The 71,885-nt window shown below is 41.7% G+C and overlaps 2 protein-coding genes across 4 annotated transcripts in view; both read left to right on the top strand.

The window, feature by feature from the left end:
* Positions 1 to 19,099: 19,099 nt before the first annotated feature.
* ABHD6 (abhydrolase domain containing 6, acylglycerol lipase) lies at positions 19,100 to 48,299 on the top strand. The gene is made up of 8 exons (XM_044659175.1): positions 19,100 to 19,651; positions 30,393 to 30,549; positions 32,335 to 32,448; positions 33,316 to 33,448; positions 39,650 to 39,807; positions 42,325 to 42,379; positions 42,577 to 42,677; positions 46,915 to 48,299. Exons 1-8 carry the CDS (start codon positions 19,530 to 19,532, stop codon positions 47,089 to 47,091), a joined length of 1,017 nt encoding a protein of 338 aa, XP_044515110.1. The 5' UTR covers positions 19,100 to 19,529; the 3' UTR covers positions 47,092 to 48,299.
* A 20,099-nt stretch (positions 48,300 to 68,398) lies between these two features.
* RPP14 (ribonuclease P/MRP subunit p14) overlaps positions 68,399 to 71,885 on the top strand; it is a 5,460-nt gene continuing 1,973 nt past the window's right edge. The window contains exons 1-5 of one of the 3 annotated variants that reach the window (XM_044656804.1): positions 68,399 to 68,449; positions 69,924 to 70,032; positions 70,124 to 70,208; positions 70,827 to 70,903; positions 71,757 to 71,835. In XM_044656804.1, coding sequence (XP_044512739.1) covers positions 69,938 to 70,032; positions 70,124 to 70,208; positions 70,827 to 70,903; positions 71,757 to 71,835 — 336 coding nt within the window. In that variant the 5' untranslated portion in view covers positions 68,399 to 68,449; positions 69,924 to 69,937. Of the gene's footprint in view, positions 68,450 to 68,760; positions 68,937 to 69,923; positions 70,033 to 70,123; positions 70,209 to 70,826; positions 70,904 to 71,756; positions 71,836 to 71,885 lie in introns of those variants that run through there. The other 2 variants (XM_044656802.1, XM_044656803.1) reach the window with 2 other exon arrangements.

Below are 71,885 nucleotides of genomic sequence, written 5' to 3' on the forward strand. Positions count from 1 at the left end.
TCAAGGACCCCCCCCCATTTAACCCTTTCATTTGTAACTTTTTTTTTAAACCCTTAACTTTCGGTGTATTGTCTCATAGGTGGAAGAGTGGTAAGGGTGGGCAATGGGGGTCAAGTGACTTGCCCAGGGTCACACAGCTGGGAAGTGGCTGAGGCCGGATTTGAACCCAGGACCTCCTGTCTCTAGGCCTGACTCTCAATCCACTGAGCTACCCAGCTGCCCCCTCATTTGTAACTTTAAGTGCACAAGCTGCCCCCACTGCCCCCGGGTTTATGGAATCAAAGTGGTCCATTTACTGCTCCCCGATGGCTCTGGTCCTGGTTGGGTCAGGAATCCTTCCCGCTCCCGGCCACGAAAGGCATCCGCTTCCTTGTTCTTCTTGCCTTCTGCGTTCTGCCCTTTACTATCCATTTTGCAGTTGGGGAAACTGAGGCCCGGAACCACACGGATGCCGGGGAGGCAGGCGAGCTGAGCCGGGGGCGGATCGGGGGCGGGGCCGGGGCGGAGGCTGCGCCAGGGGGAGGATGGAAAGGGAGGGTGCTGCCCACTTTGTGTCGGCGGACGGAATCGACCGGCTTCCGCGGCGCCTTTAAGGAGCGTCCAGAGCGGCCAGCGGGAGAGCGAGTGAGCCCCGGAGCGCCGAGGGGGCAGTGCGACAAGCGGGGGCCACCGTGGGGCGGCAGGCCGAGCCGGCCGGAGGTGAGCGGGGGGCCCGGCTGAGAGGGGGTGCTCTTGGCCTTCTTGCGGGGGTGGGGCCAAGAGGGGGCTGCACAGGCGGTGCCCCCTGCCCTCCCTCCCCCCCCCCCGGCGGAGCTGCCAGAGGGTCCTGGGGCGGGGTGGGGGGCCTCGCCTACTCGCCTTCCTCTGGAGGGATGCCAGGGTTGCTGTCCAGCCTGGGCAGCCCCCAGCAGCCCTGGCCCTCTCCATCCTCCCGGGCACCGGGGCCTCGTGGGGTGACCAGGGGATGGGATGGGATGGGATGGGGATCCTTCCCGGCCCGCGCCCTGGCATCTCAGGAACTTGGCCATCCAGTCCAGGGCACCCAGGATGCTGAGGGAGGGAGGCCTCGGGCCCCACCCCCACTCCGCGTGCCCTGGCCCAGCCCGGCTGCTCCGCTGTCCGCTCCCCCGGCTTCCCGAGGACCTGCCACTTTGGGCAGGCGGCGGCGGCGGCAGAAGAGTGGAGTTTGGCCCCAGGGCAGGAAGGAAGGCGAGAGGACCGCGTCTCCCACCTGAGCCCATCCCGGCCTGGCACCTGCGCTAGGAAGGACCCCAGACTAGTCTTTCAGGCCAAACCGCTCAGCTCCCAAATTGGGAAACTGTCGGAAGTGATTTGTCCAAGGTCACGCAGATCACTCGCGGAATCCGAGCGGCTTCCCTCGGGACTTGGAGTTAATTTAGTTCCACCCCCTCATTTCGCCCCGGGGCCCTGAGAAGTGACCTGTGGCAGGATTTGAAGCCAGCTCCTGTGCCTTCAGATGGGGGCAGATTATTTGGAGGGTGTCCGGCCGCAGAGTCTTTCTGGCCCTTCCACGGCTGGAGTGATTAGAATTCTGGCTGAAGGTCTAAGCAGCTGCCACCCCTCCAATGTCAGGAAAAAATATCCCGAGGCTTTTAGGAACCTTTCCGCCGCCCAGAGCTCTGCTAAAGGGGTTCCAGATGGAGGCTTCGCCCACCTTTCCCCACAGTATGGCATTCATGGAGAACGTGGTTCGGAACACTCCGCTGCCACAGTTAGTCTTTCAGGAACAAATGTTTATTAAGCGCCTGCTGTGTGCCTGGGCTGTGGCGCTCCGAGGGTAGGAGGACAAACAATGAAACAAGCCCGGCTCTCCAGGAATTTACCTTCTAATGGTGGAAACAAGCATGTATACAAATATGAAGGGAATAAACAAAAAGTGAATAAATACACAGCTACAAAGTGGTTCAATTAGAGGTGGCTCAGTGGCTTGAGAGCTCGGCCTACAGACAGCAGGAGGGCCTGGGTTCAAATCGGACCTCAGATGCTTCCTAGTTGTGTGACTCTGGGCTTATCCCCCATCGCCCAGCCCTTTCCACTCCTCTTCTATCAGAAAATGGCCATAATGTAAAAAGAAAAGAAAAAGGCATTAAGAAAAGTTTCTTATAAAAGAAATTCATGCTGGGTTTTCTTCTTCAACTCCCCCTCCCCCATCCCCAGTCCTGATTCCGTTGATTCTAAAATGGAAGGTAAGGGTTTTAAAGAAATAAATAAATTACAGGTAGTCGAATGTGGGGGGGGGGGGGGCACCAGCAACTGGGGCAATCAGGGAAGGCTTCCTGTAGAAAATGGGGCTTCAGGGGCTCTTTAGAGGAAGAGTAGGAATCTCTTAAGTACAAATGCCAGCATTTATTAGTTATTCCAGACACTGGGGTTAGTCAGAGCAGAGGCCCTCAAAACTAGAGATGGGGGATCATATTTGGCCCATTTGGGCCTTCACAGAATTTGAGAGGAGGAAGTCATGTCCAAGGAGGCAAGACAGATAGTTTGGGACTAGCCTGTAGAAAGGCTTTAGTTGTATTTTATGCTCGTGGCTGTAGGAGACCATTGCAATTGGTTGAGTAGAGGATCCTATGGTTTGACTTGCCATCAAGGGAAATTGGTGGCTGGGTAGAAGGAGGAGGACTCAAGGCTGAGATTTGAGATGGAGGAGCATTTAGAGGCTGTTCAAAGTCTTAAGGGAGAGGTGAGAACAGAAACTGGGCTGGTGGTTTGGTGGGTGGAGAGTAGGCATCAGATGCAATAATTATGGTGATGGACAAACAGGAATGTACAGTCAGTCACACTAATTGAGTATAAAGGATGAGGAAGAAGAACTTTTATTGAGTGGAGTGGTGCCTCCGGGCCCAGCATAAGCTACTTACTACTATAGGAGATACAAGACGAATGTAAGAAATTGCAAGAAACCTGCAGCCTCATTAGAGGCAGAATTAGTATACCGGAAACCGTGAGGGGACAGTCCTAAACTATAGAGAAATTCCTCAAGCATGACATTCTGTCTCCAACTTGACTTACTTTATGTATTGTTTTTAACTTCAACAAAGTATCTGAGGGGCAGAGCCAAGATGGTGGCTTAGGAGAACCTAAAGCCATAACTTCTAGGACAATCCTTCCAAACCAATATTTATATTGTCTTCAAAGAAAAAAGAAATCCAAACCCAACAAGAAATCACTAGACTCTCCTACTGAAAACAACTTGAAAGGTAGGCACAGTCTGTCTATTTTCACAGGAAAAGGGAGAGGCAGCCTCTCCCACCCAGTACTGAGACTTGTGATTTTGTGATTTGACTGGGTGAGCCCCTGGGCAAGACTGCAGCTCCGAAGGCTTGCCTCTGACCCACCACATATGGCTTTGGGCTCTGACAACAGTTGGCAGGAGGAACTTGGGGGGAGCCATCAGATGAGATACAGTGAGAAATTTGCCACAGGGCAGGCCAGCTCAGCAGGTTAGCGCACAGCTGAATCCAGTATACCAGCAAAGGATTGAGAAAAGAGAAGATTTGGCCTCAGGGAAGAACAGCTCAAACACTATTTCAGTAAATCAACTGAGGGGCAAGTCTCCATAGTGCATAGTCCATAGGACAGAAGAAAAAAAGTAAATGAGTAAACAAGCTTCGATGGGGGGAAGGACCAAAGAACAGAACCAGTGGATGAGGAGGAGATCCAGGAAACATCAAGCAAAGCCAACCCCCCCCCCCCCAGAGAATTGGATGCAGGCTATGGAGGAGCTCAAAAAGAAATTTAAGGAAAATAGTAGCCCAAAAAACAAAATAGGTCATCTGGAAACAGAGGCACAGGCACTGAAAGCCAGAATTGACCTAGGGAAAATGGCAAAAAAAAAAAAAAAAAAATCAGAAGAAGAGAAGAATGGCTTGAAAGGAAGAATGGACCAAAAGGAAAAAAGGAGAAACAAAGTATCTGAGGCTGAGCTCAAAGAATCAAGCTGTCAGATTTGGCCGGCCTTCTGAGGTCCTAGGGATCAAAAGACCCATTTGTTAGTTTTTAGGATTGGGGGGAGAAAAAGTTGAGAGAAGGAAAAATCCAGTATTAATTTCTTCTATCAGAGAGTTTTGCTGATGGCTTTATCTTTTATTTTTACATTATGGTCGTTTCCTGATGTGTACTACCCCTTCTTGAAAAATAGTAAAGGAAAACTGACTAATGGATGAGCTGACCACATTAGATTACTACAAACATTCTATATTGTTGGGAACTACCTAAGTGACTTTGTGGGAAGAGTTCTGGACTTAAAGTCAGGGAATACCTGTTTGAATCTTGTTTCAGACTCTTACTAGCTGTTTGGCCCTGGATGAGTCACTTCACCCCCACTCTGCCTCATTTTTTTTATCTGTAAAGTGAGGCTAATAATAGTATCTACCTCCTAGGATTGTTGTGCCATATTTCCTGCAGAGGGTAGCCAGAGAACATAAACATTTTAGTAACGTTACTTGAGTAATTCCAAATTCTTTTTCCCAAAAGAATTGGACAAATTCAAAGCCCTACTAAGACTTTATTAGTGTGTCTGCTTTTCCACAGCCTCTCCAACATTGACTTTTTCCATCTTTTATCATGTTTACCACTCTGATGGGTGAAATCTCCAAGTATCAATTGATCATTAATTTCTTTATTAACAACCCACCCATAATAGCTGTAGAATAGTAATAGAACTGAAGGCTTGTGAATAGACAACAGCATCCATGTATAGACAATTTTGAAGGTCTTTCTTTTTTATCTTTGGTCTAAGAAAGTGTTTTATATGATCAATGGCTAAACTGAGAAGTCAGGAGAGATTTGGGGAAACCTCTTTGCTAAGGCTCCAAAGAGGTGGAAGTGAAAAAAAGAGTGTGTTACAGGTTATATGGCCAAATGGAAAACAGTTCAAAGATGTGGAGGTGGGAGATGACAGAATACCCTATATGAGGAACCATAAGAAGTTCAGTGTGACTAGATCAAAGTACATGAAGGAGGGAGGGAGGTGTGTAATAAGAGAAGAGGGTAACTAGGTAGCCCAGCAGATAAAGCATCCAGCCCAGAATCAGTAAGACCAAGACTGATGAATTCAAATCCAGTCTCAGGCACTTACTGTGTGACCTTGGGCAAGTCACTCCATTTTATTTTCTTATTTGCCTCAACTTCCTTATCTATTACATGAGCTGGAGAAGGAAATGACAAACTACTCCAGTATCTTTGCTAAGAAACCCCAAATAGGGTCACAAAGAGTAGAGCATGAATGAAAAATAACTCAGTAACAACAAAAGATAAGATAGGAAGGACTTTAAAAACCAAAGAGAGGATTTCCTAGTTGATCTCACTTGTGAGATGAAGCTATTAAAAATGATTCAAGAGAAATGACATGGTCAAACCTGTACTTTTTTTATTTTAATTTTTTTCAACTCTTACCTTCCATCTTAGAATCAATACTCTGTATGAGTCCAAGAAGAGCAATAAGACCTAGGCCATGGGGGTTAAGTGACTTGCCCAAGATCACACAGCTAGAAAATGTTTGAGGTCAAATTTGAACCCAGGACCTCCTGACTCTAGGTTTGACTCTAAATCCACTGAACCATCTAGCTTGCCCCTAGTCCTGCATCTCATGAAAAACTCTGCCAGCAGAGTAGAGGATGGGTGGGAGTAGGGAGGGACTTGAGGCAGAGAGACCAATTAGGAAGCTGATTCAATTGTCAAGGACCTAGACTCTAGGTGAGAGATGTTGTGGGTCTACACCAGTGATTCCCAAAGTGGGCGCCACTTCCCCCTGGTGGGTGCTGCAGTGATCCAGGGGTGCATTTATCTTTCCTATTAATTGCTATTAAAATTTAAAAAATTAATTTCCAGGGCGCTAAGTAATATTTTTTCTGGAAAGGGGGCGGTAGGCCAAAAAAGTTTGGGAACCACTGTTTTACATGAAGGTGGTGGTTGTGTAAAGAGAAGAGACCTATTTGAGAGGCATCATGGAGGCAGAGGCCATATGGATATATGGAGTGAGAGATTTTAAGGAGTCAAGGACAGCACTGAGGCTGTAAGCTGAATGACCCAAATGATGGTGGAGTCCTCAATGGGACTGGACAAGTTTGGGAGTGAGGCTGGGGCTTAATGATCAATAAATGGTTATTGATTGGTTCTACCCATTGCTCCTGCCTTTGGGGTGAGGCCAAATAATGATTCAGAGCCATTGGACTGGTAGGAGGAGGGAGGTATCAAACTGGAAAGAAGGCGGATTACTGTGACAAAAGGGGGCAAAGCAAAGGTCACTGGGCTTAGGAAATCATTGGTAACCTTTGAAGCCATAGAGAGGGATAAAGGAGGCAGCTAGGTGGCACAGCAGATAGCTCAAATCCAGCCTCTGACACTTCCTAGCCCTATGACCCTGGGCAAGTCACTGAACCCTGTTGGCCTCAGTTTTCTCATCTGTCAAATGAGCTGGAGAAAGAAATTGGCAAATGACTCCAATATCTGTGCCAAGAAAACCCCAAATTGGGTCAAGAAGAGTTGGACACAACTGAGCAAGGGATTAAGAAGAGAATGGAAGGCCAGGAAATGGAGGCAAATGGGGTAGACTTTAGGTTGGAAAGTGAGAAAAGGGCCACACCTTCGTGGGGCAGCAAGGTCAAGCAAATACCTAGAATGACAATATCATGGATGGAGAGCCAGATGGGTCCCCAAAGGCCAGCCACTACAGATAGTGCCTGGGGGCTTCAGATCCGTTATTTTGTATTTTGGAACCATGGATGTCCTTTGCCTTTTTTCTTTGGCGCTGCCTTTCTTGAGTTCTTTTTTCTTCTGGTCTACCATTTTCTTTGCCTTTTCATAACTCAGCCCTTGAAAGGCAACATGATACGATGGCAAGATTGTTGGGTTTAGAAGTCCAAGGACGAGAGTTCAGAGCTCAGCTCTTCTAGTTATTCACTGTGTGATTGTGGACAAGTTATTTTACTGTTCTTTGCCTCAGTTCTCTCATCTGTAAAATGAGTAGGGTGAACTAAATGGCTTCTAAGGTCCCTTCTAACCTCACATAGGGGGCAACTTGGTATCACAGTGGAATAGAGTGCAGGACCTGGAGTGAGGAAGACCTGAGTTCATTTCCAGCCTCAGATACTTGCTTAGTTGTATGACCCTGTGCTAGTCATTTAACCTGCCTCAGTTTTCTGAGTTATAAAATGGAGTTAATAGTGCCTGCTTCCCAGGGATGTTGTGAGGATCAAATGAGATAATATACTTGTAAGGCACAGAATCTGCCACATAGTAAGTGCTATTAAAAATGTTAGTTATTATTATTGTTATTATTAGATCTAGGATTCAGAAGTTTGATTAAGTGACTTTTTTCATATTAATCTTTCAAGTCAAGCAAGAAGACTATTGGGCTTGTGCCTCCTTTTCTGTTTTCTTATTAGTGAAACAGACAATAATAAACTATTACATGGTGAGGCATTGATTATGTCAGGCCTGTCTTTGCCCAACCACAGAGTTGCCGTCTAGCCAGAGCCATAGCTAAGAATTCTGGTACAGGGGCAGGTCAGCTGAATGTGGACAGGGGAAGGGGCTTTGGATTATTTAAAGGAGTGGCAGCAGAAAAGAGGATTGTGATTAAGTACTGCTGGACTTTCTGGGGAGGAAGAAAATGACAAGAGATGGGCCCCACGTGACAGCAACGTTCCCCTCCCACCATTCCCAGTGACGCAGCCCCTGACCTTCCTCTTTCTCAATTCCTGGGCAGAGACACCAGATTCTCCAGCCTGTAGCTAGGAGAGAGCTGTGCTGCCCCAGTCTCTGATCCCTAGTGAAAACTTGGATTCTGGCAACCCAGATCTCAAAATGGAAGAGACTGTAGAGGTCAGATAGCCCACTCCTCCCATTTTACAGAGGAGTAAACCGAGGCCCAGAGAGGTGGTAGTAAACTTCAGAGTTGGGATTTGTACTCAAATCCTCTGAATCTAGAGTCCAACAGTCTATCTTATTGCTTGCTCTAAAGGGCTTTTTATTTTTATTTTTTAAACCCTTACCTTCTGCCTTATAATTCATACTGTGTATCGATTTCAAGGCAGAAGAGCAGTAAGGCCTAGGCAATAGGGGTTAAGTGACTTGCCCAGGATCATACAGCTAGGAAGTATCTGAATCCAGATTTGAACCCAGAACTTCTTGTCTCTAGGCCTGGCTCTCAATCCACTGAATCACCAAGCTGCCCCCTCCAAAGGGCTTTTTTTTTTTTAAGCCCTCACCTTCCGTCTTGGAGTCAATTCTGTGTATTGGCTCCGAGGCAGAAGAGTGGTAAGTAAGGGTAGGCAATGAGGGTCAAGTGACTTGCCCAGGGTCACACAGCTGGTAAGTATCTGAGGCCAGATTTGAACCTAAGACCTCCCATCTCAAAGGGCTTTTAAAAAACACACTTTGCAGGACTGGGTCAAAAGCACCACAACTAATGTAAAGGAAAGTTTGCATTGCCAACTGCTTGTTTAGGTTTAGCCAGTCTATTTTACGTGATGTTACTCCTCTACACATACACCTACTTCCCATTTTGTCATTTACTAGTTCCATTTTATTTCTTCTCTGAAGAATTCCCTTCTATCTGAGGACATCCCCCGTCCTCCCATTCTCTTGGCTTTTCACATCAGTGTTGTCGACCCTTGGTGCCCTTGTTTGAAAATTAAGGAAGCAGGGGGCACAGACACGTTAGGGCACCGTCAAAAGACCCCACAGCTCATTAGTGGAAGAAGCAAGACGAATCTCCTGAATCTCAGGCCTGGGATTTTTTTCCCTCTGCTAGATGAGAGACTGCCCCATCGGGCATAAAAATAGCCTTGGGTACTCTGCACAGTCTAAAATAGGAACTCATTAGATAGCTGCAGATTTGAATCTTTAGTGTCTATTTGTTTAGTAGCTGAGCCACAATTGAGTATTGATACTTACTTATGTTCCTGAAAGTTTTCTGTCGTGGCTTAGTCTCACATTATTTTTCCCATCAATCTAGTCAACATTTACTGTTTTGGGTCAGCCGCTTTCAGTCATATCCAACTCTTCGTGACCCCATTTGGGGTTTTCTTGGAAAAAATCCTGGACTGGCTTGCCATTTCCTTCTTGAGCTCATTTGACAGATGACGGCATTCAACAGGGTGAGGTGACTTGTCCAAGGTCACACAGCTAGGAACTGTCTGAGCCTGGATTTGAACTCTTCCTGACTTCCTATCCTGCTGCACTACCTATCCACTGCAACACCTAGCTGCCCCAGACATTCATTACATGTCTACACTGTGTCTAAACTCTGGGGATTCATTAAATAAAAAGGAGAGGCAGTCCCTGCCCTCAACAAGTTTACAGTCTAAAGGAGAAGCTTATAATTAGCATCAGCATCACTAATGGTTATCAAGCAAAATGCACTCTCTCTCTCTCTCTCTCTCTCTCTCTCTCTCTCTCTCTTTCTCTCTCTTTCTCGCTTTCTCTTGTTCTCTCTCTCTCTTTCTCTCTCTCTTTCTTGCTCCCTTTCTCGCTCTCTCTTTCTCGCTCTTTCTCGCTCTCTCTTTCTCACTCTCTCTTGCTCTCTCTCTCTTGCTCTCTCTCTCTCTCTCCCCCCCCATTCCCCCTCTTCCTCTTTGTCTCTTCTTCTCTCCCTTTTGCTCTCTCCTTCTCTCTCTCTCTCTACATATATATGTGTGTATATATATATACATATATGCACACACACATAAATATCTTATTTGATCTCTAAGTTCTATTATTTACCACCTTTTACAGATGAGGAAACTGAGGCAGATAGAGATTAAGTGACTTATCCAGGATTCACACAGTTAGTGAGTGTTTGAGACAGAAAATGCTACAGATATATAGCTGCTAACCTGTTCTACAGTCACTGGGAACATGTACTGTTAGAATGAAGTGGGAGATTTGATAAATGGTCCTGATCACACGGGCTACTACAGATGAAATACAATGACCAATCTTGGTCTCAGAAACAGCTGACTTTCCCCATCTCACTAGAGAGCTGGCGGGTGGATCGTGGGTACACAAGGGGTGTTTGCTATCAGACCAATTTTCTCATCTCTTTTTTTTAAACCCTTACCTTCTGTCTAATGATATTGTGTATTGGTTTCAAGGCCAGAAGAGTGGTAAAGGGCTAAGCGTCAGTGGGGGTTAAGTGACTTGCCCAGGGTCACACAGCTGGGAAATGTCTGTACATTTTGTTATTGTTTCTCTTTGTTGAAAGGAAGGGTTCTGGGTGGGATATTTAGATCCAGAAATGAGTAAGATATGAAAAGCAGAAAGAACCAATTCAACCTTTTAAAAATAAAGACACAGGGGCAGCTGGGTGGCTCAGTGGATTGAGAGTCAGGCCTAGAATACAGGAGGTCCTGGATTCAAATCTGACTTCACACACTTCCTGGCTGGGTGACCCTGGGAAAGTCACTTCACCCCCATTGCTTAGGCCTTACCCCTCTTCTGCCTTGGAATCATACATAGTATTGATTCTAAGACAGAAGGTAAAGGTATAAATGAATGAATGAGTAAATGAATGAATGAATGAGCAAACAAAGAAACAAATAAATAAATAAATGGCTGACTGAATGAGTAAATATATAAATATAAAGTAAATATATAAATAAAGGCATGCTAGCATTTTTAGGAGACTGCGGGTCCAAAGAATTCCGCTAACTTTATTTTCAGAATTGAGGATATTTTCCTCTAGACTTTGCAGATGAACATGAAGTAATGAGGGCTTCATCTTGACGCCTATTCCCAAATCCTCCCCAAGTAATTAAAGGAGTTGTGAATGCGAGTGGAAAAAGGGGAATCGATGTTTTGATTGAAAACGGTTCGTCGTAATGTGTTTGGGAAGTAGATTCCTTGAGGTCTGTCTCCTGAAGGCCAGTTCCTGTGGGTGGAAGCCCAAGTACATCAGTTGGCTGCCATGCTTGGCCCACATATGTCAACATCAGACGGGGCTGTTGGCCGCTCCCCAGGCTGCTCTGCTGGGGATTCCAATGTCAGATTCCATTCTCTTAAGGAAGAGTCAGCTTCCCTTTTCTGGCGTTATTAGTTCAGGGCCTCAGGATTGTCATAGTGCAGCCACGATTCTCCCATCCTCCAAGACCCGCTTGGAGCCCCGTCTCCCTGCCATCTTTCCAGATTCTTGCAGCCGGGATCTTCCTCTTCTTGGAACTTGCAGAGGCATCTCATCCTTCCCTTAGGCACTTACCACAGGTTGTTACCTCTTCTTATGGTTATTTATGTATGTATAGAAGGGGTGTGATAGAGGGGTTAAAGGCTGGGTTTAGATTTGGGGAGACTTGGGCTCAAATCCTCCCACCCATACTTATTCAGGTGCCTTCCTAAGAAGCAGCAAAAGTGGTTCAGGGGAGGGAATGCTAGATTTGGAGGCAGGAAGACCTGAATTTGGATTCATTCTTTGACACTAGCTGTATGACTCTGGGCAAGTCATATTACATCTCTCTGCCTCAGTTTCTTTTTATGTAAAATGGAGATAATAATAGTACCTAGCTCCCAGGGTTCTAATGAGGATAAAATGAAGTAATATCTGTGAAACATTTCACAAACCTTAAAGAGCTATATAAATGCTAGTTATGGTTATCATTAGTATTACTACTGATTGGGTGACTTTGGACAAGTCACTCAAATTCTGTCTGCTTCAGTTTCCCCATCTCTCTCCCTTTTATTTTAAATCCCTACCTTCCATTTTAGAATCAATATGTATTGGTTTCAAGGCAGAGGCGAGGTAAGGGCTGGGCAATGGGGGTTAAGTGACTTGCCCAGGGTCACCCAGCTGGGAAGTGTCTGAGGCCACCTTTGAACTCAGGACCTCCTATCTCTTGGCCTGGCTCTCTATCCACTGAGCCACCTAGCTGCCCCTCTTCCTTATTTATTAATGAAAGGGTTAGAACTGATGAGTCTTAAAGTCCCTTTCCACCCTAAATCTATGATGGTAGGATACTAAAGGGGAAGGGAGGGGGCAGCTGGGTAGCTCAGTGGATTTTGAGAGTCAGGCCTAGAGACGGGAGGTCCTGGGTTCAAATCCAGCCTCAGACACTTCCTAGCTGTGTGACCCTGGGCAAGTCTCTTGACCCCCATTGCCCACCCTTACCACTCTTCCACCTAGGAGCCAATACACAGAAATTAAGGGTTTAAAAAAAAATAAAGGGGAAGGGATTTCCACACTAGGCATTCCCTCCCTGTTGGAATTCTTTCATCTTACCAGATTGCACCCTTCAAGAGGTCGGGGCTCCTCTCTGCCTTCTTCCCTCTTTGTCTCTCCCCCAGTGCCTAGGGCAGTGTTCTGCACAGAGTAATCAGTGGCTGTAGAGTTCCTTCCTTCCTACCACATGGAATATGGATCACGTGAAATATGAAGGCTGCCTTCCCTCTGGAGCCTTTGTTCCAAGTCACACTGGGGGTGTCCCTGGGGATCCTTTGCACAGACTTGGACTGAGTTCAAGAATCTTCCTTAATGAAGGGAGTTGTCCTGATCTTTCCTGGAGGGCCAGAATCGGGTCCTTGCACTTTGCCTTGCTCCGGGCCGGAGTCCCGCCATCACTTCTTCCCTCCCAGCCAGGCTCTGCCCTCCTGGATGGCTTCGTGGCCCGGCTCCCCCGGCTCCCTTCATTCCACAATCCCCTTTTCTCTTTGTGCCAGAGCTATCCGTGGTGGCAGGAGCGGCATTCAGGAAGGAGGCGATATCGAGCAGACATCGGAAAGTAAGCAATGAATCGAATGCTGTGTCTGCATTCCCAAAGACGTAGCTTTTCATCAGAGCGGGCATCTTTGCTGCAGAGAAATTGCTGTGGGCTCTGTGAGTTAACCTTCAGTACTTTGTGGGCTCTCTCCTTCCCTAGAGGCTGCAGACTGCTCGGGACTGCCCTCTGCCCTAGACTGACTCGATGATGAGGATCAGGCTGGGGCTTCCTTTTTCTCATCTCCTAAACAAGGGAGTTGGGCTAGATCAGGAGTTCTTACCCTTTCTCTGGTGGTTGGCAGACTGGTGAACCTGTGGACCCCCCTGCTCAGGTTCATGTTCTTAAATACATCAAATAAAATACGGAGGATGACAGAGGAAACCCAAGTATATCGAAATGCAGTTACAAAGATTAATATCAACTTCTTGGATCTCCAGAAGTTAAAAGCCCCTAGACTTGGGGGCAGCTGGGTGGATCAGCAGATTGAGAGCCAGGCCTAGAAATGGGAAGGTCTTGGGTTCAAATCTGGTCTCAGATATTTCCTAGCTGTGTGACCCTGGGCAAGTCATTTAACCCTCATTGCCTAGTCTTTACCACTTTTCTGCCCTAGAACCAATATATAGTATTGTCCATAAAGGAGAAGACAGATGAAGGGTAACCAGGTGGCTCAGTGGATAGATATCCAGGACTGGAGATGAGAGAGATCCTAGGTTCAAAAGTGGTGTGACCCTGGGAAAGTCACTTAGCTCTAATTGCTTGGTCCTTACCACTCTTCTGCCTTGGAACCAATATATAATATTGACTCTAAAGGAGAAGGTAAGGGGCAGCTGGGTAACTCAGTGGATTGAGAGCCAGGCCTAGAGACAGGAGGTCCTGGGTTCAAATCTGGCCTCAGACACTTCCCAGCTGTGTGACCCTGGGCAAGTCACTTGACCATCCCCATTGCCTAGCCCTTACCACTCTTCTGCCTTGGAGCCAATACAAAGTATTGACTCCAAGATGGAAGGTGAGGGTTTAAAAAATAAAATAAAAAAAATAAAGGAGAAGGTAAGGATTAAACACACACACACACACACACACACACACACACACACATGAAGGGTAACCAGGTGGCTCAATGGATAGAGAGCCAGGACTGTAGATGGGAAGTCCTGGGTCCAAATTTGGTTTTAGACACTTCCTAGCAATGTGACTCTGGACAAGTCACTTAATTCTAATTGCCTAATCCTAACCACTTTCCTGCCTTGGAACCTATTCTAAGACAGAAGGTAAGAATTAAAAAAAATACTCAGATTGAGAGCAGAAGGAATTTTGGAAGGAGGCACAGCCTAGAAAGGCAAGATGAGTACAGATATGTTAAATTTGACTTAAACTTTTTTTTTAAGTCAAGTTGCACATGGCAGGTTCATAGTTTTACAGAAAATACTTTTTATGTCCTCCTTTGAATATGAAAATATTCATGTTTGTTGATGCCTGCCAGGTTCATAATAAAATAAATATTCACTGAAAAAGAAAGGCCAGATGGGGGAAAAAAAGTTTCTCTACCAATGTAAGCTGCTGGAATGTGGAATGGGCATCTTCAGGAGGGAGAAGGTACCCCCTTCCTGGAGTATTCCCAGTCCCAGCCGAATGGCCCTTAATGACTTCAGAGATTCCAGGAATTCTAGCTGTGATTTTTGGTCCTCTGCCTTCTATTGTTCTAAGGAAGGTTAGAAGGTTGGCCATTCCCTTCCGCAACCTAACCAGAGTCTTAACTATTGTCAAAAAATGAAAAATGGGACAGATTTGACTCTTGGCTCCTCAGAAGTGTTACAAAGGGCCTAGAATCTAAGTCTCGGATAGATCATCCTGAAAGCTTAGCTGATACTCCTGGTGGCAAAGGTCCTTGAATCTCCCCACGGGACATGCCTGTCTACTGCTCTGGGAAGGGATTTCTCTGCCAGCTCTCTGCCACAAAAAGTGAAAGAAAAAACACAGGGAATCTTTTTTTAATCCTTAAATATTTTATTTTTCCCAGTTACCTGTAAGAACAATTTTTAACATTCTGAAATTTTGAGTTCTGACTTTTCTCCTCCCCTTCCCTCTCCCTGAGAAGGTAAACAATTTCCTATAGGTTATCCATGTTATATCATGCAAGATTTATTTCCATACTGATCATGTTGTGAAAGAAGACACATATCAAAAAACAAACACAAAACCACAGGGGGTGGCAGCTGGGTGGCTCAGTGGACTGAGAGTCAGGCCCAGAGATGGGAGGTCCTGGGTTCAAATTTGACCTCAGACACTTCCTAGAGGTGTGACCCTGGGCAAGTCGCTTAATTCCCATTGCCTAGCCCTTACCACTCTTCTGCTTTGGAGCCAATACTGTGTTCCAAAATGGAAGGTAAGGGTTTAAAAAAAAAAAACAAAACACCAAAAAACCACAAAGAAGAGAAAGGGAAAAAGCGTCTGCTTCAGCCCGTATTCAGATGCTATTGGTTCTCCCTCTGGAGGTGGAGAACATTTTCCATCATGAGTCTCTTGGAATTGCCTTGGATCATTGTAGTGCTGAGAACAGCTAAGTCATTCATAGTTGATCATCATACAATATTGTGTTTCTGTGGCCAGTTTTCTCCTGAGAAATCGGGGAATCTTGACAATGTCAAGAGGGGATTTGGGGGCATCAGCAGCCTGAGAAAGGATGGAAGCCAGATCAACTACATTTTTAAAAAAATTGAAAACCCCTTACATTCTGTTTTAGAATCCATACTAGGTATCCAAGGCTGAAAAGCAGTAAGGGCTAGGCAATGGGGGTTAAGTGACTTGCCCAGGGTCACACAGCTGGGAAGTGTCTGAGGTCAGATTTGAACCCAGGACCTCCCGTCTCCAGAAGGCCTGGCTCTCTATCCACTGAGCCACCCAGCTGCCCCACCGACCCATCTACATTAGGCACACATCCACATCATTATATCTTAGTGAAAAAATGTTCAAGAGGATGTTAGTTTGACTATTTCAAAACTGACATTCAGTTGCCTAGGCAACCTGATCTTAACCGATGCTCTGATGAAGTAGAATTAGAATCTAAGGATCCAAATGTGGAGCTGGAAGAGAGCTGAGAGATCAAGTAGAAAGCTCTCGTTTTACAGATGAGGAAACTGAGGCAGAGAAATGCAGTGACTTGACCAAGGTCATACATATACTGACAGGGAAAGAGATTCAGTTTAGCTTCTCTGAATCCAAAGCCAGTGCTTTTCCAGCCAGTAAGCGCTCCACTATTCAGATAATCTGGCCTGGCAATAATAATCGTAGCCCTCTTCATCATGTTTGATTGGTTTTGCTGAATATTTTTCTTTCTTTCTTTCTTTTTTTCCTAAGGCAAACAGGGTGAAGCACTTGCCCAAGGTCTCTCAGCTAGTTAGTAAGTATCTAAGGTCAGATTTGAACTCAGGTCTTCCTGATTCCAGGCCAGGAAGACTCTATCCAATGTACCAACTAGCAGCTCTTTTTTTCCCCTTCTTTTTAAAAGATCTTACTTATAAATGAAAGGAAGGAATATAGGTGGAAATGTAGATGGTATAAAGACAGAAGATCTAGAACTCTATTTTTAAAAGAAAAAATAATAGCTGACATTTGCTCAGAGCTTTACCATTTGGAAAACGTGCTCGTTATTTCATTGGATCCTCACGGTGGCCCAAAGAGGCTGGTGTGGTTATTATCTGCAGTTAACAGATGGGGCACCCAAGAAGTGATTTGCCTTGGGTCACCCAGCTGGCAAGTCCATGCATGCAGTACTGCTTGGGCAGAGAGCTGGCCCTGCTGACCCCAACAAGTCATTTCCTTATTGGTAAAAGGAAGGGACTGGACTTGATGGCCTGGACGGTCCTCGAGCTCCAGGTTTATAAGTTCACAGGTATAGAGCTTAGAAGTTGTTCATTTTACAGAAGAGCAAACTGAGGCTGAAATAGGTACCCAAGGTCACCCAGTAGAATCTGAACTCGGGCATTCCTGATGTTGTCTTTACTGTTTACCCTGTCTCCCCCAAGACACCTAAGAAGACCCTATTTATTTAATTTATCTATTTATAATTTAATCTCCTTCTTAATGTAACCCTGCTATTAATAATTACAAATGCATTGAACAATTATCTTTTTATTTCTTTTTTGTAGTGCAGTGGATAGAGTATTGGTCCTGAAGGAGGCAGGGTGACTCCTCTTCCTGGGTTCAAATATGGCCTCAGATACTTACTAGTTGTGTGACTCAAAGCAAGTCACTGAACCTTGTTGGCCTCAGTTTCCTCATCTATAAAATGAGCTAGAAAAGAAGATGGCAAACCATTCTAGTGTCCTTGCCAAGAAAATCCAAATGGGGTCACAAAGAGTCGAGCACAACGGAACAGCCACAGATATACTAGTCAACATTTCTATTGGCAAATACTATTTATGATTAGCATCATGGGAAAACTCAGCAAATCTCTGCTTCTTAAGAGGTGATTGATGTGATAGAAGAGCCCGTGAAACATATTTTTCTGATATTTTAAAAAGATTGTCAGGGGGCAGTTGGGTAGCTCAGTGGATTGAGAGCCAGGCCTAGAGATGGGAGGTCCTAGGTTCAAACCCGGCCTCAGACACTTCCCAGCTGTGTGACCCTGGGCAAGTCACTTGACCATCCCCATTGCCTACCCTTACCACTCTTCCACCTAGGAGCCAATACACAGTATTGACTCCAAGACGGAAGGTAAGGGTTAAAAAAAAAAAAAAGATTATCACCCCCCTGCCCCAGGATGCTTTCCTTATCCGAATAGAACACACCCCACCTTCCACATTGTAACTTAAGAAAATTGCATTGTAGCAAAATAAATCAACCAGCTAAATAAGTATCAGAGAGGAAAGGGGAAAAGCACTTGGATAATACCTTCTATGTGCCTGGAACCATTTTAAGCACCCTACAAATATTATCTCATTTGGTACTCACAACCTTAAGACATAGGTGATGTTATTATCCCATTATCCCCATTTTATCTCTTTTAAAAATGAAACAAGAGAAGTTAAGTGACTTACCCAGAGTCACATAGCAAATAAGCATCTAAGACCAGATTTGAACTCGGGTCTTCCACACTCCAGACCTAGTGCTATAGCCACTGTATTATGTTGCCTGTGATGGAATGAGAACTTTAGACTTCCATGAATCCACGCCCCCTGCTTTAACCCTTATATCACTCTGCCTCTATACAAATATAAGTAATTATATATGAATACATAGTACAAAGGATGCTTTTGTCAAAGGATAATAGGATAAAAAATCATGTGAGCTTCCTAGTCTGGAAAGATGCCAACTACTAGGGGAAGGAAAGAGGATTGGGTTGGGGAGACGGTGTCTGAACCAGGCTTTGGAACAGAGTTGGAGGGAGGTGGGGGGTCTTTTTTGTGTTTCATGACCCCTCTGCATAGTCTAGTGAAGCCCAGGAACCCCTTCTCAGAATCATGCTTTAAAAGAATCAAAAGAAATGTTAAATTTCAGTAAGAGATGAGTGGAAATAAAGATGGCCTCTCACCCAAGCTCACAGCCTTCCCTGAAACCTAGCCTTGGACACCCTAGTTAAGAACCCCTGCTTTGGAGGGAAGGGAAAGGAAAGGATGAATATTGTCTACATCAAGACAGTCAGAAGGCAATAAACCTGACAGAGTGCAAGCTTCTTCCCCATAGAGCCTCTCCTCCCTCTCCAAACCACTTAAATTCTTCTATTAGAAGGTAAGCTCCCTGAGGGCAAGGACTGTTTTTGTTTTTCTTAATATCTGGGGCTTAGTACTGTGGCTTCCAATCAGTAATGTATGTTGAAGGCTTGTATGTGTTTCAGTGTGTCCCTTTCGTCTCCCTCCTAAAGAATGTAATCTCCTTGAAGGCAGGAACTATTTATTTCATTTTTGTCACAGGCGCTTGGCACCTAGGAAGTGCTTAATAATTGATCCTTGATTGCTGGAATATGTCGATCCCCAATGCCCAGCAACATGGTAGGACTATGCAGAGACTGGACTAGTGATTTCAATCATAGAAGGAATTCCTGGATGAGGAAACTCCTTGGACCAGTACAGATTAGGACCTTCTGATAGTCATGAGAATAAACCCCCAAATCTGGAAGAGGTTTAGAAAGAAATTTCTTTGGTCATTTGGCAGAGGAGGAAAGCAGGAAGAAGGCTCCTCTCTCTGAGAGATTGACATTTTATTGGGCTTCTGAAGGGGGTGGGGAGGGCCTGTATGAGGTATTCTAGGCAGTTTAGCTATTTTGTCCAGAGGGCAGTTCCCAGGCCAGGTCCTGGAGATGCCTTATCAGTAAGCATAAACATTCAAACAGAGTTCTATTAAGATGTAAGAATAAACATTCAAAATTGGGAAACACAAAACACAAGGTAAACCCTAGGCCCTCCTCTTCCAGTTTCTTCCAAAGAGGAAACCAAACAAGGTCCAGGGTTCACACCAGTCATAAGTAGTAGAGCTGGGATTTGAACCCTGGTCTTGTGACTAAGTCTCTTGCATCCCTTCCCTTATGCTACCTTGACTCTGAAGTCTGTATTCCACAAAGCTAAACTCCAGTAAACTTCCATGTCCCCTTAGGACTGTTTCAACCTTTGAAACCAGTTCAAGAAGAGTCATTGGAAGCCGCAAAAACTCATCAGATGTGTCTTTGTAAAAAAAAAAAAAATGCACAAGTTTAACCTTGATTTCTGCCTGATTTCTAACCAGGTTTGGCAGTTCTTTCCTCTTCTCTGTATGTTGGGATTTTTTCCTCCCAATACATATGGTTTGACATTTTCTTTTTCCTCTTTAAACCACTACAGGTGAAACCAAGTCTTAAACAACATGACGGAACTTGATGTATTGAACGTGTTTATCATAGCTGGAGGGACTTTGGCCATCCCCATCCTAGCCTTCGTGGCTTCATTTCTGCTATGGCCCGGAATGCTGATCAAAATCTATCATTGGTAAGAGAACTAGGTTTATAATAGACATTTTAAAAGGGAGGACAGAATCATTCTTGGATCTGCTCATCCCACATGGTGCCTGGTACTCAGCAGGTGACAAATGCTTCTTGGTTGATCGATCCTCTAGAATTTATTCCATTTTTAAAGCATTGTTGGAAAATATATTGAAAGTTCTTCTAGGCCTGCTCTCCAAAGGTACTAAGTGCCCTTTATTTTTCCCATGAGATCATTCACATCCCCAGATTCATATATTCTTTTTGTTTCAGGCAAGAAAAGAGCCCTTTTCTTTGAAAGACAAAGTATTTCCCTTTTGGTCTGGCCTATGATTTCTTCAGGATCCAATCCTGGAATGGGAATCCATTCTGCTAATGCATATTAGCAACTCAGTTGTAACTACCTTGTCCTAAAGAGTTGCCTGGCATCATCATTGAGAAGTTAAGTGAAGTACTTACCCATGATGGGGGATACCTAAGATGTCCAAGAAAGACTGAATAATAATAACAATTAATTTAATGTTATAGCAACACATTTCTCCAACCTTTGGGGTTTGTTAGGACATGAACAGATATTTCATTTTGAAACTCATACCAATTCTTTGAGGTAAATGCTATTGTTATATTCATTTTACCCATGGGGAAACTGAGGCTGAGGAATAGTACTTAGGGTTATACAGCTAGTTGGAGTCAGAGGTGTAGGATTTTAGGATTTCTGACTCCAAGTTGAATTCTTATCAATCAATCAATCAATCAATCAATCAGCATTTATTAACCACCTACAGTGTACCAGGCATTGTACTAAACAATGGGCATACTCTCTGTTCCAAGCTGTCTTTTGAGATCTTGAGAATAGATCTCAAAATCAAATTCATCTCTCTGTCTTTGTCTCTGTCTCTGTCTCTGCTGCTCTCGCTTTTAAATTCTTACCTTCTGTCTTAGTATCAATTCTAAGACAGAAGAATAGTAAAGGCTAGGCCCATATTGGTGAACCTATGGCACACATGCCAGAGGGGGCTGCTCCCTTCCCCCTCGCCATGCACCCCTCTACCCAAAAGCCCAATGGGAGTGCTTCCTCCCTCCCCTGTCTGGGGTAAGGCAGTGGGGCTCACATGTGGCATGAGGGTTACAGTTTGGGCATCTAAAAGGTTTGCCATCACTGGGCTAAGCAATTGGGATTAAGATTTTCCTAGAGTCATAGAGCTAGGAAATATCTGAGGCCAGATTTGGACCCAACTCTAGGCCTGATTTTCTATCCACTGAGTCACCTAGATGATGCCCCCTTCTCTTTAAAAAAATAAAATAAATAAACTTCACTGGAGCCTTTTGGTTTTACATCAGTGTTATATCTGACTATACCCCACCCACCTCAAATACCCAGAATTGATTTCTCCCTCATAACAAGGAAAAACAATTAAGCGGCAAAATTCTTTTCTTTTGAAGTATATAAATAAATTGTATTCTGGGACATGGAATGTCAGCGTATCAACATTTTTTCCTCCATCAATGCCAAAAATAAATAATTTAATTAACAAGTACAGAAGCCTTCTGGATGTACAAACTCCAAGACAGGGAGAGCCTGGGCATTGCTGCCTTGCTGCTTTCACTGAGAGCAAAATGAGGCAAACTCTCATCTCATGTCTTGGCTCATAGCTCATGGCTCATGGCTCATGGTTCATACTGTAACCTGGCTCATACCCATTTATTTCCCCCATCCCTACCCTCACAAGGTCCTAGAGGGCTTTCATAGAAATAGGAAATCCCTCTCCTGAGAAGTTGCTGTGTTGATATCCAATGTCTAAAAATGCAATTTATTTATATATTCCAAAAGAAAAGAGTCCAATTAAGCTGCCCCAGGTGGTGTTGAAAAGTGGAAGGGTTTTTTTTTTTTTTAGGATTATGCTGAAATTGTTTACTCTCATAATGATGAAAACCACTTGACTAAACTCTCCAGTGTTCCATAGCCAAGTAAAGAGAAGTTATTCTAGGGAATTAAGGAACTGAGTAATTCTGCTTCTGGGGATGATGTGAAATCTGGGAAGGTCACACTGTACCCTTTCAGCTTGTCCGCCTTTCTGGCTTTCTCTAGTTTAGACCAAGTGCCTATTTCTTAGAGTGCCACGGAAGGCTCTGATCCTTGAAAAGAACTTAATGAGATAGAAGAAATGCCCACTTCGGTGCAGGGACCAATACGGAGACTGTTGGGGCTCCATTTCCTTGGAGATTGGGGTTGCGTAACGCAGGAAACATGATGTCGCTATGCTTTTCAGTGTGTGTAGTGGGGAGGCTTTTGTTTGTTCCATAGCATGGAACTATTGAATGGAAAAGCCAGGTATAGTCAGTACATTCCTGCTCAGAGACACCATGGAACAGACTCTGTTCTTTGATGGAGTCAGCAATATGGAAGCAGGTGATTCCCAGGAGTCCCAGTGACCCTGAAGAATCTTCCTGGAGGTTGACCAGTTGGAAGCACAGATACTTTAGATGTGCCCCTTCATGATGTGGTGAAGCAGTCAAGGGAATGAAATAGATCTAAGAATTCTCTGCATTTTTGTTGTCGTGGAGCCATTTCAGTCATATCCAACTGTTAGGGACCCCATTTGGGGTTTTCTTGGTAAAGATACTCATGGTAATAAGGGTCAACAGCCAGGGAAACTTTTTGGATCAAATCAGGTAGCGTTATTGCTTTGAGAGACCACCATGAGTCTAAGGATGTGGACTCTAAGTGTCAGTATTGTGTAGAGAGTTGGATTGGGACCTGGGTTTTAATCCTAGCTCCACCATCTACTTAATACCCATGTGCCTTTGGGTAACTTAGCCTTTTTAATACCCATGTGCCTTTGGGTAACTTAGCCTTTCTGTGCCTCATTTTCCTTGCCTCTAAAATGAAGGGATTGGACGAGATGGTCTTTAAGGACCCTTCCAGCTCTAAGTCTATGTTCCTGTATAAAAGGGAAGTAAGAGTGGCAGAGAGCTTCCTGCCTCTTTGTAAATCATGGGAAGATCTCTCCTGAACACAGAGCAGCAGCCCATGTCTTCTCCATGGAAAGCCCAAAGGGACATTTGGATTACAGGCATCAAGTTATGAGTCCACTGTCTCATCTTTCCCTCACTGCAGACCATCTCATCATTCAGTTGAAACTGTTCACTCCAAAGTCACAAATAATCTCTTAATTGCTAAAGTTGCCTTAATTGCTTAATTGCCTTTTCTCAACTCTCCTCTTTCTTGACCACTCTGAAGCCTGCCAGTTACCCTCTCCTCCTTGGCCACGTCTTTTCTCTAGGTTTTTGAGATAAGCTCTCTCCTGGTTCTCCTCCTAACTATCTGACCACTTCTTTTATTGAATCTTCCTTCAGGTCATACCTGCTAACCATGGAGGGTCGTGGGAGGTCATCCAAAGCTCAGACCTGAGCCCTATTCTCTCTTCTCCCTCTCTACTAGTTCTCTTGGTGATCTCATAAGCCTCTGCAGGGAGAAAGAACACTGAATTTGGATCCAGAGGGCATGGGTTCAAATTCTAGCTCTGCCCTTACACAACCATTAGGTAGCACAGAGAATAGAGTGTCAGGTCCCAAGTCAGGAATACTCACCTTCCTGAGTTCCAATCTAGCCTCAGATTCTTACTGTGTGACTTTGGGTAAGTCACTTAACCCTGTTTGCCTCAAGTTCCTCATCTGTAAAATGATCTGGAGATGGAAATGGCAAAGCACTCCAGTGTCTTTGCCAAGAAAACCCCGAAGAGTCAGACATGACTGAATAAGAAAAAAAAATGCAGATGACTCTTAGATTGACTTGTCCAGCCTATCCTGCCCTCCAGGCTCATCTATTAGACATTTTGGACTAGAAGTCTCACAGACATTTTAAACTCAATACATCTAAAAATGAACCTAGATCTTCTTCCCCTCACTGCAAACCATCCTTTTTTCCTCATTTCTCTATTGTTGAGGGGACCACCAGCCCCCCAGTGACCTAGGCTCACAACCTATGACATTCTTGACTCCTCACTTTCTCTCATCTCCCATATGCAGTCAGGTCCCAAATCCTAGCTATTTTACCCTTAAAAATACATTTTCTAGACTCCTCGTTCTCTCTTCTGACACTGCAACTCCCTGGTTCAGGCTCTCACCACCTCACATTTGGACAATTACCTACTAGTAGGCTACCCTACTTGCTACAAATCTCTCCACTCTCCAGTCTATCCTCTACTTATCCAGCTATCAAATTGATCTTCCTAAAGAATAGATTTGACCAAATCTCTCTGTCACTCTGTGTCTCTGTGTCTGTCTCCCCTCTCTCTCTTTCTTTGTCTTTCTCTCTCCCTCTCTCCAGATAAAACAAGAAATCCCCTGTTTAGCTTTTTAAGCCCTTTGAACCTGGTCCCTTCCTACCTTTCCAGTCTTCTCATAACTTCCTTCTATCCACATATACTGCAACCCAGTCACACTCTTCTCCTTGCTATTCCTCACAAAGGTACTGCATCTCCCAACTCTGGACATTTTCTCTCATTCTCTCCCATGTCCAGGACACTTTCTCACCTCTGCCTCCTCACCTCTGCCTCCAAGATTCCCTGTTCCTTCAAGCCTCAGCTAAAGTCCTACCTTCTGCAAGAAACCCTTGCCAGCCCTCCTTAATCTTAATGCATTCCCTTTGAGATCACCCCTAATTCATCCGGCCTATTATTTTTTTGTATCCATTTTCATAGACTATAAGTTTCTTGAGAGCAGAGACTATTCTTTGCTTGTATTTATAAATCCAGCTCTTAGTACAGTGCCTGGAACTTTTCTGTTGTTCATTCATTCAGTTGTGTCCAGTTCTTTGGGACTCCATGGACAATTGGTCCACCAGGTCTTTCCATCCTCTACTATCTCCTAAAGTCCGCCCAAGTTCATTCATGTTCATTGCTTCCATGACACCATCCATCACTAACCATCCCCTTATCCTTTTTATCTTCAGTCTTACCCAACATCAGGTTCTTTTCCAATGAGTCCTGTCTTCTCATTATGTGGCCAAAGTATTTAAGCTTCAACATCAGTATTTGTCCTTCCAATGAATACCTTAAATTACTTTCTCTTAAGTATCGACCAATTTGATCTCCTTGCTGTCCAAGGGACTCTTGAAAGTCTTGTTCGGCACCACAATTATGTGATTCATGTCCATAGGAATCTCCAGCCCTAGTCTGTCTTTGGTTGAAAACCCCGTAGTGGTGTACAATTAGTTACTCTTAATGGCCATCAGATATGACAACCCTGCTTACAAAACTAGGTCAGTCTCATTTCAAGATAAAGGCATTTGGGGAAACTTGCTCATTTTGTGATCTATTTATATACTGAAAATAGGATTGTTAAATGTTAACCTTCTCTGAAGGCAGCAGAGGTTCTTTCTTACCTTCCATCTTCAGTCAACAGTTATTTAATAAGTCTACTATGTGCTGTGTGACTGAGCAAGTCAATTGTCCTCTGGAGATTCTAGGCAGCTATCTAAGACTGTTTCAGGGGTAGCTAGGTGGCTCAGTGGATAGAACATTAGGTCTAGGTTCAAATCTGGGCTCAGATACTTACTAGCTGTGTGACCCTGGACAAGTCATTTATTCCCTATTGTCTAGCCCTTACTGCTCTTTTGCCTTGGAATTAACTGATATTCGGTATTGGTTCTAAGTCAGAAGTTAAGGGTTTGAAAAAATAGTCTGTTACACAGAAGAAGCCATCCTGCATTGCTAAGGGGGAGTTTCCTCATCTTGGAGCTCTCTATAGTGATGAAATCACAAGTCCAGGTTCTAGCGCCTAGCCCTTTCCCATTGTGCACCAGACACTGCTAGACCAAAGTGACTCCATAGCACCACAGGAGAAAGCAATTAGCAGGGCTTGCTCTGGTTCACTGCTCTCACACCAGGGCATCTGTCCATGGTTCTGAGCATCCGTGAAGCATGGCCAGCCCATTTTCATTGAGGTGCTGGTGGCTGGGTCTTTTATGGCAAATGAAAGAAATGGAGGGCTGATTTTTATTGAGTTCAAGGAGCAGAATATAGACTCTAGCAAGACGCTGACAGTATTCAAAGGAAGACAGAAAAGGAACTGGGCAGCATTTCTAGGCTGTGCATTTTTTCGGTAGTTTTTTTTTAAAAGAGAACTAAGATGGGTAAGTGAAGGAAGGAATAAAATAAATACTTCTCCAAGGATTCAGTTCCTTTAAAATGATACTAAAGTATCCTGTAATCATGGGAAAAGATTTAAAAATAAATTATTTTAAAAACAAACAAAAATGATATTAAAGGAAGAAAAACAAATTTTAAAAACACCCATGTGAGAAGGAGCCAGGCTGCTGAGCTATATCTTGAGACAAGATGCAAAGTGGCCTTATTTTTTTTTTTTATGAGCTTGGCTGTTGAGGTCACAGGACCTTAAGGGGTCAATGTTATTCTAGAAATTAGATGCTCTGTTTTTGTGAGGGAGCTCTTTAGCTGTCAAATGCCCCATTGTTCCAGAGACGAGTTTACTATAGACTCTGTTTCTTCTCTGTAGGCTGTTAACTAGTCTTTTCTCTCCTGGTTTATAATATTTAAAAATTATAGCAGGGGTGCCCAATATGTGGCTGTGAGCTATTGTAAAAGATCTACAAAGGGGCAGCTACATGGCTTAGTGGATTGAGAACCAGAAATTAATATTGCCTATATCTCCTACCCTTAAAGGGATCACCATAATAAAATACTAGAAAGTGCTAGAGATGAATGGTTAACATATTGCTTAGCTGTGGCCATTTTGTTTAAAAAAAAACAATGACTGGGGCAGCTAGGTGGCTCAGTGGGTTGAGAACCTGCTTAGAGACAAGAGGGTCTGGGTTCAAAGTTGGCTTCAAATTCTTTCTAATTGTGTGACCCTGGGCAAGTCACTTGACTTCCATTGACTAGCCCTTACCACTCTTCTGCCTTAGAACCAATACAAAGTATTGATTCTAAGATCGAAGGTAAAGTTTAAAAAAAAAAAGGTCTTCAAATACACATTTAATGACTCAGCATGATAAAGATACAAACATATCTTCTCTAGACCAAATGATGTCTCCTATGCATTTGTTGCTATGTTTCAATGATAACATAAACTCATCTTTTTTTTCTAGCTTTTTTTTTTTAAACCCTTAACTTCTGTGTATTGGCTCCTTGGAGGAATAGTGGTAAGGGTGGGCAATGGGGGTCAAGTGACTTGCCCAGGGTCACACAGCTGGGAAGTGTCTGAGGCCGGATTTGAACCCAGGACCTCCCGTCTCTAGGCCTGACTCTCCATCCACTGAGCTACCCAGCTGCCCCCTAAACTCATCTTTATATAGAGAATGTTAAGGGTTTCCAAGAGAGATAGGCATGTTTGAAAGTAACAATAACCAGCATTTCCACAGAGATCAACACTTTCTGAAACATTTACCTATATTATCTCATTTATTATTAACCCCATTTTTTTACAGATTAGAAAACTGACTCAGAGATTAAGTAAGTGACTTGTGAGTGGTCTCACACACACAGCTATAAGTGAATGTAAAAGGTATTTATTAAGAATTTACAGGGGCAGCTGGGTGGCTCAGTGGATTGGGAAGCCAGGCCTAGAGACCGGAGGTCCTGGGTTAAAATCTGACCTCAGACACTTCCCTGTTGGGTGACCCTGGGCAAGTCACTTTAACCCCCATTTCCTAGCCCTTACCACTCTTCTCCCTTGAAACTAATATACAGTATGAATTCTAAGGCAAAAGGTAAGGGTTAAAAAAAAAAAGTTTACTATGTACCTGTGGCTGAGAATGCAAACAGAAAAAACTGAGGACTATCCTTGCCCTCAGGGAGTTTCCATTTTCTGGGGAAGAAACAACATATAGTAGGAGGGACTGATTGGTGGCCCTGGAAGAAAATCATCCTGGTGAGATGGGTGGAGCCATAAGGAAGAAAACTGACACTCCCGAGACATTGCTGATTTGATTATAGTTCCAGATTTGGAAAGGGGGAGAGGGTGGGTAGGGAAGGTTACAGGTATGTTTGTAATTACAGGCCACTGGTTGTGACTCACCAAATAGTTAAAACAAGAATAAATCTCCATTGATTGATAAATGTTACTGAATTCAGTATCACGGATCAAGTGCTGGACTTGACATTTACTAGATCTTCAAGAACCTGGGCACGTCACACCCCCTCTGAGCCTCTGATTCCTTATCTGTAAAATGGGGAGAGTCCTGGCTTTAACACTTATATTCTTGCATTGGCTCAATTGAGATGTTTGCAAAACACTTTGCACAAATGTAAAGAGCTGTAAATGTCACATATTATTATTGGTACTGGTAGTAGTTATAGCTTTTTGTCCCATATTTTCTCAATTGATGGATGTGAATAATACAATTACTATTATGTAGGATCCTATAAAATACTTAGAAGTTTAAAAAAAGGGTAGATCTCTTTGGATACCCACAGTAATCTACAATAGGACTCTTGAGAGAAAATATCCTGTTTTCTCTTTGGGTCATTTGTTTCGAAGGATGTAGGTTTCAAGAGAAAACAACAACCTTACAACCAAGAGCGCTCGCCTAGAGCTTAGTTGCTGAAAGATGGCTTTGTTCTTGATTTTAGGGAGTCCTTCAAGTGAAATTTGATGGAAGGCCTTTAGCTCTTTCAGAAACTACAGAAACTACGTTCAACTCAAAAAATGTTATTGACCAGATACTATATTTGGTTCTGGAGACACAAAGCTGAAAAATGAAACAAAGAGGCATCATGGGAACAGTGTACAAAGTTCTAAATTTGGAGTCAGGGGACCTGGGTTCAAATTCTGGCACCTGTGTAAGCCTTTTTTCCTCATCTGGAAAATGAAGGGGTCAGAATAGTGATCTCCAAGGTCTCTTCCAGCTTTCAATCTATGATTCTATGAAATAATCCCTGCCTTCAAAGAGCTTACATTCTACTGGGAGGATACAGCATAAACACAAGTAAGGGAATACAGATATACATGTTGTCAGGCTCTGTGTGATGAAAGGAAGGAGGAAATGTTAAAGAAAATAGAAAACTTGAAGAAATCAGCAGGGGTTTAGAAAAAAAAAGGATTTACAACAATACCAGGAAAAATTTTTATTTTATTTACTCTCTTGTAAGCAAAGCTTCTAAGATGGACAGTCTATAATCTTTGTAGATAATAGATGGGTTTGCCTTTATACTTATAAGCCTGGGAAGCCAGGTTCAGCTACAAAAAACAAACAGACAAACAAAAAAACACAGTGAGGCATCGATACCAAGGTTACTTTCATTCATTCCATCACTGTCAAATGAGTGCAAAGGACAGTGACGGGAAACTTCAGGGAAATTGGTAAAGAGTAGAATGTCCTATTAGCAACTGACTTAGAATTTAGACAACTGCTACTCACCCCAAGGTAGACTAATAACATATGAGATGGTTTGGAACATGCTTGTTTTAGTATATGCAGAAGTGGGGAACCTATGGGCAAGGAACATTGCATATATAATGTCTTATGTTGGGTATCTGTTGGTTCATTTTGCTAAGTTATACCCCCACTTCTTTTTGCTATCTGGGAGGTAGATTGGAAGAGGGATAGAAAAACAAAAGATCAATAAAAAGATTTTCGTTTTAACCCTTACTTTCTGTCTTGGAATCAATACTTAAGTATTAGTTCCAAGGCAGAAGAGTGGTAAGGGCTAGATAATGGGAGTTAAGTGACTTGCCCAGGGTCATACAGCTAAGAAATGTCTGAGGTCAGATTAGAACTGAGGTTCTTCCCTCCAACACCAGGAGTCATCTAGCTGCCCCTCAGTTTTAGGTTTGTCATCCCATGACCCTAACTAAAACTGTATCTCAAGACAAAAACAACACCATCTTTGCCAGATAGGAAGTTATTGTGAACGAGCGTCTCTAGATTTATTTTAAGAAAATGATACCTGATTTGCCTCTTTTTAATTTTTTTCTTTCACATTCATTTTTCAATGTTTTTAATTTTACTTAAAAAATAATAATTTTAATATATTGAGTTCCATATTCTCTCCTTCCCTCCTGCCCTACCCATAGAGGAAGGAGATAAATTATATGATATCAGTTATACATATGGAGTCAACTCGAAATATTTCCATCTTAGTAATGTGTCAAAAAACCCAAGAAGTGAGATAATGCTCCTTCAGTCTGCTTTCAGAGTTTGTCAGTGTTCTCTCTGGAGGTGGAGAGCATTGGAATTCTTTAGAATTGTCCTGGATCGCTGTATTAATCAGAGTAGCGTAGTTTTCCAAAGGACAATATCGCTGTTCCTGTGTACAATCTGACATATCTCTTTAAGGAAGATTCTCCCCAACCCCCAAATGTGCTGCTTAGCAAAACACACCAGATACATCCATTAAAGTACCTTTTGGCCTTCCTGGCTGAACGCTGAATGACTAGGGACTTGGCCAGGTTTACTTTGGCACCCATTGAGGCCCTTGCTGAAATGCACCCAGAGGCTAAAGCCCTGGAAAAAATCTCTGCATATGACATGCTCAGCAAAATGCATCCATTCTGGAGGAAGGCCAACGTGGTCTTTCCACTAAGGAGGTCCTCGTAAATGTGTCCGTTTCCCTGGCCTCTTGTCTTCAGCCTTACTTGCTGGGTTATGCTCATTTTTTTCTCTTTCTCCCCATGTCTGTCTCTGTCTTTGTCTCACCGTCTCTCCATCTCTGCCTCTCTGGCTCTGGCTCTCCCCTGATTTCCTCCCCCTCTCTCCCACATTCACATCCACCCCTTCTCTCTAGGTACTGGCGTCGGACCCTGGGCTTACACGTTTCCTACACCTACTCTGAAGGCTATCGGTTCTGCTATTCCTACCGGGGCTCACCTACCACCTCGCCTTCCCTTCTGATGCTGCACGGCTTCTCCTCCAGTAAAGACATGTGGCTTAAGGTAGTCAAGGTAGGCAACCAGCATTTCCCTTTATAAAGAGATGCTGAGATCTGGTTGTGAGGTAGCCAATACATGACTTAGATTCACAAGGAATCGAGTTTGAATCCTGCTGCAAACACTTGTCTGCTGTGTGACCCTGGGCAAGTCACACAACCCTGTTCAAACTCAATTTCCTCATCTATGAAATGGGAATAATAGCACCTGCCTCACAGGGCTGTGGCCAGGATCAAATGAGCTAAGATATGTAAAACTTTTTGCAGATCTTAAAGTGTTACACAGGGTGTCCCCAAAATCTTAGTGACTTGTGGAACACCCTGTATTAATGTTAGCTGTTACTAAGACTTTGTTGATGAAAAGGGTTAGTCCATGTTATTGCAGGTCTATAATAAAGAATCCAGAGCCACAGACCCAGCCTTTTGCTTCAAGTGGGTTAGACTCAATGATTTCTAAGGAAGCCTGGTACAGTGGGAAAGGAGCTGAATTTAGAGGCTAAGGTCCTGGGTTCAAATGCTGGCTCTGCCTCTGATTATCTGTGTTATTACCTGAATCCTTCCCTTGGCCAAGTCACTAGCCTACTCTGAGAAAATGAGAATGAATACATATATTTTTATGGCATAAAATCTCACCCTCAATCTAGCAAGTCACACCAATGCAGAGTCTAGTTACAGGAGCTTTACTGGATAATAATGATGATGATAATGGCTTCCATTTCTATAGCACTTTAGAGTTTGCAAAATAATTTACCCGAAGCATCTCAATTTGGCCTCCCAACAAACCTGTAAGGTTGGTACCAAAGCTCTGATTGTGCCAAGCTTAGGAAAGAGTAAATAGAGGTCCAGAAGAGTGAAGGGATTTGGCCAGTTACACAGGGACAAAGTATTAAAGATAAGATTTGAACTCAGGCCTCCCTGCCCTCAAGGTCATGTTCTGAGAACCTGGTTATCAAGATTGCCCCTTGGCCTCCGTCCTGGAGGTGAGTAATAAGTGGAGGAGTGAAAGCTGAAGATGAAAACAAAGGTGGCTGTGTTGGAAAAGACTGGAAACAAGGCACCTGCGCGTGCTCCTCGGGTTTAGCTGCCTGCCTCACTTTCTCATTCCTGACAAGTTAGTAGGTCGCTTTTGGCCCTTTCTGATGTCTCCTATTTTGAGGTGACCCTGAATGATTTTAATGAGATTGACCTCTATGCCAACACTGGAGGTGGAACCTCATACTAAAAACTAATATTAATGTGGCACCTCCTTTGTGCCAGGGATTGTGCTGAGCACTTTACAAGGATTATCAGGATTATCTTATTTGATCCTCACAACAACTCTCAGAGATAGATACTGTTATTATCCTCAGTTTTCAGATGAAGAAATTAAGCATAAATGACTTGCCCAGAATCATACCTAGTGAGTATCTGAGGGCAGATTTGAACGCAGGTCTTCTTGATTCCAAGTCCAGTGCTCTATCCATTTTATCACCAGCTGACCCATACAAAGTGATTTGCTATTGCCCTGAAAATGGACTCTGTTGCCTCTAAAAGAATAGTCTTCAGGCAGATGAAGTGACTTATAACTTCTCCCAGCTCTAGATTTCTGATCTAGAACAAGAGACCCTTCCTCTCCCTGGTCCTCAGTTTCCTCATCTGCAAATGATTAAATCAGAAAGTCTCAGAACTCCCTTTCAGATCTAGAGACAGGCTCTTGTGGCTCTGTTCTTGCCTTCTAGGAGAAGAGCTTTCTCCTCTCAGCTGGCCTGGTCACCTCGAATCACCATCTTCACTAATGGGTTATGCCATTTTGCATCCTTAGTTCCTTCCAAAGGACATTCATCTGGTCTGTCCCGACATGCCTGGCCATGAGGGTACCACCCGCTCTTCCTCAGATGACTTATCAATAGATGGACAAGTCAAAAGGATACACCAGGTAGGTGGTGGAAACCTTCCTCAGTGAAGGGACTTGTACCTCCAGTGGGTAGGTGGTTTGTGTTGGCCTGTGCACTGTCTCTATCCGTTGGGTCAGGACATGTCAGGCAATCAAAGAAAGGATTTTGATTGGATATTTAGAAAATTAGACCTTTGAAATCAGCTTCATTCTTAATTTACTTAAGATGGGTCTGAAGAATCTGATTTGGGAACTTCTAAAGCACCATCGATCAGGAAATCAGTGAGCATTTATTAAGCACCTACCTGTCTCCTAGCATAGTTTCTTGTCTGAGAATATGGTATCCAAGATTCATCACAGTAAAGTGCAAAATCACTGGGCTTGGAGCTAGAAGGACAGGGATGGTAGGAATATTGGACCTGTGACTTAACTGGCATCGGCAACTCCCAGTTGAGGAAACTCTCTTCCTCTGCAGTTGGGCACCTTCTCTGTGACTAAGAGCTCAAATCAGGGAATCAAGCAGCAGGCGTTTCTTAATCTTCTTACTCATTGCCAAGCACCACACAAAGAGCTGGGGCTACAAAGGAGGCAACAACACAGTCTCTGCCCTCAAGGAGCTCACGTGTTCATGTGGGAGACAACATGATCAAGCTGAATCAAGGAGGGATGGTCCTTTAATGTAGTCTTGGGAATCTCCACTCAATCTCCCACCCTGAGCAGCTGACAGATGATGCCAGAAAGGAAAGTAGACAAGAGTGCTAAAGGGTTTATAGCAAGGGCAAGAGTCTACCGAGTAATGGGAACCTTTTATCTCCTCATTGGCTATTTTTACTTGTCTCCAAAGGTAAGCCACCACACTATGACACTTCCAGTTCTCTAACCAGTCTCTTCTTGTGTTTCCTTTTGTAGTTTGTAGAAAGCATCAAGCTGAACAAGAGGCCTTTCCACCTGGTGGGCACTTCCATGGGGGGCCAAATTGCAGGGGTGTATGCTGCATATTATCCATCAGACATCTGCAGTTTGACTCTAGTGTGTCCCGCTGGTAAGTCCCAAGGATAAGTTACCCTGGTCAATTGTGTCTGAAGTCTGGGCTGAAGACAGTGAAGAAGTAGAGGTCATGCCTGAGTGAGACTTAATCTAGCTATCAAAAGATATTAAGCACCTAGATGAAAAGATAGATAGAGACAGGCTGGACGGATAGATGGACAAACAGACGGATAGATAGATAGATGGATAGACGATGGATGGATGGATAGATAGATAGAGTATTACATACTAGGTACTTATTTTGTGCTACAAATTTTTTAGAGCCTCCTCCCTATGAAATCTCATTTCAATATTGAACTAGATCAAGCCCTCACCAAAATAGGCTTTCATTGAAACCTAGTCATAGCTGTAGGCCTTTCTTCCCCCAAAACTTTGGAGAATAAAATTGAATTTGTTGAAGGTCTATCTACTAAGGTCCTTAGAAGCCTTTAGAATCAGAACTCAGAATTTTAAAAATAAAGTTTATTGATGTGTTTTGTTTTTCTGTTACACATGGGTACCCCACTTCATGAAAAGTCTATGCAACAAACCTCTCTTCTTTATGACAAAGGAAAACAAGTAAACAAAATTAACAATAGTGACTTCATCTGAATGAGCATGAAATACTTCACATCCATAACATCTTTTTTCTCTCCTCATTCCTATCCCACTGGCAAACCCCCCTACAAATTCCTTGTAAGAAAAGTATGCATAGTTAAAAAAACAAAACAAATTTCCCTAATGACTATAAAATACATATATATATATATTTACATACATATAAATATCTATAAATATGTATCTATACACATACATGCACGTGTGTGTGTGTGTGTGTGTGTGTGTGTGTGTGGAGAGAGGAGAAAGTATGTGTGTGTATCTATATCTTTCTATCTATCTATCTCTCTGTCTCATTCTGTACTCTAAATCTATCACCTTGCTATAGTGGATCCCATGTGTCATCATAAGGCCTTTGGAATCCTGGGTAGTCACTATATATTGATAGTAGATCTTTACACCTTACAAAGGTGCTTGTTTTTATGGTGTTGTATAACTCATTCTACTCATTTCATTCTTCATCAGTTTAAAGTCATCAAAATTATAATATTGGTATTATAGCATAAATTATTTTGGGGGTTCTGCTTTCTTTGCTCTGTGACAGTTAATAGAATGTTGCTTTGTCTTCTTGAAGTCATTTATTTCCTCATTTCTTATATCATCCCATTTATATAACACAATTTATTCAACCGTTCCCTAATTAATGGACCTTCTCTTAGCTTTGTGTTTATTGAAATCACAAAAAAAGACTTTCAATAAATGTTTGTACATATAAAACCTTTTCCTTTTTCTTTGATCACTTTGGAATATAGGCTTAGTTAAGCGGTATATATGTGTCAAAGGGCAGGCAGTGTTTAGTAACTTTTTGTGTAAAATTTCAAAACATTTTCCAGAATAGTTGTACCTATTTAAAGGTCCACTAACAGTGTATCAAATGTACCTGTTTTCCCACAATCTGTCAAGCATTTTTCCTTTTCTGAGAGTATAAAGTAGAACCTCAGAGTTGCCTTTATATACATTTCTCTAATTAGTAATGATTTGAAGCATTTTTATATGGCTATAGTTTGGGTTTCTTCTCTTCAGAATTGCATGTTTATACAATTAGACCAATTATCAATGGCTCTTAATCTTCTAAATTTGAATCAATGTCTTAAATATCTTGGAAAAGATACCTTTATCAAAGAACCTTGCTACAAAGATTCTTTTTCCAGTTATTTCATCTTAGTTTTATTAGATCTGTTTGTGCAAACACTTTTAAATTTTATGTAACCAAAATAATCTATTTTATCTTCTATGATCCTTTCCATTTCTGTGATGATGAACTTTTCTCCTATCCATAGATCTGATAGGAATTTTTTCCCCTTGTTTCTCTAATTTGTTTATGATGCGACCTTTTATATCTAAATCATATCCATTCAGATACTGCCTTGGTTTTTAACTTCTTTTTTGTTATTTTGTGGTCAGATTTACCTACGGCAGATGGGGCAAATTGAGCTCTCCCCTCTCCCTCACTATTATAGTTTTACTATTTACTGGTTTTTTTTAATATTTTATTTTTCCCAATTTCACGTAAAAAAATTTTTAACATTCATCTTTTAAAATTTTGAGTTCCAAATTCTCTTTTTCCCTCCACCCTTATTGAGAAAAGGCAAGCAATTTGATATAGATCATATGTATGTCATGCAAAACACATTACTATTTAACTGTTGCTTAAATTAATTTCAGTATTTTCAAACTCATGCTACTCAGTGTGCATGCATTAATTGAAATCAATTCATTGTCTATGACTTTCAGTAAAATCTATTTTAAATAAGCCTTTTATTTCCTTTAAATCAAGCCTTTTTTTGTTATTGCCTTGTCAAAAATAATAATTATTACTGCCAATTATTTTGTGCTTAGCTGAGGTATAATAGATTTTGCTCCAGCTTCTTATTTTAAATCTGTGTGAGTCTTTAGGTTTCATATGTTTTCTTGTAAGCAACATATAATATTAGATTTCATTTATTAACCCATTTTGCTAACCTCTTCCATTTTATGGTTGAGTTCATCTCATTCACATTCACAGTTACAACAGTTAATTGCTTATTTCCGTCCATTCTATTCTATTCTCTATTTTCTTCCATTCTATTCTCTAATACTTTTTTTCTTCATTATTCTGTTCATTTCAAGTTGTTAACCCCTCTCCCACTATTTTCATTTTAACTTTATTTTCTCCAAGGTTGAGTTTGCTTTACTTCTGACTTATCTGTCTCTGAATTTACTGTCTTATTCTCCCTTTTCTTGTTTCTATCATAATTCTTATTGAGTTTAATATATTGCTACAACAAATTCTTTATGTGTATGTGTATAAGTATGTGTTTTGCCCTTTTTTAAATAAATGAAAGTGAGTTTCAAGTGATGTCTTGCTCTCCCCATTCCTTCCATGTTTATATGTGGTTCTATTTGTACAACACTATTATGTTTGCTAACAAATACCTCAGTCTTTCACCACCACCCCCACTCCAACTTTTTCTTTTTGTTGACAACCTCTATGACTCCCTGTGATAATAGAATTCTGAAAGAGCCTTTAAACGCACCCTAGAATGCAAATTGTTTATTCCTATTAAGCCTCTTCTGATTATTCAATTATATTTACCTTTTTAAATTTTCTCTTCACTCTCATGTTTCCATTTCAGTTTCTTTTTAGATCCAGTTTTTTTCTCATAAGAAATATTTGTAATTCCTCCATTTCGTTGACAATCCACTTTTTTCCCTCTTCATAGGATTATATTATTTTTCTGGGTAAATTATTCTTGGTTGTGGACCTTTATCTTTTACCTTTTAAAATATAGTATTTTATTTCATATACTCTGTTTCTTTATATGGATTGCTGCTAAATCTTATCTAACTCTTATTGTGGTTATTACTTGCTATTTGAATTCTTCCTTTCTGGCTGCTTGAAGTATTTTTTCTTTTTGTCTTGGCCCTGGATATTGGCAAGGACATTTCTGGAACTTTTCATTTTAGAGTCTCTTTCTAGAGGAGAATTCTCTTTTCACAGTGACTTCTTTCCCTAATATATTAGGGCAAGTTTCTTTAATGATTTCTTGAAATGTGATATTTATCTTCTTTTTTGGTTATGGATTTCAGGTAATCATGATTCTTGAGTTCTGTGTCCTCAATCTGTTTTCCAGGGCAGTTATTTTTATCTTAAATTTTCTTCTACTTTCTCATCCTTTTTACTTTGTTTTAAGAATTCTTATCTCCTGAAATCATTAATTTTTATTTGGACCATTATAATTTTTAGGGAATTTGTTACTAGAGTAAAGTTTGAACTTCTATTAAGTTTTTTTTCCTCCCCCCCCCAAGTCTCTCCTCTGTAACTTTCATTCCTTTTATAATATCTTTTAAAAAACTCTTCCATAGTTTCTTTTAAGAATTCTAATTCTTTTTAGACAAGTATCAAAGGCAGGATTTGAACTCAGGATATCCAGAGCATTTGCCCAAGATATTTAGAAGCTATGTGACTTTGAGCAAGTTATTTTACATCTAAGTCTCAATTTCCTCATTTTTTGAATGATGAGACTGGTATTGGTGTCTTGTAAGATCTCTTCCAGACCTGTCTCTATAATGCCAATTTCCCTGGGAATAGGGATTCTGTCTTCACTAAATTCTAAACCCTCTTTTGTTGCTTTATTCTCAGCATGTATTTTCTAAAAGTTTGTGGTTGAATTGATGGTGAAGAACAGCAGAAGGAATGTTAAAATTTGAAGAGGCCACCAAGTGTAACTCCTTCATTTCTCTGTTGAATGCAGAGAAGATGTACAGTGACTTGTCCAAAGTCACACAATCACACAATTGCTCATAAAGGCTTCACCTTGAGCTCAGATTTCCTATGTTCTCTACCTTATTGCCTCTTGGATCTTTTCTTCCTTATTTTTTTCTCATTCCTGTCCCCTTATTTATTGATCCTCATTTCAACTTAGCAATATTAAGTGACTTGCACATCATAATTCCCTTTCTGGTCACTACTCACCATTAATTGGATTGTCTACTCAATTAGAATGTAAATTTCTTGAGGACAAGGACTATCTCATTTTTAATATATGTCCATATCATTGATGTAGGACACTCAAGGTTTTTCATTCATTTCATATCCCATATAGAAGGCTGAGCTCAAGAGTTAAGAAAACCCTGAGGTTCAAGTCCTTCATCTGGCACATATTGTCTGGGCAATCCTGGGCAAATAAATTCACCTCTCAATGGCCCCAGGCAACTCTCTAAGACTGTTTATTAACTGGTGAGGGGCAGTGCTAAAGATAATTTCTTCACTGAACATGTCTATGTTAATGAAATCACAGATCCAGACCCCCCAAAAGATGGTCAGACAAAAATGTCATCAGTCACTGGTAAAAACCTGTTTCTCTCAAGGAAAAGAAAAACAGTGGGAAGTTCAGAAACAGCTGCTCTCTTTTGCATGGGGGCCAAGTTTCCTAAGGAGATGTGGGGGATTTTCAAGGGTGATTCAAATTGGAACAATGGCTGGGAGGCTTATGGACAAGATGGGGCAGACAGATTTCTTGATGGAACGCAGGTCACACATTTAGTAATGTCTCCTTTAGCTCAGCTTAGCAAAGTCAGGCAGTTTTCTTTACAGAAAAAGCCAGCTAGGATTGGCTCGGGATCAGAGAGGTCAGGTCACACAGCTTCTAAGTCTGTCTGAGGTTGGATTTGAACTCAGGTCTTCCTGGCTCCAGGTCCAGTGCCCTATCCACTGCACCACCAAGCTACCTTAACTAGTCAATGTTAAAGAGGCAAGTTTAAAAGGAGGACTTCTGGACTCTAAGTCCAATCTTATGCACTAGGGCCAAGCTGCTTCTTTCAGCATGAGACAGGAGACACAAGCCTAAGCAGGCAGAACTGCTACTCAAGGAGATCTTTCCGAGGGGCCTTCCCCGACCCAGTGCCTTCCTTAGAGATTGCCTCCCATTTACACTGTGCACATTCCGAAGGTACAGAGCTGTCTATACATTGTCTGTCCATTGGAATGTGAGCTCCCCGATGTCCAGAGCTCTTTTTGTCTTTCTTTGTAGACTCCCTGCTTAGGACAGGACATAGGTGGTATTTAACAAATTCTTATGGGCTTGACTAACAGCTTTTCATACTTGTTTTTCCCTCGGTCCCTTGTCTTCCATCCTAGATTCACTACCATGTATGGGTTCCAAGGCAGTAGAGTGGTAAAGGCTAGGCCATGAGGGTGAAGTGACTTGCCCAGGGTCACCCAGCTAGGAAGTGTCTGAGGCCAGATTTGATTACAGACTCTCCTGTCTTTAGGTCTGGCTCTCCATACACTGAGTCTCCCAACTGCCTGTAGTTATCTGTTTTTGACATCAAATGACTATACTAGTGTGGATTTTAAAAAAATTCTTGGATAGCTCCTTCCGTGACGGAGGCAGGGGCTTGTGGGGGAAGGAAATATCTAGGGGGAAAAGTGACCAAAAAAGAAGACATCAATAAAAAAAATTGGAAACAAACCAAGAAACACGTATTGGGTAACAGCAGCTGAGGGTGTTCCGTGTCCTAGTTGGGCTGGGAGTTGACCTTAAGGTGTTGCCTAAAGAGACGTTGCCCAGCACGGGATGGACGAGGCTCACTGAATCTTCTAACTTGGCATCCACAGGCCTGAAGATTGTCCCCGATAATGACTTCAAAAAGCTTCTCAGGGAACTGAACGAAAAGAAAGCTTACGATAAGATCCCCCTAGTTCCTACCAATACAGAAGAAATGGCAAAAATGCTGAGCCTCTGCTCCTACGCCCAGTTCAATGTGCCTCAACAGGTAACGCTTGGGGAGAGGGAGGCTTCCATTGCCCAACCAAACACAGAGGAGTCAGTCCTAGGATCTCAGTGTTGTTTAGGGACACTGGCTCTGGAGTGAGAGGACCCGGGTTCAGATCCCACCTCACAGAGGTCCCCTCGTGACCTTAGGCAAGTCACCTATCTTCTGGATGCCTCAGTTTCCATCTCTGAAAAATGAGGGGGTAGGACTAGAGGTCTCCAAAATCCCTTCCAGCGTGGAAGCTATGACCCTAGAATTGAAAGGGATCTCTGAGGTCACGGAGTCCCAACTATAGTTGATCAGGCTTGGCTCAGAGATGACCTGGAAGAGACCAGCACCCCTGCTTCCTGAGGTAACCCATAGACCAGAGGACAGGCTCCATAATTCCCAGAGTTGCTCTCAACCTTGGCCTCTTTAGCACCAGGCTTTTTATAGACCCCCTGCAGCCAATGGGAGCAAAGCAGCCTCCACCTTAGAGAACCCCTGGCAAGTTGGTGTACTACTTCTATAAAAAAATGACTGAGTGAAAACATTTTAAAAAACTTAAATGTGAGCATTTGTTTTACTAAACTGTGGAGATATGTTTCAAGGGATTTTTTTGCTTTGTTTGTTCAAGGAGGGAGGAAGCTGTCAGAAATGGCAAGAAGGATGTGTTGAGAAAAACCTAGGAAGACTTAGATGAACTGATAGAAAACAAAGGGAGAGGAGCCAAGAGAACAGTTTATAAAGTGATGAGACTATTGTAAGACAAACAACTTTTAAAGACATCAGGACTCTGATGAATGCAGGGACCAGATATGGCTGCAGAGAACTCATGATGAAACATGTGACCCTCTCCTCACAGAGGAGTAACGGACTCAGAGGGCAGATTGAGATTTGGTATTTTTGAACATGGCCAATGGGAGAATTCATTTGGCTTCCTATTTGTAACAAGAGCTTTGTTTTTCTTTCTTTCTCAATTGAGGGAGAGAAAGTTGGCAGCTTTTGGTGATAAAAAAATTAAAAATTAATTAAAAACAAACACAAATAAAGTTAGAATTTATTTCTAGTTCTAAAATAATTTCAAAAGCATAAACAAATAATTTTAGATTTCTTATTTAAATTTTATTTTTCAATTAACAGACTAAAATTTTTTTTAAATTTAATTTTATTTATTTCAAGCTCCAAGTTCTCTCCCTCGTACTTCCTCTTCCCCTTCACTGAGAACACAAGAAAACCAAACCTGCTACAAACTTACATGGTCATACAAAACAAATTCCTGCATTAGCCATGTCCAAAAAAAAAAAAAAAAAAAAAAAAAGATGCCTCAATCTTTTTTCTTGAGTTCATCACCTCTCTATCTGGAGTCAGGGAACATATAAAAAGAATACATTGAAAAAAAACCCTTACCTTCTGTCTTAGTACCTGTTCTGAGGCAGAGAATCAGTAAGGGCGAGGCCATTGGGGTTATGTGACTTGCCCAGGGCCACATAGCTAGGAAGTGTCTGAGGCCAGATTTGAACCCAGGACCTCCCATTTCCAGGCCTGGTTCTCTTCCACTGAGTCACCTAGCTGTCCCCAGTCTGCCAAACAATTACATTCAAAAGGATGATACAACACCAAATGTGATATCTGGCCCACTGGACCCACCCCCAAAAGGCTCAAGATAGCTTTTGGAGAGCGCCTTGAGAGCACAGAATAGAGGGGCTTAAAAAATGTGTGGTGACCAGCTGGTCTCTATGTTCTAATTCTTTTTTTTTTTTTAACCCTTACCTTCTGTCTTGGAGTCAATACTGTGTATTATTGGCTCCAAGGCAGAAGAGTGGTAAGGGCTAGGCAATGGGGGTGTCAAGTGACTTGTCCAGGGTCACACAGCTGGGAAGTGTCCGAGGCCAGATTTGAACCCAGGACCTCCTGTCTCTAGGCCTGGCTCTCAATTCACTGAGCTATCCAGGTGCCCCCTCTAATTCTAATATACTATGATTCTGTGGTCTTGAAGGAGACACAGACTGAGTCAGAAAGACCTAAGTACAAATCTCACCTTGGCACTTACTGGCTGTATGTTCTTGGATATGTAACTTAACGTCTCTAGGCCTCAGTTTCCTTATCTGTAAAATGGGGATAATAATGACACTTCCCTTGCAAAGTTATTGTGAGGATCAGATGAGATAATATGTATAAAACTCTTTGCAAAACCATACAATATAATATATAATAATAAATAATGCCAGTTATTATTATTTTGTTGTTGTTATTATTACAAATGCTAGATCCCAGTTCTAGCCATAACTACCAGCTTATGAAGGCTTCAGTTTCCCCACCTGTAAAATGGGGATAATAATAGCACCCACCTCCCAGGGTCATGGCAAGGATAAAATGAGATGATATTGATAATGTGCTTTGCAGATCTTAAAGCATTACAGAAATGCTAACTAATTATTATTATTATTACTCAATGCACTTTCATTTCAAAGACCCCCATCAATGAAGGTGTTAAAAATCACTGTTTTTAGATAAATATATTTTTTTTCAATTTAGCTTCTACAGGGCCTTGTTGATGTTCGCCTTCCAAACAATGATTTCTACCGAAAACGTAAGTCAACCTTCTTTTGTTTAAATCAAAGTCATGAGTTGTTGGCTTTTGTTATTTTAAGTGTCTCCTAGTAGTTGGAAATCTCTTTGCTGGACTGCTGTACAAAAAATCCTTTATAAGGCTGCAGTAGCATCTCCCTGAATAAGTAAATCTTGCTATCCAATGGCATATTAATTTGTTTTTCTTTCTCTGAGAAGTGTTTTTGGAAATCACAAATAAAAAGTCAAGATACTTCCTCCAAGAACATATGGATAAGATCCAAGCCCCAACTCAGATCATCTGGGGGAAGCAAGATAAGGTATATTTTACAATTTGCTATGTTGGGGTTGAGTTGACATCATTTCTATCCATTTCACTGAGGGAAGCCTTCTTTAGGCTAGGGTGGTTATTTATTGTAAAAGAGACATTCATTTTTACATATGGTGGGACAGAAGCAAAATGGCTCCAAGTCAGGATTCAGAATTAGTATCCAAAGTTGGGAAGGGAGATAGGACCATTCTTCCCTTTACTAGCCATCTCTTCTCTTGTTTTCTGGAAGTTTCTTTAAAGGTCTTTTACTTTAGATATTCACAAAGTATATCTTAAGGGGAATGAAATGAGGTTAAATTAGAGATATAGCTTAGTGGATAGAGTGACAGATGTGAAGTTAGGAAGGCCTGAGTTCAAATTCCCCCTTAGACAACGACTAAGCTGTGTGAGTCTGAATGAGTCCCTTAACTTCTGTTTGTCTCAGTTCCCTCAACTGTAAAATGGGGAGAATAATAGCACCTCCTTCCCAGGTTTGCTGTGACATCAAATGATATATTTCTAAAGCTTTTAGCACAATGCCTAGCACAAAGCTGGATGCTGTCTTTTGTACTCAAAGATGATCAAAATAATATTACTGGGTGATGTTCTTTGACTCTCATATTAATTAGATTCAAGGGAGGCAGAATTTCGCAAAATTGTCGACCTTAATCTCCTCCAGTCATCAAAGTCCAGTGGCCTGACAAAAGTCTAGCCAACTGGTTATGGCTCAGTATGTGGTGGATGACCTTGGTTTCTTTGACATCTAACCAAGCTCTAAGCCCTCTAGAGCATCTATTTCAGCCACCTTCTTGGCCATTGGAACAAATTGGTCTCCTCTGCTCCATCCACTGGGAGAAGTCTTTGTGTGCCTAGGGTAGACAGCCCACTAGCCCACTGATGGGTTTGAGGTCTGTCAGTTAACCTCACCCTGGCTTAGCTTTGTCTGCTGATGAGAAGGTTTACTAGGGTGTGGCCCCTGGGCAAAACTTCTTGGAGGTATAGATGAAAGCTGGCACATAGTAGGTCTCATATAAAGACCTGGTAGTAACAGTAGTAGGACTAGTGCCCAAGAGAACTTGAAGTGATGGGCAAAACTTTGGCAATTTTAGGTAAATGGTTTATTGGACTTTGGATCATTTGAATGCTATCAATGAAGTAATAATTAATGAGAGAATGTTTTTTATTGAGTCAGTTTCAGATGAGCAATGCCATGGAGATGATCAGTGATAATAAAACCTGTGAAAGATCATATAATATACTCAGGAGTTTTTGTTTTTTTATTGTTGCTTCTAAGACAATAGAGCCACAAGGGCCGGACATTTGGAGTTAAGTGATTTGCCAAGGGTCACCCAGGTAGAAAGAATCTGAGATCAGATTTTAACCCAGGTCCTCCTGACTTTAGGACTGGCACTCTATCCACTGTGCTATCTAGCTTCCCCCCTCATATAATATACTGTTAAGAGAATCATAGAATCAAAGATATTGATGAGACTTCACATTCCAAGAAGTTCTGAATAATAATTTCCTCTATGTCATGTTATATATGCATTGGGCTCAGAACCTGGCACATAATTAACTTCAAAAATATTTTTAAAATATTTGCTGAATTGAATGGAATATCCAAGAGGCCATCCAACCTGTGCTTGAGGCTGGTAATAAGGGAGCCACTACCTCCCAAGGCTACTTTTCTTGTGCTTTTTGTATACTTGTACTCTACTTTCATTGATGATTTTATGCCCTACCCACATGATCAGTGTTTTTAAATATACTATGGCATGTTAAAAAAATATGTATTCTATAATAAGCCAGTCAAATTTACATTATCTCACAATTCATTCAGACTCTTTCCTTCTTTATCTTTTGGATTTATCTAGTACTGAGAAAGGAATATGAAAACTTATTACTATGTTAATATCAATATCTTTTTGCAGTTCATGTATTTTCTTTTAATAACTCAGCTATTTTGCCATTTGTTGCAGATGCATTTAATTTTTTCTTGTTGTCTACGACACATTAAGCTTAATATAATTTTCCTGACTCTTGACTTGATTGGTTTTCACATTGCCTTATTTGAGATCATGATCCTGTTTTTTTCCCAAATCATAATGGATTTTTTGGTAGGCTTTCCTTTTCCCATTCTACTTGTGGAGAGCCCTAACAATTGTTCCTAACATCCCAACCAAATTTATCTCTTTGCAATTCTTGAATCTTACATCACAATAGGCCCCATGGGACCAAGCAGAACAAGTCTAAATACTTTTTTTTTTTTTTTTTTTTTTTTTAGTCATAAAGCCACTCTTTAATCAAGGGAAAGGGTGAACAGGGCTGCTTGGGCCTCTTATGCAGAGCTGCGCCTTTCGCAGAGTCTAAATGAACACTGCTTCACCCTGCTCCCTGACCCCCTGGGAGTGACACCTCGCTAGATGACAACTCCCTCTAAATACTTTTTCCTGTGATCACCCTCTGACTTAAAGACAACTCTTGTGTCCAAAAAATCATCTCTTCTCTGGGCTAAGCATCCCCAGTTGATCTTCATAAATCATGGTCCAGTTCTATCATGATTCTAATTGTCCTCCTCCAGATGCAGTGCCCAAACTGAACACAACATTCCAGACATGGTCAGATCCAAAGGACCACCATCAAACTGGTCCAAAAGAGAATGCCAAGTTATTCTGATTACCCCTGCCTTGTATTTGCTCCTTCTCTCTGATGAAAAACCATAAAACTAGGTATTTCCTGCCTCAATGTCTTAGCTCCAGCAAGATATATGACCCATTTGACATTATATTCTTCCAAGAACAGCTTCTGTCAGGGCTAAAGATCATGCTTTTCAAATGACATCTTTTATTGACTCTTAGATCTCTGATTCTAATATATCTCATTGGGATAGTTTATAGAGTGCAGCTGTGGAGTCAAAGAACCTGAGTTCAAATCCTACTCCTTTATATGTATCACCTGGAGGAATTTGGACAAATGATTAAACTCTCTCTGTCTCAATTTCCTTATCTGTTAAATGAGGGTCTGGACAATACGATCTCTAAAGTTACTTCTAGCTCTAGAGTAGAGATCAGTGAAAGACTTTTGGTTTGGGGTGGGTAGATTATTTTTGCCTGTAAATAAGAGCTGTCTTATCTGGAATGAAGGCAGTACCAAGGAGCTTCAAAGAGTAAAAGTCATCTTGAGCCCAGTTCAAAAAAAGAATGTTTGTGGCAAAAATTAAGTGGTATGGGATTAATAGCAAGAGAAAACTCAATAAGGCAAATAGCTCTTTTGTTCACTGGCTTTGGAGTTAGAGATCTGGGTTTCAATTCAACTTAGCTCTGTGGTCTCAGGCAAGTCATTTCAGCCTCCTCTGCCTCAGTTTCCTCATTCATAAAAAGAGGGTAGTGATGGGCAGCTCGGTAGCTCAGTAGATTAAAGTATTAGGCCTGTATTAGAGAGGACCTGGGTTCAAATCTGACTTCAGAAAATCCTAGATATGTGGCCCATGGCAAGTCATTTGACCTCAAATGCCTTTAGGTGCTATGAGACAGAAGGTAAACGTATGAAAAAGAAAGACAGAGAAAGAAAGACAGAAAGGAAACAAAAAAGAGAGAAAAAAGAAAGAAAGAAAGAAAGAAAGAAAGAAAGAAAGAAAGAAAGAAAGAAAGAAAGAAAGAAAGAAAGAAAGAAAGAAAGGAAGGAAGGGAGGAAGGAAGGAAGGAAGGAAGGAAGAAAGGAAGGAAGAAAGGAAGAAAAGAAAGAAAAAGAGAGGAAGGAAGGAAGAGAGAAAGGAAAGAAAGGAAGGAAAGAAAGGAAGAAAGAGAAGGAAAGAAAGGAAGAAAGAGAAGAAAAAGAAGGAAGGAAGGGAGGATGTTGAACTAGAGGAACTTTGTGGTATTTCAAAACCTCTACTTTGGGAATTTTGCTCTTTCCTTTGATGTTTCTTGTTTGTTTTTGTGATTTTGTTGGTCTAGGAAACTTCTGATTTAGGAAGCTTTGAGATCTGCTTTGAATAGTGTTACTCAGACTATGAGTGATTTCTTTGATGGAAGGAGATCCTGGTGAGGAAACACTTCCTTCAATGAAGAGCAGCATCTTCCTTATAACTGATAGTATGAGAACATTGCCTGGGGCACTGAAAAGTTATGTTGAACTGAAAAGTGATGCAGCCAGTAGAGTGTCAGAGATAGCATCTGAATACAGATCTTAGACTAGTGATACTATGATGAGTTCTCCTTGTAATCCTGAATTCTTTCACTGCCCAGGTCCTGGATGTGGCTGGAGCTGACATATTGGCCAAAGCAATCCCCCAAAGTCAAACGGTACTTCTTGAGAACTGTGGGCATTCAGTGGTGATGGAGCGTCCCCGAAAAACGGCCAGCCTCCTTTTTGATTTCTTAAATTCTGTGTCCTGTACAGACAATGATAAGAAGCAAGACTGAGCTTCCTTTGGGATCTAGCCCCCCTCCCTAGTATCTGCTCAAATTCCAGAAATCCAACACTGTTCACTTCTCAGGGATCCTGTACCAGACACACAGGTGAAGTGCCAAAGTCCCTGAAGAAACCAGAATCATTATTAGTCTCGATTATTAGCATTATGGCGCTCTCCTTACCTAAGGGACCAGAGGAATCCAATTTTTTTTTTTCCAAAATGGAAAATCGGGTGGAATAAAAGAGAAATTGAGCCATGGATTTACGTTCATTCACCTGACAACACAGGGACAGTTTTGTGCCAGCCAACCAATAATGGACTGCAATCTTCAAGTTAGCATCAAGCCCCAAGAGACCTTCCTTACTAATGGAGACTTCCAATATTTCTGTTAGATCCTTTTGCCTTGCATGACAAACTGTTGTGATAGAAGACATTCGCAAATTCTGAACATCCAGTGAAGCACTTACTCCTGCTTGTGTCTATCTAATTTGTTGATGCTGTATCCAGAGACTTAGACAGGAGAGCCATTTATTCATTGAAGCGCTGGGGAGAAGAGTAACTGTCTAATCTAAAATGTTTACATTTGTTGGAGAGAGGAGAGGCATTAAACTTGGGATAAGCTCTAAAGGTGCTGTCTTAGCAGTAGGCATGTGTCAACAGTGATGGCCTGTCTTTTTAGGAGTTTAGAAACATCCCACCATAGAACAGACATTTGTTGGGGAATGACAACCCGGTTGCCAGCCATGAACCCAGAATCATTCATTTTTTTTAAAGAATTGGGGCCTAATCAGTAAACAAAGCAATAATACTCTAGGTAATAATGTGACTGATCAAATTAAGGTTCCATCCTACACAAACAAGTGATTTGCTTCTTTAGTTTACCCTTGCTGCTGAAAATCCTTGGATGTAAATAATGCATTTATATTACTGAATTCTATGAATTCTCTTCATAGTCATAGGATCGATGGCAAGGGTAATAGCCATAAAATTTTACTGAAATGACTGAAATAAATCTGAATTCGATTGGGACCATATAGGTGATTCTATTTTCAAACTCCTAAGTGAGCTCATGTGTTTGTTAATGGGGGGAAATGAGTGTGTTTGTAGAAAAGCTGGGTGACCAGTCAGGGTGATTTCTAAGTCTTGTTTTTGTATCCCATTTGTAATTTGTAGCCGATTGAAATGGTATATTTGGAGTAAAGAACAAGCCTGGTCAAACCTTCCTTGTAGCTCTCTTCTATTGTCTGTCACTGCTCATTCTGGCTCATCTTCCCATGTTCTCATTAAGACATTGAGTATTGATGATATTGGAGATATGGGAGCCCCCTCCACTGGTGCAGAGAACTAGTCAGGCATTAAGTTAAGTTTAGTTTTAGACAGTTGCCCAGTTCCAGAGGGATGAAATGACTGGCCCATCGGCACACAGCAAGCAAGCATCAGAGGAAGGGAGGAAGCTGCATTGGACAGTAGAGAGAGAGCACAGACTTTGGAGGCAGAATCCCAACTCTCCCACTGGTCCTCAGTTTCTCCATCCATAAAGTGAGAAGTCTGGATCAGATGACCTCAAAGGTCCCTTCCAGCTCGCAATCTATGTAGGGCCTTAAGATTCCTGATTCTGGGTCCCATATCCAATCACCAAATTGCCTTCCTTATTTTCACTCCCTGCAAATCTCCCAGGAGGACACCTTCGATGTGTAGCTTTGTAGGTAAAACCTTGGTGTATATGCTGCCATTTACCTCTGCCCCAAATGTCCTTGGATTTAGCCCCCTGCCCTCTCACCCTTGGCCTAGTTGATCATATACTTCTGGGGCTCAGGCCACACTGAACCTCTCCTTTGGAGATCATTGGTCTAGATCCAGCTCCTTGTTTTACAGATAAGGAAGCAAAGTTACATGAGAGTTAAGGGTGGTGGCAGGATCCTAACCTAGGTTCTCTGACTCTAAACACAGCTCTTTCCCCATTCTACCTGACTGTTTTCCTAGGGCTACCCGTGTTGGAGAAAATAGAACACTCAACTGGAGTCACAGAAAGTATTTTACTTTGACCTATCACTACTTGCCAAGTCTTTGGCTAACCCAGCTTACTCTTTCCCAGGCTTATGATGAAATTATTTCTAAAATAGATGACAGTGAGAGCTTGGCCTAGAACAAAGTGTCATCTATGGTAGTCTTAGACTCTGACCCTTAGGGACCATAAGATCTAGAGCTAAAAGGGACTTTAGAAGTCATCTAGTCAACAGTTCCCCCACTTTTCCTATAGCAGAGGAAACTGGAAATTAAGGACTTATATTAAGGTCATACAAGTGATAAGTGTCAAGGACAGAATTTGATCTTGGGGTCCCTTGATTCCAGAACCAGTACTCTATCCGCTAGACCAGTGATGGGCAAACTGTGGCCTGTGGGCCAGATGCAGCCCCCTGAAATGTTCTATCCAGTGTGTGACATTATTCCTAATCTGACGAATACAATGAATAGGATACAATACAATGAAACTTCAAAAGAGTTGCCTTAGAAACAGACTGACAGAGGAGCATTTCCTTTCCTTTGGACCCCCCTTTAAAAAGTTTGCCCATAACTGCACCACACTCCCCTTTATTCTGAGCCCCTCGATTTCCAAAGATGCTCTTTCTCTAGTTCCAACAAAACTGCCAAATGTGTAAAATCACTTGCTAGCCTCCTTTCTCCATGTAATAAATGTCTGACACTTAGGCTATCCACAGGTTGGATTGTCTGGAGTGAAGACTAATCATTTTAGACCAGTGGTATTGCACTCTGGCGTGGGCAACACTCCTGAAACTTATGAAACCAGATTTAAATGCCATTGAGAAATGTTTAACAAAAGATAAAATATTCAGTAGAACAGATCATGCCACTAATAATGTGGTTTTCTAAGTTGATGTGCAGCCCTCAAGCATCCTTAGTTATGGTTTAATGACCTGTAGCTCTCTGAGTCTGGCACCCCTGGTTCAGACCATGAACTCCTAGAAAAGTCTTGTTGGTTTGGCTCGCTATATCTAATGCACAGATTTAGTTTTTAAACAATTGTCATACCTTTAACACAGCACAGTAGAGGTGGGTAGCAAAGCCCAGAGAACTAGTCCATGGAACAATTAAACAAGAATAATTAAGTAAAACCAACTAATAAAGCAATGGGGTCTGACAGGTCCATAGAGTTTTCTCCCTTTAGGTGCCTGACCTCCTTACTAAGAAATATGAAGAATTTTCACCATCTGCTCTCTGGGACCAAGACTGCAATGGATGAGTCTATCTGTTAGGTTCGTTCATCATCATCTTCATTGTGGAAACTGTTCTGTCAGTCAGCAAGGATGGATGAAGCACTTACTATGTGCCAGGTACTGGGTGAATGTTGGAGATGCAAAAGCAGGCTCTGTCCTCAATGAGCTTCCAGTCTAATGGGGGAAGGTGACATATTGCCTCAGCTTGATCAAGTCTTCCTGCAGTGGCTTTCCAACTTAGGTGAGTTTGCAAGGTTGGAGAAAATTTCCTCTGGGCTTCTTCACACCTGGAGAGGCACCTCCTTTACCCACCCTTTGGTCCTCCTGGATAAGTCCTCCAAAGCAAAAACCCTGCCAGTGTAGGGATTATTAACATCCAGGTGGCATTAAAAACCCATAATCACAACTAATCATCACTCAAACCAAACCCACAACACAATCATTCAAGGGCTCTCTGGCTTCTCCAGCCTAAAATGGTGAACAAATTCCACAGGGAACAGCTTTCCACTCTGCTATGCCGTTCTTGTGATTGGAAGACAGGAAAAATGGTTGGGCAATAATTTAGGACAAAGCCCCCAGGAGGGATTCCAAAGCCCTCCATCTGTCTTTAATTCTAGCCCTACTGTGTCTGGAAGAGGGAGGCACAGCCAGATGCCATGATCGTATCTCTGTGGTTTCAAAGGCAGTTGGAAATTGGGGGTGGCCCTTCAAAAAAAACATTATCCTGGAACTTTATAAAGCAAGCTTCATGGAAAGTCTTAGAATTTTGGATTGGGAAGGCATCTATCTCAGTGAGCAATGGCACAGTCTTCAGAGTCTCCTGTCAAAATCAGAATTCCCAAACAATAAAGCTCTTTTCTTGGGGGTGGATGGGATGATTTCTTCTTGTTCTTTCGTCTTTGTCTGAGTTAACTGAGAATTCCATTTTTATCTTTGTGAGTGCCTTCTGTCTGCTGATGATCTCCAAGGTATGTCTTGTCTGTACCTAGCTGTTGGCATGCCTGCTTCCCCCATTACACTAAGAGCCCCTTGAGGGGCTTTACCTTCCATCATATCCCCAGGGTTTAGCACAGTGCCTGGCACATAGTGGATGCCTAATAAATGTTTATTGATTGACAAATAAAGGAATGTATATACACTTGCCCAGAGAAGAATGAACTCATCTAGTACAGAAGCCAACCAATAACCTTTTTGTATTTTTGTGAATGGGGCACAGAGTATGAATAAAGTTAGGAGGAAATGCTATTGAAGATGCAGCTGTGGGAAGAGGAGTTCATATGGGGAGAAGCTTGTGAATGGTGATCTGGCTACAAATGATGAAGAATGAAAAGATGCCAAAGACAAACTTTTCTCTCTGCAAACATGCCTCAGAAGGGGGGCTTGTTAATGAATCTATCCTATTTTCCTCCTTCTATTCACTACTAGTCTTCTGGACACAGTCATTTATACTCACGGCCTCTATTTCTTCACAGCAAACTATTTCCCAAACACTCTATTGAAACTGTTCTATCAAATATAACCAGTAGGGCAGCTAGATGGCTCAGTGGAGAGAGAACCAGGCCCCGACAAGAAGTTTTGGGTTTAAATCTGGCCTTCGATACTTTCTAGTTATATGACCCTAGGCGAGTTATTTAACCCAATCGCCCAGGTTTATCACTTCTGCCTTGGAACCAATTCCAAGTATTGATTCTAAGACAGAAAGTAAGGGTTATAAGTAAATAAATATATATTTATATAAAATATTTATATTTTTTATTTAAATATATTTATATAAAAATATTTTTATTGGCCTCACTACTAATATATGCTTTAACTGTATTTTATTGTATTTATGTTTATTTTGTGAAAGTTTTCCCAATTATATTTTAATGTGATTCTGGCAGCAAGAGGACTCCCTGAGGCCCACCACCAGCTTGTTTCATCTTTCCTCTACATTAGGCTGTCTTATATCCCCCTTTCTGTTCCAATAATATGCTTTCGATGATTCTCTGCTATGCTTTGATTGGATTTCTGTTCATTGAATATCTAGTTGACTCAAGAAGTTCCCTATTACATGGGAAGCACATGGTTTGTGAGGGCATAATACTAGCTGGCACATGGCTAACAGGAAGTTTTTCAAGCTCTCTAAAGTGTTTATGAAGGTGTTTGGATGTTCCTAACTAACCTTCATATCATGAGAAAAGGCCCTGGGTCATTCGAATAACCCACACCACAATGGCCCCAGACTAGGGAAGCGCTGGAGAGACAATTAGGTTAGGGAAATGGCTGGTCAAACTTCTCTACCAGTCAAGGAAGTAGAGATGCCAGCAGCATGAAGCCTAGCCCAGCACTAGGAAAAGGGGGACATCAGACTGGGGACTGACTGTGACCCAACCTGGTGTCAATGAAAAAGAACAGTTGGAAACTGAGACACAAGGAGACCTTTGTGTTCTTGACTTCAGGTGAACTTTTATGAGGTCCAAAGTTCTAGAGAACAATAATAAAAGGGAGAGGCTTTAGGTCAGGGACACTCCAGTCTGGCCTGACATTCCCTTTCTTCCAATGATATGGGGCTCCCTTTCTTTTCAATGCAGGATAGAGACATCTCTCCCCTCCCCCCCAACACCAAACACTAGAGAATTACAGGTAAAGTGACATGGGACCCCTGCACAGTTGGAGAATAGCTGAGAGAATGACTGACACCACCACTTAGAAGTCCTCTCAGATTCCAGCCAGGGCTTAAAAAGAACTTGGGGATGTGATTCCTGAGGTACTGTAGATACTCCTCAATGAATCAGGAAGAATGGAGGAAGTCCTGGACTAGATACAGGCCAGTCTTACAATGATCTTTCCCCAAAAGGGAGTAATAATAGCATGGCTAATATTTATATAAAGCTTTTAGTTTGCAGAGCACTTTATGTATGGGATGGCATTTGATTTGATCCTCAGAACAGCCCTATGAAGTGGGTTATTCTTTTTATTAATCTCATTTTACAAATGAGGAAAGAGGCTGAGAGGGAAGGTGACTTGCTCAGGAGTCTAGAACTAGTAAATGCCTGAAAGTTCAGACATAACTCTTCCTGGTTTCCTCAGTTTTCCTGAGTTCCAAGTTTGGCATTCCAAGCCATAAATCCTTCAAACTAAAGCTGATTCCTGGCCAGAATTTCTGGTCAAGGCTGTCAATGGCCTCTTAGTCATTCTTGCCTGGCACTATCAACTGTATCACTAAGGTTCAGAGGAGGAGCTGCCTACTGAGATCAACCTAGGTTCTCACCATTAAGATTAAAATTCTCTGAAGACTATATATTAATTAATTCATAATTATCTATTAAATAGTGGGTTGGAGAGAGAAAAGGCACATAATCACATGACTGGCGATCTAGCTAACCCCGTGTCCCTGTTCATTCCTGCTGCTTCCTAGCTAAAAAGAAGGCAAAATTCCCAGATCCATAACTTATATCTCCAGTGACATCACTTTTTCTGAGTCTCCCAGGTGAGACAGACTCAACCTCAGTCTGGGTCAGAGGCCAGTCTTCTGGACACCAGGAGTCATGTGGGACAAGAGGCAAGCATCTTTTGGAATCCAGGGAGCCCTGCTTTTAACCCAAATGTGAACCCAGGACCTCCCATTTCCAAGCCTGGCTCTCAATCCACTAAGCTACTTAGATGCCCTTTAGTGACAGGATTTAAACAAAACAAAACAAAACAAAACACACCTCTTACCTTCTGTTTTTAGTATTAATTCTAAGAAAGAAGAACAGCAAGGGCTAGGTAATTGTGCTCAAGTGACTTTCCCAGGGTCACACAGCTTGAAAGTGTTTGAGGCCAGGTTTGAACCCAGGTCCTCCCTCTTCCAGGTCTGGCACTCTTATCCACTTTACTATCTAGCTGCCAGCCTAATGTTCTAAAAGCCAAAATATTTCTGAATACTGACTGACAACCAGTATGTTAACTATTCTTCCCAGCTTTGAGTCAACTGCAAATCTAATAGAAATGCTATCCATATATTTACCCAAAACATTGACAAAACCATGAAACGGCCCCGGACTGATCACAAATCCTTGGGGCACGGCACTAGACTCCTTCTTCCAAGTAGATCTTGAACAACTCAAAACCTCTCTTTGAACCCAACCATTCTACCAGTTCCAAATCCACCCAGTGGTCTCATGGTCTGACCTGCATCTCTCCATCTTTTCTACTAGAATAGCATGGAGGCCTAAACTGAATGTTTTGCTAAAATCTAGACATATTATCTCTATGTCATTCCCTTGATTTGGTCTATTTTTATGTTCCTCTTCAAGCTTTAGGGTTTGGAGACCTGAATCCTTGACTTAGGCATGTTCTCATAGAATATTCCCATGGAGACAGACCAAGAAAGAATGAATATAGGTTGCTAACAAGAGAACCAAAATGATCTTCCTCCATCTCCCTTCCCCTGGGACGATATAATCAATGGTATCAACCAGTCCATCAGTTTTCCTGCATGTAGGAGGAGGAATCTCCTTACTGCAGCAAGTGCTTGCCTCCTAAAAATGAGGTCATTTTTTAGGCCTTGCTCCCTGGGAAAAGGCCAGCCCAAGCACATTGTGAATCAATCCACTAGCCATTAGGTTTTTAGTGACTACTCATGTTCTGTACTATATTAGGCCAGAATTGCCTGGAGCTAGACATCATGTTGGAAGCTGATGTTGTAATCTAGCCTGAAATGACAAGAATGATGGTGGTGAGAATGGAGAGGAAGGGACAGGGAAGGAAAGAAGAATGAATTCAGATTATTGCCACATCACCCATTGGGAGAATATGTCACATCCTAATGGAGGGGATGAGGGTGGTGGTAGAGATGCTTTGTTTTGTCTTGTTTTTGAAAGCCTTCTGTTTTAGATTCGATACAAGTGGGGCAGCTGAGTAGCTCAGTGGATTGAGAGCCAGGCCTAGAGATGAGAGGTCCTGGGTTCAAATCTGGCCTCAGATACTTTCTAGCTGTGTGACCCTGGACAAATCACTTAACTCCATTAGCTTAGCCTTGACTGCTCTCTTTGCTTAGCCTTAACTGCTCTCCTGCCTTAAAATCAATACTTAATATCAATTCTAAGTTGGAAAGTTTGAAGAAGAATAAGAAAAAAAAATCAATGCTAGTATCATTCCAAGGTAGAAGGCCAATAAATGCTAGGCAAAAATAGAATACTTAAATAATCCCATCTCAGAAAAAGAATAAGCCATTAAAGAACTCCTTTAAAAAATCCCCATGCTTGAACACAGGGCTGTTGGGGATATTATTGGGGATGTAGACACTAAACGATAACTCTAGTCCAACTATCAAAAATATGGAATTAGGTCTTGATCAATGATACATGTAAAACCCAGTGGAATTGTGCATTGGCTAAGGGGGGTTAGGGGAGCTTAGGGGAGAGGGAAAGAACATGAAATATGTAACTATGGGAAAATATTCAAAAGAAAAATTTTAAAAAAAAGAAAAAGAAAAAGAAAAAAATCCCCAGGGTCAAATGGATCCACAAGTGAATTCTATCAAACATTTAAAGATTAATCCCAATACTCTACAAACTATTTGACAAAATAGACAAAGAAGGAGTCTTACCAAATTCTTTTTATGATACAAATATGGTACTGATTCCCAAGCCATGAAGACCAAAAACAGAGAAGGAAAACTATAAAACAATATCCTTAATGGTCGTAGATGCAAAAATATTAAATAAAATTCTAGATAAAAGGCTACAACAAATTATCACAAGGATTATTCACTATGACCAGGTAGGATTTATACCAGGAATGCAAGGCTGATTTAATATTAGGAAAACCATCCATATAATTGACCATATCAGTAATCAAATCAACAGAGATTACATGATTATCTCAATAGATGCAGAAAAAGCCTTTGACAAAATACAACACCCATTCCTATTGAAAACACTAAAAAGTATAGGAACAGAAGGGCCATTCCTAAAAATAATAAACAGTATTTATTTAAAACCATTAGCAAGTATCATCTGCAATGGGGACAAGTTAGAAGCCTTCCCAGTAAGATCAGGAGTGAAGGGAGGATGCCCATTGTCACCACTACTATTTAATATTGTATTAGAAATGCTATCAGTAACAATTAGAGAAGAAAAAGAAATTGAAGTGATCAAAACAGGCAATGAGGAAACTAAACCATCACTCTTTGCAGATGACATGATGGGTATACCTAGAGAATCCAAGAAAATCTACTAAAAAGCTAGTAGAAACAATCATTAACTTTAGCAAAGTTGCAGGGTACAAAATAAACCCACATAAATCATCGGCATTCCTATGTTTCCAACAAAACCCAGAAACGAGCTAGAAAGAGAAACTCCATTTAAAATTATTCTAGACAAGATAAAATACCTGGGAATCTATCTGCCAAGACAAATTTAGGAATTATATGAACATAACTACAAAACATTCTTGACAAAATAAAACTAGATTTAAACAACTGGAAAAACATCAATTGTTCATGAGTAGGATGAGCTAACATAGTAAAAATTACAATCCTACCTAAATTAATTTACTTATTCAGTACCTATCAAAATACCAAAACACTTTTTTATAGAACTAGAAAAAAATTATTATAAAATTCATCTGGAACAACAAAAGATCAAGAATATCAAGGGAAATAATGAAAAACATGTGATGGATAGACGTCTAGCTTTACCAGATCTCACACTATACTATAAAGCAGTGATCATCAAAACTATATGGTGCTGGCTTAAAGATAGGAGGGTGGATCAATGGAATAGATTTGGGGTAAATGACAATAGCAATATAGTGCTGGATAAATCCAAAGATCCCAGCTTTTGGGACAAGAACCCACTATTTGACAAAAACTGCTGGGAGAATTGGAAAACAGTATGGGAGAAACAGTATGGGCTTAGATCAACATCTTATACCCTATACCAAGATTAACTCAGAGTGGGTAAATGACTTAAACATAAAGAGGGAAACCATAAACATATTAGGTGAACATAGAATAGTATATCTGTCAGATCTATGGGAAAGGAAGGAATTTAAGACCAAGCAGGAGATAAGAGAACACTACAAAATAAAAAATGAATAATTTTATTATATTAAATTAAAAGGTTTCTGTACAAACAAAACAAATGCAAGCAAAATTAGAAGGGAAGCAACAAATTAAGAAAAAATTTTTATAACAAAAACCTCTGACAAAGATCTCATTTCTCAAATTTATAAGGAGCCAAGTCAATTGTACAAAAAAACCAAGCCATTCCCCAATTGACAAATGATCAAAGGGCATGAATAGGCAGTTTTCAGATAAAGAAATCAAAACTATCAATAAGTACATGAAAAAGTGTTCTAAATCTCTCATAATTAGAGAAATGCAAATCAAAACAATGCTGAAGTACCACCTTACACTTAGCAGACTGGCCAATATGACAGTAAAAGAAAATAATAAATGTTGGAAGGGATATGGCAAAATCAGGACACTAATAGCATTGCTGGTGGAATTGTAAACTAATCTAGCCATTGTGGAAGGCAGTATGGAATTATGCCCAAAGGGCTTTGAAAGACTGCCTGCCCTTTGAGCCAGCTATACCACTGCTGGATTTGTACCCTAAAGAGATAATCGGGAAAAATACATGTACAAAAATATTCATAACTGCGCTTTTTGTGGTGGCAAAAAATTGGAAAGTGAGGGGGTGTCCATCAATTGGGGAATGGCTGAACAAATTGTGGTATCTGTTGGTGATGGAATACTATTGTGCTCAAAGGAATAAAGAACTGGAGGAATTCCATGTGAACTGGAACAACCTCCAGGAACTGATGCAGAGTGAAAGGAGCAGAACCAGGAGAACATTGTACACAGGAAGTAAAACATTGTAGAAAAATCCAGTGTAATAGACTTTGCTACAAGTAGCAATGCAACAAGCCAGGACACTCCTGATGGACTTATGTAAAAGAATGGTATCCACATTGAGAGAAAGAACTATGGGAGTAGAAATGCAATAGCAAAACATATGATATCACTTATCACATATTGATATGGGTATGTGATTTGGGGTTTAGGCCTTAAAAAACTGCTCTATAGCAAAAATGAATAATATGGAAATAGGTATCAAGTGATAACATTTATACAACCCAGTGGAACTCCTGTCAGCTCTGGGAGTGGGGAGGGAAAGGAAACGAATCATGGAAAAATATTTAAAAATAAATAAAGTGAAAAAAATGCTAGGCAGAGTTAAGTGACTTGCGGAGGGTCATATAGTTAAAACAAATCCTCCCAACTCCAAGCCTGGTGCCCAATCCACTGTGCTACCTGGCTGCCCCAAACAGAGTTAATATTAATATATAGCTTCTGAATATACATATATATACATATATATATCTGAAGAGAATAAATATTCTCCTACGTAACACATAACTCCTGTATAGTTATGGTTCTCTGACTCCTCCACTGACAAAAGACTCCCACTCAAGCGAGGCTGAGTTCAAAGGGCTGCTTCTGTGGGACCTCTAAGCAAATTATTTGAACCTCTCCATACTCCAGGTAATCCCTAAAACCAGCAGTTGTAGAAAAGGTAGCAATCTGCATTAGATGACAGACTTTCCTAATTGGGGGCTCCTTGCACTGGTGAAATTATAAGTCTGAAATAACAACAAAATAAGGTATTATGAGACATTAAAAACACTGTCAGCAACCATTCCCTAAAGCAGTGATGGGCAAACTACGGCCCACAGGCCAGACAAGGCCCCCTGAAATGTTCTATCTGGCAGTGTGACATTATTCCTAATCTGACGAATACAATGAGCAGGATACAATACAATGAAACTTTGAAAGAGCTGCCTTTGAAACACACTGACAGAGGAGCATTTCCTTTCGTTTGGCCCCTCTTTGAAAAGTTGGCCCATCACTGCCCTGGAGGAATACATTCTCTTACAGACTCACATGCTGATGAGGATTAATGATGATGGTCAAACAGCACCTAGCATTTCTAGTACATTTATATTGTGCTTTAAAATGGGCAAAAATGCTCTACATTGGTGGTGTTTTTGCTATTTAGTCATGTGGACTCTCTGTGACCTTGCTTGGGGTTCTTGGGTGTTGTTTTTTTCAAAGATACTGGAGTGGTTTGCCTTTGCCTTCTCCAGCTCATTTTACAAATGAAAAAAATGGAGGCAAATGAGGTTAAGTGACTTACCCAGGATCACACAGCTAGGATGCGTCTGAGGCCAGATTTGGAGTCATGAAGACTTCTTTGTTGATGGATGTGGATCTGAGTTGAGATTACTTCCTGGCCCGATAGAGCTACTAACTCTTCCCATTACCTTTTCAGGGCCTCCAAAGCCTTGGAGCTTTCATTCCTTGCAAAGACTACTGGGGACACAGCCAGACCAATGAAAATAATTGAATACTTTTGGAACTGCCCAATGGTAAGCTGAGGGGCTTGGGGGGGGGGGGAGGGGAAGGAACATAATTCAGTTCTTGTATTTTTTTTGCCCTACCAGTATGCAAATAACAGTAGCACAGTCTAATTGCCATGGTGTGATCTGGCAATATCTGATTTCTTTCTGAATAGTCATGAGTGCTCTGAAAACCAGAGACACAAAAGTCTGAATTCAGAATGGACCGCATGGAGCCAGCTCTGGGCAAATCCAGTTTCATAAGAGTCCCCTGTGTGACAAATGCCAACATAAGTAACTGATAATATAAGCAACATCCGGGGCAGAATCTGACCACTTCCTAACTGCCAAAGTCTGTGTCTGAGATCCGTGGGCTGAGAGGGTGAGACCCGTCTAGACTTAAGGAAATTCTTTTTTTTTTTTTTTAAACCCTTGTACTTCGGTGTATTGTCTCATAGGTGGAAGATTGGTAAGGGTGGGCAATGGGGGTCAAGTGACTTGCCCAGGGTCACACAGCTGGGAAGTGGCTGAGGCTGGGTTTGAACCTAGGACCTCCTGTCTCTAGGCCTGACTCTCACTCCACTGAGCTACCCAGCTGCCCCTTAAGGAAATTCTTGCTCTCCTTTGAACTTGGATGCAGCACTAACCTTGATATTTCTTCCCTGTTTTACAGAACATCTTAGCTGAAGTTCTATCTCTCAAGCATCTCCTGAAGTGTTCTGTATATAGCAAATACTTAAAAGAAGACCAAAGATCTGGATGAAATCTGCCCTCCCAACCTTGTTGGAAGATTATTGGAAATAAACCAGGGCAGTGTCGATCAGGAAGGAGGCAAAGGAGTTCAGGGATCCCTTCACTTACAAGGGATGCCTGGATCATTCTCCTGGTTTGAAATCTAGTTAGAAAGAATAGAAAGAACCCGGAGGTTCTAATTCATTCATTTAGGGATTCTCAATTGGGAATCTGTGAACTTGAAAAATTGATAACTGTATTTCAACATAATTGGTTTCCCTTGTAATCTCATTTATTTATTTAAACCCTTATGTTCCCTCTTAGGGTCAATATTAAACATCATTTCTTTTTTAATAAACCTTCTGTCTTAGAATCAATATTGCATATTCCAAGGCAGAAGAGTGGTAAGAGCTAAGCAATGGAAGTTAAATGACTTGCCCAGGTTCATACAACTAGGAAGTGTCTAGCATCAGATTTGAACCCAGTACCTCCCATTTCTGGGCCTGGCTCTCAATCCATTATGTTACTGAGCTACCTAGCTACCCCACTCCACCAAGTATCATTTCCAAAACAGAAGAGTAGTAAGGGCTAGAGAATTAGGGTTAAGTGACTTATCCAGAGTCACCCAGCCAGGAAATGTCCAAGGCCAGCTTTGAACCCATGACTTCCCTTCTCCAGGCCTGGCTATCCATCCACTGAGCCATGTAGCTCATTTATTTTATTTTATGCATTTGAAAACCCTAGAGAGGTCCATGGTCTTCACCATGCTGCCCAAATGGCCCATGCCATATAAGAGGTGAAGAACTGGTCTTCTGATATGAAATTGGGTTGGGATCATTCCTGAAAATCGAATTGCTTGTACTTTTCTTAAATATCTCCAAAGAAGGCTCCTTAAGGAATATCTCAAGGTCGGTGTTGTCTGGGGGACACATCTGGGTACTGCCCTACATTTTCCTTAGGGATAGGAATAGGGGCTGAACCTGTGATTTTACTGGGGTAGGGAATTCTAGGAGAGAAAATTCCCTTTACAAATGTAGTGGATTAGCATCTTCTCTGCAATTGGAGTCTTAGAGAGTTGCCTAGACTGAGAGGTCAAGTGACTTTCTTAGGGCCACACAGCCAGGATGTGAGCCTTGAACTCAGTCTTCCAGCACTCTCTCTACTTCCCACCATCACCTTGGAGAATTTACTCCTTAACAGTTTAGATTTTGTTTTCAATTCAGAGATAAACAAGCAAAAACTGGGAAACTTCGCCCTCTTGTGTACATGAGAGACACAGCGGCAGAACCAGCTTCAGGAATCCATGTCTTTGGTGGAGCTATTTGGGCTAAAATCAAGTTTAAGTATCATTTCTTCGACACTGGTTCTTCCTCATAGTTTTAACCAAGTCTCTTTTGAGGCTGAAGTCTTTAGAAGAATCCTAGCTCAGCCATTTGCCTGCAATGTGTCTACATAACCACTCAAGGCCTCTGTTTCCTCATCTGAAATGTGAGGACTTTGGATAAGATGACTTCTAACATATCTTACAGCTATAATTCTCTGATTCTCTCTTTTTATAAATACTATAGCAGGAAATAGGATATCTAAGTAAATCTATTTTAGAAAAAGAAAAGAAATCAAACAAGCCACAAATGAATTAAAAAAATGCATCAGACCCAAATGAATCCACAAGTGAATTCTACCAAACATTTAAAAATCAACTATTCAAATATTAAATAAGTTATCTGAAATAATTAGTAAGGAAGGAGTTTTACCAAACTCCTTTTATGAAACAAATATGATGCTGATACCTAAATCAGGAAGAACAAAAACAGAGAAAGAAAATCATAGTCCAATTTCATTAATGAAAAGATAAAATAATAGGTAGGAGACTACAACAATATATCATAGAGATTATACACTGTGACAGGGGCAGCTGGGTAGCTCAGTGGATTGAGAGTCAGGCCTAGAGATGGGAGGTCCTGGGTTCAAATCTGGCCTCAGACACTTCCCAGCTGTGTGACCCTGGGCAAGTCACTTGACCCCCATTGCCCACCCTTACCACTCTTCCACCTAGGAGCCAATACACAGAAGTTAAGGGTTTAAAAAAAAGATTACACATTGTGACCAAATAGGGTTTATACCAGGAATGCAAGGATGGTTTAATATAAGGGAAACTTTATCAACATAATTTAATAAGAAAAGTAATAAAAATCATATAATTATATTGACAGATACAGAAGCCTTTGATAAAATATAACACTCATTCCTACTAAAAACAGTGGAAAGCATAGGTATCAATGGATACCTTAAATGATACAAAGAATCTACCTAAAATCATCAGCAAGTATTATTTGTAACTAGAAAAACCTAGAAGCCTTCCCAATAAGATCAGTAGGGAAACAAGGATGCCCATCATCACCAATATTATTTAACATAGTATTAGAAATGCTAGCAATAGTAATAAAGGAAGAAAAAGAAACAAAGAATCAGAATGGGCAAAGAGAAAATAAAATTACCTCTTTTTTGCATATATGATATGATGGCATATGTGGAAAATCCTACATTCAACTAAAAAGTTAGTTGAAACTATCAATAATTTTAGTAAAGTGGCAGGATATAAAATAAACCCACATAAATCATCAACATTTTTCTATATTATTAACAAAATCCTGCAAAAAGAGATAGAAAGAGATACTTCATTTAAAATCACCAGATAGAATAAAATTTCTGGAAGCAAACCTGCCAAAACAAAGCCAGGAACTACATATACACGATTATACTTTTTACACAAATAAAGTCAGATCTAAATAATTGGAAAAAATATTGTTTATGGATGGGCAGAGCCAATATAATTAAAATGATAATCCAACCTAAACTAATCTACTTGTTCAAAGCCATCCCAACGAAATTACTGTAAAATTATCTTATTGAGCTAGGGGAAAAAAACTATTTATTTGGAAGAACAAAAGATCAGAATATCAAAAGAATTAATGGGGGAAAAAAGATAAAGGAAGGTGGTCTAGCAGTACCAGATTTTAAACTGTATTATAAGACAGTAATTATCAAAACTATCTGGTACTAGCTAAGAAATAGAAATGCACATCAGTGAAACAGAATAGACACTATAAACAATAGAAAAATATTATGGTAACCTTACATTTGACAAAGCATAAATAGAGGCTATTGGGATAAGAAACCATTATTTGGTAAAAAATTGCTGTGAGATAAAATGGATAATGTTGAGTGCATTAAACTGAAAAGCTTTTGTATAAATAAAACAAATGTTGTCAAGTTTAGGAGAAAAGCAGAAAACTGGGGAAAATTTTTCATAGACAGTCTCTTGGATAGAGGTCTCATAATTAAAATATAAGGAGAACTTTGTCAAAATTATAAGAATATGTACCATATTCCAACTAGTCAATGGGCAAAAGATATGAATAGAAAGTTTTCAGATGAAGAAATCAAAGCCATATATAAGTATATGAAAAAATGCTCTAAATCACTATTAGTTAGAGAAATGTAAACACAACAATTCTGAGATATCATCTCTTACATATCAGATTGGCTAAAATGATAAAGGGGCAAAATGACAAATGTTGGAGGGGATATGGAAAAATGGGAATGTTAATATACTGTTGGTAGAGCTATGAACGAATCCAACCATTTTGGAAAGCAATTTGGAATTATACCAAGAGTTACACAGCTACGCTGAATCTGTTTCCCAAGGAGGTCAGGGAAAAAGGAAAAGAATCTATATGTTCCAAAATATTTATAGCAGCTCTCTGTGGTAACAAAGAATGGGAAATTGAGGGGATGTCCATCAATTTGCACTGTCAGAAACGATGAACAAATTAATTTTTTTAAAACTTGGAAAGAACTACATGAAATAATGAAGAGTAAAAAGAGTAGAATCAAGAGAATATCATAAACAGCTATAGTATTAATATTTGAAGAATAACTTGTGAATATTCATCTCCAAAGAATGAACTGGGAAATGGAAACACAAAAGCTATAATCTATATATCCATATCTGTTTGCCAGATGATGCCTTCTATGGTGTGGGGAGGGGAAGGAGGGGCTGAGATAGCTGGAAATAGATTCTAGTAATAAAAAAAATGATAAAAATAAGACTGGTGGCAGAAGTGTTGGCCCCTCATAATCCCTTCTACTAAAATAGTGGATTGCTTGAGCTATGGAATTCTGAGTCCCTGGGAGGAGTGTGGAGGGATTCAATGGGATTCAATGGGTAGCCCAAATAAGAATGAACCTGCCCTTGGGGGCAGCTGGGTAGCTCAGTGGATTGAGAGCCAGGTCTAGAGACGGGAGGTCCTAGGTTCAAATCCGGCCTCAGACACTTCCCAGCTATGTGACCCTGGGCAAGTCACTTGACCCCCATTGCCTACTCTTACCACTCTTCCACCTATAAGTCAATATACAGAAGTTAAGGGTTTAAAAAAAAAAAAAAAAAGAATGAACCTGCCCACTTGGAAATATGGCAGGGCAAAGTTTCTATGATGAACAGCAGTGGAATAAGGGCCTGTATGTAGCTGCTTCACTTCTGATCTGGTCAAGATATGGTGACTCAGTCTCCACCCACTCCCACCCATTTCCAAATGATGGTAGGCTAGGGCAATTTCTTTTTAGTGGAAAGATCTTTGAGGTAAGAGGACATGAGTTTAAATCCTGCCTGTGTTGCTACCTATGTAAACTTAGGCAAGTCACTGGGACTCAGTTTACTCATTTGTAAAACAGGGGGAGTGAACTTGTTGGCCTCTAAGGTCCCTTCCAAGTCTAAATCTATAAATCTAAATTTTTTAATTTGACAGGGCCCTTATTGTAACTGGGACCCAGACATATCATGAAACTTTGGGTCTTCCCTTTCTAGAGGACATTACTGTTGGCTTGGGCTTGAATTCTAGTTCCACTAGCGAGCTTTACCTTTTACCTTTTTTTCTATTGTTAATCTGATTAAAGATTCGTTCTTTCTAACTCATGGTTCTGTGTTTTTCAAGGTTGATTATATATAATTTTTTTTAAAACCTTACCTTCTGTCCTAGAACCATATTGGTTCTAAGACAAAACAACAGTAAGGGCTAAACAATGGGAATTAAGTGTCTTGCCTACCAGCATATAGCTAGGAAGTGTCGAGGGTTGGTTTATATTTTAAATATTCAAAATTAACAGAAGGGAGTGCATTTTAGGCATCTTGCTATCTTTGTATCCTCAGCATTTACCACAGTGCTTGGCACCTGACAATTATGTTAATATTCTGTATGGTGAATATTTTCATTAAAGCCAAGATTAAAAAAAAAATTTTTTTTTGAAAGTAATTTCAGGAAAAGATGCTTACTCCTGAATCAAGAAAGTGAACTGTTTGGAGAAGGCGCCATAAAGATGTCTGCAGAAACCACACACTGCATCAAAAGATCCAGAATGAACTTTGGGATGTAGTGAATTGAACTGAGGGAGGTTGGACACATTTACTCTTAATGTAAACTCTTATGCCAAAGGGGATTGCCCCCTAATTGGTTTTTTGTCAATGCGCCTAGCATAGACAATAAAAAAATAGGTTTTGCTCTCTTTCTCTTTTATTTCCCTCTTATCCCCAAATTATTGTAATTTCTCCTTAGAAAGTGCAATATTGTATGCACTTCTAGTAAGAGATCTTTAGAGATATAAGCTGGTTATGTGAAATGATTCACTGGGGAGACTAGGTAGGTAAATCTGGGAGATTTCAACATGCTCATCTCCCAAAGAATCACAGGGGGGACCGTGTAGATAGATTCTCTCCCCAAGGCTCCTCCAAGCCAGCTCATCTTACTGAGCATTCCATTTACGTGCTTACTCTGCATTATTGAACATGAATGTACCTGCATGGGGGTGATGGAGGATAAAAGTTTTGGTGTGGCACCGACCTCACTCTGTTTCCCTGAATGTGGCTGGAGAGCCTGGCTCAGTCAGGCAGTGGTCAGTTAGATCAGATTAATTTTTAACCTGCTTTTTCTATCTTTAGTGATTATTAATAAAACTCTATGGAAAATAAGAACCTGGAGTTATCATTATTGATATTAATTTAAATTTTATAATGGTATATATAATGTATCAGTTTTGTTTATGGACACCTATCCCACCCCTTTGCCCTTGTCCCTTGGGAACTTGCCTTAAGAGAAGTCTTAGACTGACCTTGACTGAACAATGGACCACCACGCATCCATTAAGTAAGCTAAATAGTAGTGACAGAAATACTCAAACCAAGGGGGCATCTGGGTTGCTCAGTGGATTAAGAGCCAGGCCTAGCCTGGGTTCAGATTTGGCCTCACACTTCTTAGCTGTGTGACCCTGATATTGATTCTGAGAAAAAAAGTAAGGGTTTAAAAAAATTTAAAGAAATACTCAAACCTCAAGCATGCTTTTTGTCTTAGCAGTTGCTTCCATTGTATCTTAGGCCACTCCCTGGTACCCTAGTCTCTGGCTATAGCCTTTTCCCCAAGCCTGCTTGTGATCAGTCAGTGTGTGTTTTCTGTCCTTCATCCCCCAGAAGGTATCTAGGACCCCAAGTTCTTCAGCTCCTTGGAAATTTTTCTTTCAAGGCACCTTTTCCCAGAGACATTGCTCCCAGAGTCCCAGAGCTTTGGATCGGCCCAACAGAGCATTGTCTTCTTGTCCTGATGCCTTGAAAGACTTGTTCTTGCCAACTACTTTGTGGTTCTGTGTTTTTCAAGGTTGACAAATGATAGCATTTATGGAGGGCTTTAAAGTTTTCAAGACTTGTATAAACATAACCTCATTTGATCCTCACAAACAAGGCTGTTGAATTGACTGGTAATGCTAATTTGCCATCATTATTACCCATAAGAGAGTATTGAACAAAAACTAAGTGAAGTTGCACCTCAGCCTCCCTGAATTGGCAGACGTGATCCAAGGCAGACTTAGTCAGTGTTGGAGGGGCTGTGCCAAGACATTCTGGAAAGGAATTCAGAATTAAGCTTTTGTAAAAAAAAAAAAGCAATGAAGATGACCCAGAGATGCCACCCCTTGAAAGATACCCAAAGAAGACCCAAGATAGGGAGCAATAGCTCTTGGAGAACAGGATATTCACGGAGCCCTTTCTGTAGCAGCAAAGAACTGGCTGAAGATGTTGTGACACACTGGTTCCTGGGAGGAGTAAAAAAAAGGATGAAAAACTGATCCTGAAGTCACATTAGCCAAGACCAAGAACTCTACTGGTGATGTGGAAGAAAGAAGCCTCGCCTGCTCCGGGTATGGAACCTGATCCTGGGGGGCCACTTTCATTCTATTACCAGTCGGAGTAGGGAGGTGGGGGGTATTCCGAGCAGAAGCATTAAGTGCCTACCGTGTGTCCTGCAGGGCTACCGTTTATGAATGAGCTAGAGAGGAGGCCACAAGAAAGGAATGGAAGAGCTTGCCCTCGAGGAACTTCCAGGGTAAGGGGAGATTCTCCCGAGAAGGCAGAGTGTCCTTGGACATCAGAAGACCTGGCTTCGGGTCCTCCTCCCACCCAAGGGTGGCATCTACCTGCTAGAAGGACTTTCTTCCTGTTACAGGATATGAAGCACTTTGCACACACATCTGAACCTCACTACGCTGGGTCTTATGTGCATTTTACTGATGGGGAGATTGAGGCTTCTAGGGAGCAGATGTGTCCTGGAAAGGGCAAAGACTCGAACCCGGGTCCTACAGCATTCCAAAGTGGGTGGTGAGCACTCCTTCCCAGCGCCATGATTATTCCCATTTAACAAATGAGGAAGCCGAGGCCCAGAAGGGAAACCCGGCAGGTGACTTGCCTAGGACTCAGACGGAATTTCTTCCTCTGGGTGCAGAAAGGGGCGCCCCTTAGTGGCGGAACCGCATCTCTCCCAGCTACATTCTTCAGCTCCAGCTCCTTCTCCTTTTAAATCAACCGGGAAGGGAGAAGGAAGACGCCGGGGCGCGGTGACATCATATCCGGCCTGCGCGGAATGTTTCCGGAAGAAGCGCCGCCAGCTCGGACAAAGTGAGGGCGGTGTGGCCAAAAGAACGTGAACCGTGAGTTGCGGGGGTTCGTGGGGCGGCGTCTCACTCGCAGAAGTGATCGTGAGGAGAAAAATAAGAAGAAAGGCTTGTAGCAGGCTTTTCGACCGGGGCCTTCTGTACTCTGGGGAAAGGAGTTAAGCGTGGAGACTCGGGGTGCAGCGCACAGTCGGCCACTATTCCCATGATGCTCTGCCTTAAAGAACCGGAAGAGCACGCCGCACCTTCTAACCCTCCCGCGCACGCCCCCTAGTGCGCAGGCGCATCTTACTGACACGCGCATGCCCTCTGGCGCTGGCTCATTTTCTCTTGCGTGCGCGCGCGAGCACACACCCTCCAACCCACAGGTTTACTACGCTCGTGTCTCCCGGCTTGGTCCCGCATGCGTGGGTCTGTTCCGGTTGTACAAGTGTGGGCGCGTGTGCGCCCGCTCCCAGACCACTTTGAGGTGTTGGAACCTCTGTCCCCGTGGGCTCCCCAAGAGGTGAAGGGGCAGCCCAAGGTTAGACTCCGTGGAGACTGGTGGCCTCGGGGCGGGCCGGGAGAACGAATGAACGAATGTATGTGTGAGCGTGCCTTGGGGCTTAGGAGGCCACTGACTCGGACCCGGCTGTACACTGTAAACCCAAGTCGGGATCTCCGCCTCTAACCGCTTCTTAAGTACTCGAAGGAAGGAGTGAAAAAACATCTGGCTAAGGGTAGAATTTGAACCTAGGGCTTGGCTCTCCTTCTACAGAAAGGTCAGGTGAATCAAGGCGGGGCTCGACACCCCCCACAAATGGGGATACTCAGCCCAGCCAGTCTTGAGCCTTTTTTTTTTTTTAAATTACTAGATAATAATTAATTTTTTCCCCACCTTAAACACCAAACAAATGGAGCGTTTCTGTGAAGGAAGAAAGGGAAAGTTGTGCTCAAGCTGTCCCATTTCCTCCTTCCTTACATAATAAATACAGCCTATAACTTTAATCAGCTTTCCCGACATTGAGTTTCCCTCTGTGCAGGGTTCCAAGGCCCAGCTGGCAGCTTCCTCCTCCTCCTCCCCTTCCCACCCTGGGAAAAAGGGACCAAACAAGGCTCCGTCTCAGTCCAGACTATCCCTCTCTCCTGCTTCTAGCCTTTCTGCTTGGTTCGGAGGGGCAGCAGGCTTGCCTCCCCGTAGGGACCTTCAGTCCATCTTGTTCTGGAACCTCTGGTTCTTCTCCGATGCCGCCCTCTGGGCTGGCTCAGTCAAGTGGGTCACATGGGCCCTTGTTCTCTGGGTTCAGGCTTAGGGAAGGAGGACTGTCCAGGTTCTGCCTAGCGGGAAGATCCCTCCTGCCTCTGTCCCAGAACCCTTTGAGGCTGTAGAGGTCAGCATAGGACTAAGCTTGTGGATTATGATGGCCCCTGGGGGATGTCCCTTTGGACCAAGGCCGGGTAGCCCTCAGAATCAGAATCACTGTTGGGAGTGAATGTTTGGAGCCCCTGACCACCTGGTTTCCTTCTGCAGGTCCAATCCATACTATGAGACACGAGACTGAAAAGGCACCGGCAGCAGCCACGTTCCAAAGAATTGTATACAGAAATCCTTCTGAGCACCATTACCTGAAAGTCCAGCTGTAAGTGTCCATTTTCCCAGTGTCTTTGGCCTTTGCCCTTTAATATCTGATGGTGAAGAAGAGGACTTTTTACACCTCCTTTTCTTTACAGGGAGTTTCAAGAGCAGGGACCCCGACTGACTGCTGCCCAGTTCAAGCAACTCATTGTGGTGGCCTTGAAGGACCTGTTTGGAGAGGTAAGGGAGGCTCAAAAGCCCCTAGGATTCCTGAAGGGCCTCACAGTGGTCTTTCTTGGCACTACCAATACAGTCATGCCCCCACCCCTTTCTGGAAAATCAGAGTAAAATGTTTTAGCCCTCTTTCCATCATGCCAGAGAAAAAGTGTGATTTTTTTTCCTGTTTTGGAGCATCTATAGTACCTTATTGTAAAATCTGGATTACTTATGCTTTTCTGAGTTTTCTAAATTTTTCCTGTGTTGTCTGCTGGCCTTCATGTGCCCTCTGACTTGTGCAAAACTTGAAAAAAAGTCCCATTTAATATCTGATGCCTACCCAAGATAATATTGAAACCATGATGGCCATTATTTGGAAGGGTAACGGTATTGGTAGGACATTCCTGGCTGTCCCCATTTCTATTCATTGAATATGGCAAGAAAAAAGTAAAAGCTAAGTATTCTCATTCCAGCAAATGTTCTTCATGCACAGTTTCTAGTTGTTAACTTGAAATCTAGTATTTTTTCACCATTTAACCAGAATGTTCTGAGTGGTTGATAAAATATGAATGTTGAAAATATTTCCTGTTGGAATAATGAGGATTAGGAACTGTCTGATAAAAGCATCGTTTCTGTGTGTAGGTCGGCGCTGCCTTACCCTTTGATGTCTTGACATATGAAGAAAAGACCTTGTCAGCAATTCTGAGAATCTGTAGCAGGTATGAACCCTTGAGTCTTTTGTAACTGAGTAGATGATACTTTTTTAGAACATGGAAGAGTGACTGATGGGGAAATAGGATGAACTCTGTCCCTTCAGAATACACTCTCTAGAACATCATTAAATCCAGCAGTCAGCTCATATTTATTAAATGCTTGCCCTCTTCCAGGCATTGGGGCCAGGTCTCTGCCCTCAGTTTGTTTACAGTATAATGGGAAAGATAACACAAAAACCTCTGTGTATGAATAAGAGAGGCTAATCACAGAGGGAAGGTTGAGGATGACTGAGTTAGGCTTCTTACAAAAAGCAGGACTGGAGGGAATCCAAAAAAGCCAGGAAGTTGAATGGTGGAGCAGAGAGTTTTCCAGGCAGGGAAGTGCTCAGAGTCAGGAGGTGAGAGTCAAGCAGGAGGATCAGCCAGGAGGCTAGGATCATTGGGTCACTGAGAATGTGGAATAAGGTGTAAGAAGCCTTCACTGTCCTGCTCAAGTGTCAGAGCATCTACTAAGAGCATTGGAGTAGACCCAAGAGGTAATGCTTCATTTCTCTACTAGGAAGAGTGGCTTAAGAAGAGGAAATGAATGACATTTGAATTTTGGCATCTCTTTCATATTAGAAGCATGTTTCGCATACTTAGAAATGTCTAAACACATGTGGGAATGTTTTAGAAACTCTAGTGAAGTGTGTGTGTGTGTGTGTATTTGCCATCTTTTGTCCTTTAAGATTTAGCATTTAAGGTCAAGACAGTTTTGGGCAGAAACAATAAGTTGTCAAAACATACAAGAAGAGCTGAGCGTGTTGGAAGCATTGCAGAGATACATCTTTGTGAATGATGATTTTTTTTTTCCTTATAGTGGTCTTGTGAAGTTGTGGAGCTCTCTAACACTATTGGGGTTCTTTCAGAACAAGAAATGTGCCTTCAGAGTGATGCAGGTACAGACTCTTTGCGATGTTTACAGGCCTGCCTGAGGAGAGAAGGTGTC

This window comes from Gracilinanus agilis, chromosome 1, assembly GCF_016433145.1.
Source record: "Gracilinanus agilis isolate LMUSP501 chromosome 1, AgileGrace, whole genome shotgun sequence".
Lineage (NCBI taxonomy): Eukaryota > Metazoa > Chordata > Mammalia > Didelphimorphia > Didelphidae > Gracilinanus > Gracilinanus agilis.

Coding starts and splice junctions, on each gene's coding strand:
- ABHD6 (XM_044659175.1), top strand. CDS start 19,530: ATGACGGAACTTGATGTATTGAACGTGTTTATCATAGCTGGAGGGACT. Junction 19,652..30,392: donor CTGATCAAAATCTATCATTG/GTAAGAGAACTA, acceptor CCTTCTCTCTAG/GTACTGGCGTCGGACCCTGG. Junction 42,380..42,576: donor CAATGATTTCTACCGAAAAC/GTAAGTCAACCT, acceptor TTCTCTGAGAAG/TGTTTTTGGAAATCACAAAT.